General features: G+C 46.2%; 1 protein-coding gene and 1 long non-coding RNA gene across 2 annotated transcripts; one reads left to right on the forward strand and one right to left on the reverse strand.

Moving 5' to 3' along the window:
* Positions 1-22,929: 22,929 nt before the first annotated feature.
* Positions 22,930-25,520, forward strand: LOC116937194 (protocadherin-10-like). Its single transcript, XM_032944280.2, has one exon. The coding sequence runs from the start codon at positions 23,001-23,003 to the stop codon at positions 25,518-25,520; it is 2,520 nt and encodes an 839-aa protein (XP_032800171.2). The 5' UTR covers positions 22,930-23,000.
* Positions 25,521-32,415: 6,895 nt separating this feature from the next.
* Positions 32,416-48,706, reverse strand: LOC142921814 (uncharacterized). The gene is made up of 3 exons (XR_012939668.1): positions 48,474-48,706; positions 47,976-48,044; positions 32,416-39,068 (listed from the first exon to the last, which is right to left on the reverse strand). It is a non-coding gene; the product is annotated as an uncharacterized LOC142921814 (long non-coding RNA).
* Between the last annotated feature and the right edge of the window lie 23,383 nt (positions 48,707-72,089).

A 72,089-nucleotide genomic window follows, 5' to 3' on the forward strand; every position in this document is an offset into this window, starting at 1 on the left:
TTACAAGGCTAACGACGAATAAAATTCAGCATGCGCAACTGAAATCACTTTTCACTTCGTCTCTGGAGGCGCTTCAGCTGGACGAGGCCCCTGGGCTGCAGCCCCTGAAGCCTCCCCCCCCCCACGCCCGAATCCGGCCCCGATGTTGGATGTTGGTGGATGAGTGAGCGAGTGAGGACGAGTGAGTGAGAGAGAGTGAGAGAGGGGAGTGTGAGTGAGGAAGAGTGAGTGATGTACGCGCATCGGTTCATCCGGCGGTTGTTTATTTTAGCGTTTCGGACGAATCGCGCGGCGGCAAACGTGCGATCGGGGCGACAAGCTCGTACGCGCGGAACATTGCAAATTACGCGGCTGTGGAAACTTTAGCTGACGTGGAAATACGTCGATAATCCTTCGACGCGCCCGCGCGCACAAAACCAGAGCGCCACGCAAATTCGAGAATGATGTTGAAACCGCGTCAACGATTGGGGGAAAACAATAAATCTCGAGGCTCACTCAAACAACAAATATTAAGGAACGCGACCCTAAATAACAAACCGTGAGGCGGCGTGGCGCGCTCGCGAGTCCCGACGTACCGCGGCGACGGTGCCGAAGCAGACGAGCAAAAAAATTATAGATTTGAAGATTTAGTGACCGCGAGGATCCACACACTCTTTGGTTCTATTCGGTAAAGTCACGCGGGTAAAAAAAATGAAACAATAAAAAATCACCACGTTTCGGCCACAACACAAGCGGCCTTCATCAGGTAACTTCTTGTCCCGTTGTCTGTTAAAAGCTCTAACAGATAGGTGAAAACCCTCCCCGTAGAGGCTATCAATTCTAGATTGGACGCTTTCGTTGACCGCGAGGATCCACGCTCTTTGGTTCTATTCGGTAAAGTCACGCGGGTAAAAAAAAAAAAAAAAATCACGTTTCAGCCACAGCACAAGCGGGCGTCAAAGGTCTCGCCACGGAGCCCACGCCACTGGGTGGCGGGCCAAGGAGCTCGGGGAATGAGCGGCGAGGGTCGTCGAGCATTCCGGCAAACTCGTAGCCACCTACCCGGCGGGTAATGGGGGCGGTTCCGTGTACACAACGCGCGCGCACGTGGCATCGTGACGTGTACACAACGCGTGTGCACGTGGCATCGTGACGTGTGCACGTGGCATCGTGACGTGTACACAACGCGTGTGCACGTGGCATCGTGACGTGTGCACGTGGCATCGTGACGCGTACACGTGGCATCATGATGTGTACACAACGCGTGTGCACGTGGCATCGTGACGTGTGCACGTGGCGTCGTGACGTGTGCACGTGGCGTCGTGACATGTGCACGTGGCATCGTGACGTGTACACAACACGTGTGCACGTGTCATCGTGACGCGTGCACAAAGTAAAGGATTGGCGACGTTGTTGCCGGCGGTTTGGTGACGATGTTTCTCGCGTTGCTTTACGGAGATCGAGAAAGTTTTGATTTAAAGCTTTCGTGACTGGGGCGATTCATATTCTTGGTTCTTTCGGTGAAGTCACCACGTTGAAGGGAAACAATAAAATATATTGCATTATTTTGTTTTATTATTTTATTATATATTTTGTAATACATTTTAATAATAACAAATATATAATAAAATATGCATTTTATTGTTTTATATATATTATATTATTTTATTGTTTCCCTTCAACGTGACTTTACCGAAAGAACCAAGAATATGAATATACATTTTGATTTAAAGCTTTCGTGACTGCAGCTAAATTCAGCTGACATAGCAAAGGGTGTTGAAAACAATACTATTTGTGTTATGCATAAATTAATGTTCAATCGCAACTTAGAGGTGTGAATCCAGGCTCAGATGTCCTTAAATGCTGGGATGAACAGTTCCGATTTCAGCTGCATGTGCATACTGTGTTAACTTCCTGTTTCCATTCTTATGAAGAGTTCCAGAGGAAAACAAAAGTAAACTATTGTTACGCTATAACCTCCGTGTTCAACAGAGTTAATAGACGTTACTGCAAACACAAACTGTACACTGTCACTGGGTAAACAGGCGGTGGCGTGTCTAGAATCACGCCTGGCCACCTTCATCTGCTTGGCATGAATGCTTCCTCACTCCACCAAGTAATTAATTGAGGATCAATGAACATAGCTGAGGCTAACTGGAGTTTGCGTGTCTCTCTCCGTGGTGTGATGTTAACTACCTCACCTGGTATACAGGAAGTCGTGGGTTCGATTCCGACCCTGACGCCTGCTGTATATTTGGAGTTTGCGCGTCTCTCCGTATAGCGCAGTGGTTCTTAACCTTGTTGGAGGTACCGAACCCCACCAGTTTCATATGCGCATTCACCGAACCCCTCTTTAGTGAAAAATAAAATGTGATTTTTTTCAAATTCAAGACATAGATATGTTTTTTACTGGTACACAAAATGAGCCGTGCATGAACATTACCTTGTTCAAAGAATAAAACCAACACAATGCATAAACTCACAACAAATTACATACCTGGAAATCAATGTGACTTCTGCTGTTGCCTTTGAGAGATCAGTTCAGATATGCGTGGCTTCACCTTGGCAAGTGCCACTCTCATGTCATTTTCACAGCAAAGTCTGTTCCTTTTCTTCGTTTTTATGTCCAGCATCCTCGAAAAGGATTGCTCACAAAGATATGTTGTAACAAATGGTATAAAAAAATCCAGGGCTTTCTTAGCAATAACTGGATACTTGTTCATTTGTCGACACCAAAACGTTGAGAGCGTTGTTGTTCTGAAGAGTTGCTGTTGAACCTGGCTCTGCTGAATTTCAATGATTTCGTCGAGGAATTCATCATTGACATCTGCTGTTTCAACAGCAAACGTGAAAGGCTGTCTCACCCATGCTGGATATGACTCTCTTGTAGGGAAATATCCGTCGAGAGACTTTGCAAGCTCATCTAAGCGCGTGGCAATTGTTTGCTTCAGTTCCGTGGATACAGAAATATCTCCGATTCCAGACACATCTTCGATCTTACTTGCACAGTCATCCATAAGCGGGAAGTTTTGCGAAGTTATTGTTCTCTGTTCGTCGTTTCCATAACGGTAGCTTTTTTTGAAAAGCCTTCAGGTGTTCTTCCGCTTCCATGATATTGACTCCACCACCCTGCATCTGCTGATTGAGATGATTGAGAGCTGCGAATATATCAGCCATGTACGCTAAAATGAGAATGAACTCAGGATTTTTGAAGCAATCTGCATGGCAGTGTTGGTGCTCTTGCAAAAACAGGGCTAATTCCACACGCATGGCAAAAACACGATTCAGCACCTGTCCCCGGGATAACCACCGAATATTAGAATGGAGCAGAAGTACCTCAAATTCAGAGCCCATTTCTTTACACAGCTCACTGAAGATGCGGTGCCTCAGAGCACTTTTTCGCACATAGTTCACACATTCCACCACAGTTTTTAATACTTCTGTCATTTTTGGAGGTAAGGTTTTTGTTGCCAACGCATGCCTGTGCAGAATACAATGCGTCACAATGATGTGTGGTGCATCGGCCTTTACTAGCGCACCAAAACCAGACTTTCTTCCCAGCATGACTGGAGCTCCGTCCGTACAAACTGCAGAAACCATATCCCATGAAAGATTGTTGTCTCTGAAGAAGTCATCCACAAGCTTCTTCACATCGGCTGCCTTCGTTGTTGTTGTAAGAGGCTTACAAAATAAAAACTCTTCTTTTATCATGTCGTCTTTCACATAGCGTACAAAAACAGCAAGCTGGCTTAGATCAGAAACGTCTGTGGTTTCGTCGAGTTGAAGGCTGAATTTTGCCGGGCTTGAAATCAGATCCGCGACTACTTGAGCCAAGATGTCTTTACTCATGTCTTCTATTCTGTCACTGACGGTGTCATTTGAAAGGGGAATTTGGGATAATTTACCTTCGGCCGCTGTTCCGAGTATCAGATTCGCCACCTTTAATGCAGCTGGTTTCACAAGTGTTTCACCAATGGTGTGTGGCTTGCCCTGCTTTGCGATCAGGTAAGCAACTTCGTACGATGCTGTCAGGATCGGTTTGTTAACAGGTACAAATCCAAGAGCAGGCAGAGTGGCCCTTTCATCGAATCTGGCTCTCTTCACCCTGAATTCAGCAAGTGTTGTGTTCTTGTATTCCCCGTCTCCATGCAGCTTCAAGAAGTGTTCCTTTAGTTTTGCCGGTGCAAGACTAGAGTTGCTCAACTTGGCGTTGCAAATCATGCAGATAGGACGCTCACTCCCATCACGTTCCGTGATACATGAGAATCCATGTTGTACATATTCGTCCGACCACTTTCTTCTTTTGCCCGACATAGTTAGTATGGATAAAATATTAAAGAAATCACACGACGTACGACAACAACAGTCACACGTTGACTACTGAGTACGCACTAAATTCCCCGCAGCGCTGATTGGCCAAGCAGTGTAGCATGATCATCTGCAGCCAGTGATGGCCAAGCGGGCCGTGTGTGTCATCACAAATTTACACAATTCAAGTGTGTCCGGACCTCCGTGGCGGGGGCTCTGCCGAACCCCTGAGATCGACTCACCGAACCCCTGGGGTTCGATCGAACCCAGGTTAAGAACCACTGGTATAGCGTCTTTGACCGATAGACATTGACACACGTATTCTTGTTTCTCTCAGTAAAGTTACGTAGATAGAAAATAAAAATAACTGATAATACAATTACATTAAATAAAGACTACTTGTGTTGCGATCAAAATGACGTGAGTTTTTTTGCTTTATTTACATTTATTTTTATTGTTATTTTCATTTTATTTTCTATCTACGTGACTTTACCGAAAGAACCAAGAATATTAATTCCTGCAGTCACCAAAGTTTTAAGTCAAAACATTCACACACGTTGACAAAGCCTCACCTTGTGTTGTTGTGGGCAGGTCGCTTCTGATAACAAGAGCGGTATAGCAGCTCAAGCGGGCTTGGCCTGGTGAAAAAGAAAATAAAAACTGCGTGAATATTGACAATAAAACAAAGTTACAAAGTGGCGAGCCGGGTGAAGACAAATTAAACTTAAGTGAGATAATTAAAGTGAATGCAATCAGGCGAGGGCAGGAGGCAAGGCCCCGCATGGCTAGGCCCCGCGTTTTAAAGTTCCAACCTGGACATCGATTCCCATGCTCGCTGCTACTCAACTGACATCCCTGAGAGAGAGAGAGGCTCTACCTTGGTAAACAACAACAACCACCACCACAACCATGAGAATTTCTCACCTCGGATTTCAGTGCAAGCGCGGATCGGCAGCCTCCTGTTACCTCGCGACCTCACGCGTGTAAGCAGGTAACATGACGTAACTTCCGGGGTAAGAGATAGCCCCTCCCATAATAAGCGGCTCTGTAACTGAATAAATTATGTTAATGAGCCTGGCCCATATGTCGAGGGATGGGGCGTGGCTGCTGAACTCGTCGCAATGAACTCTCAACGGCTTCAACGAATACATTATGTTAATGAACCGCCAGTCACTGGGCGTAGCTTTGCCCAAATAAGGATTGGCACTGGATTGATATCGGCAGTGACCCAAGCGGAGGTGACGTTACGCTCAAGAGCGCTGTGGACGGGGGAGGGCTGAATACCTTGGTGACATGACGTCACTAGCTGCCACTTCATGCCGATGAGGTCATGGGGATGGAGTTTAAGTTGATTTAGATTCATTTTCCATTGCCCCCTCCCTTGAGTGCGTGAACTCAGCAACAACGTGGACATTATTGTGTATGCGTACACACTATGTACACTTTGAGGCCACGTGAAGCGTCAAAGGCTCGCTGGAAGGAGGAAGTCGCGTGACAGACTCAGCAGTTGCGATGGGTTAACTGATGGATGGCTATCGATTAGAAATCACATATCCCCGAGTCTCACCTGTGAGTGGCACCGCCTCACGCTGTCGTGGATCCCCACGTGGCTCGGAGCCTCAAAAGCTCCGTAACTCCTGGGTGGTGATACAAAGACAAAGATTCCCCGTGTAGCCTTAACAGACTGTTGGGGCAAGTGCGGTTAGCAAGTAGCAGCACCACCTATGAAGGCCGGCGCGGCACGCGAAGGGAGTGGGTGGCCAGCACCGCGCCCGACCGCCTTTGTCTCCCCAGTAATGATGTTTGCACACCACACCGAGTACTCACTTGAGGCTGAGTCGACCTAGGGGAGGCCCTGAACCGGTTTAAATAATCGTCACTGGGTGTTGGCTGTGAGCGGGAATCAAACTCGGGTCGTTATGTTCGTAGAGCAGCGTACTAACCGCTAGACTACCGCCACACACGTTACACACACACAGTATACACACACACAGTGTACACACACACAGTACACACACACACAGTGTACACACACACAGTACACACACACACAGTACACACACACACAGTACACACACACAGTACACACACGCACAGTACACACACACAGTACACACACACACAGCACACACACAGTACACACACACAGAACACACACACGGTGCACACACACGCACGACACACACGCACATTACACACACACGCACAGTACACACACACACGCACGACACACACACGCACGGTACACACACACACACGCACAGTACACACACACGGTACACACACACACAGTACACACACACGGCACGCACAGACACACGCACGATACACACAAACACACGTTACACACACACACGCACGATACACACACACACACGGTACACACACGCACGGTACACACGCACAGACACGGTACACACACACACACGCACGGCACGCACACACACGCACGGTACACACACACATGCACGGTACACACACGCACAGCACACATACACACACGTTACACACACACAGTACACACACACAGTACACACACACACACGCACAGTACACACACACACGGTACACACACACACAGTACACACACGTACGCACGGCACGCCCACACTCCTTCAGTCACGTGACTAAGGTTGACGCACCGCCCCGTCTCCCGAGGTGACCTCTTGGCTCTCTCGTCTCTCCTCTACACGTAGATTCATTTCTTACTCTTACCTAGAAGCGTCATTGTCAGTCTGTGTGTGTCTGTGGATACAACTTGCGAGGAATTGTACTCACAAACTGTGGGGTTTACGTTTCAAATAAAGTGCCCAGATACCACGCGATAAGCCCCGTGGTGAGCCAGTGCTATTCCTATTTCCAATCCGTCAACATGAAAGTAGTTAAATTAACAATTTATTACCAATCTCCATATATATCAAAGGCAAAGTTGTCAATGTGTGCGTCTGTTCAAAATGTTTAGCGTACTTCCCGACACGCACCAAGCTTGAAATTTGCCATGTGGGTAATTTCCAGACTGTACACCGTGCAAACATTATAAAAATAGACTTTTGTATATTTTTTTTTTGGGGGGGGGGGCGCAATAATGTATAAGCATGAAAACACCACGATACATAGGACTTACTTTGATTAGAATCTTGGAATTGATTGGGTACATGTTGAAATTGGTAAATGAGCATTTTGAGCACACTGCTGTTTTAATAAATGTTCATGATTCTGAGAATACAAGTGTAATTCTGAGCATCATAATGACCATATTGGAATTGTCATCATGAATGGGGGTACAATGATTTTTTATAACAAAAAATACTCATTTATGACAACAGATTGATGATTAAATTGCGATTTTGTTTTGCTCATCAATCAGGATACTGTTAATGATGCGCATGCCCATAAATTGTTGAGATTACTAGAACTGCAAGTTGTGTATACTCTCCAACCCCATTCCTCTACCTACCCATTCCCTTGACGGGCTCCGTGCCCACTTAAACCCATGACGATGGCGGTGACGATTCCACCTCTCGCTGTAACAATCAAAGCACCTCCAACTTCTGAATGCAAAGGTGCTGGTTGGTGCAACGCCAAAACACATCGTCAACGCCGCTCCCAAGCCCGCCCTACGTTAGTTACATCGTTAGGATCAACAAAATAAAAAGTTCCACAGAGGAAACTGAAATGACATTACGCAATCCCCAAAGTCGCACGCGGTCGGCTACACGACTCGGAGAACAACGTCAGACTTCAAGACTTGCATCGCCATCATCATCATTCTTCCTCTCCACAAGTCATCGCACGTCAATATTCAACAAGCTGCACACACGTGCAAGTAACCTCTCGACCCGCCACCTGCACAGTTAACGCGATCAGACCCGGGGGTCAAATTAAAATTGTGTCTTTGGTGACGTATTGCAATCGGTGTCATTTTAATGATGTACGTACAGCAGTTGCTAAATTATATCATTGACAACGGGGTCCGCTTTTGCGATATCTGCGTGCGGTCTTTTAATTGTATAGATACGTAGTCAGTTCATTAGTATGGGGTTCCTCTATAATTGTAATTGTAAAATGTATTACTTAATAATACGCTTCCAGGCCGCACTTAGCTTGTAGCAGTCAGAGCAGTTAAAATGACTGTACATGTGTAGGTATGAAATAAAATACATTTAATTTAAATAAAATAAATTTTAGTTATTAAAACATTTCATTTAACGTAGGTATAAAATAAAATTAATTTAAATAAATGTAATTCATTTAAAAATTAAATTAAACGTAGGTATTAAATAAAATAAATGTAATTTAAACAAAATAAATTTATTTTCAAATTCAATTTAATTTAACGTAGGTATAAAATAAATTTAAATTAAATTAAACGTAGGTATACAATAAAATAAATGTAATTTAAAAGAAATTTAAATTATAAAAAAAATACTCATTCATTTAGAAAAAAAAATACGCAAGTATAAAATAAATTGTAATAAAAATGAATTCTTTTTTTTAATAAAATGTAGGTATAAAATAAAATTAAATCATAAATTAAATTGATTTTATTTTCTACCGAAAGAAGCAAAGAGTGTGGACCCACGTCAAATCAAGGCTGTCCTAGTAGTCTAGGCAAGGCCTCAGGGTGTACCGGGCCTTTCACAACAACAGCCGCAGCAGCAGCAACAACAGTTCTCTTGAGAAAATGCTTTAAAAAAAAAAGTCAACGTAGCTTACCTTGACACTCGCGAACTTTAATGATTAAAATAATTAAAACAAAACTAAACACTCACACACACATGGGCGCGCGCTGTTGAGCGTGTAGGGCATTAAAAATGGTAGCGTCCTCCCGCGATCTGATTGGTCGCCGCGTGCCAAAGTGGGGAGGGGGGAGGGCCAGGGATCCGATTGGTCGAGAGGCGATTGGTCAACGGTTGTCCTATGCTAATTTTGGTATGCTACTTAATTTTAATCTGTATGCTAATGCTCAAGAGAGGGGCTAGGAGAGAGAGCCAGAGGGAGAGAGAGAAACTCGCCATCATTCACTACGCACCGTGACGACTTCCCCGGGGGCTCGCTGTGTAGACGATGCTGCTTTTCGCCCCCCCCCCCCCCCCCCGTTAAGTCGCCCTCCCAACGTGGACGTGTTTGAGTGAAACATCGAGGACGTTCGCCTTTCACCTGCGCGACGACCCCTTCAAAGCCATCCCCAAGGAGCCAGCGAGCGGAGTTCGTCTCCCAAGTGCACGCGTCTCCGTCGAGAACGAACGGGGTAAGATTCTGTTACTGGTAGGAACGAAGTTGTAAACTGAGTGTACCAGCCTGCAATAGATTAATGTGTCCGTCCGTCCCCTTTCAATACTTTAACGAAGTGAAATCTCGTGCTGTTGGGTGTAAAATCAGCAATAGACAGCGCAGAGACTTGTCCTACCAGCCCACCCTGCAGGGACCTGTTTAATGTATTTGGTGATAATGACACTGTGGGCCATGCGGCTTTTCACTCGGGTGGTGTAACCGCAACAAAACACTTCCTGTTCGTGTGTCCGCGAGATCGGTGCTGGGATTCACCCCCCCCCACCCCAGGTCGACTCAAACCGGTGGTGAGGTTTTGTCAACAATTTAATTTGCTACATTAATTTAATTCCTAAATGCTTTTACAACCGGCTTGTTTGTCCGTCGTCCTGGGACGGAGGCGGTAAATATTTACCAAGGTATGAACAATGTATGAGCAATGTCTGATTACATTGCGTGTACATTTAATGGCGGTGAATCTTGCACTAAAGTATGTCAAACACTTGGCTGCGTTTCACTGTGGCACTGTATTTATTAATGGCAGTCGAGCATGTCATCTCTAGCAACTTTGATTTAAGGTTATTCCGAAACGTGTTCATTATGTAATCAATGTGTGTGTACGTGGCCCAACACATGCCTCCCTGTGTTACTACTCAGTACAGCACGGTCTTCACAGCCAACTTTATCTCGTACAGATGTTTTAGCCACTCGGCATTGTCGGATATGAACATGAAAAGTAATATTTAAAATAACTTTTTTACAACACGCTTTAATGAAACGTACCGTGCTAGTGATGGAAGAACTCCAGGAAGTGGCCCAGAAGCTTGCCACGACGTAAGGGGCCGTGGTGATTTGCAGCCAACGTCAGTGGAGCGTGGACAATCAAACCCAAGCGGAACCATAACACGTAAAAAAATAATGTAAAAAAATATATATTTTATTGTTAATGATATAATATCGTATTGCCATCAGTATGACATAAGTATACCGAGTTTGCAGTCGATACCACATTGGGAAGTGGGTAAAAATTGAGTTACAATATTTGAGGATACAACAGAGTGAGTTCATAAAAAGCGTGTAATAATAAGTAATTTAAAAAAAAAAACTATCAAAAACACGATTTTATTAAATGTACCTGTGGGGGCTGATTTCCCCCCCCCCCCTCATCCCCCCCCTCATCCCCCCCCCCTCATCCCCCCCTCATCCCCCCCCTCATCCCCCCCCCTCATCCCCCCCCCCTCATCCCCCCTCCCTCATCCCCCCCCCTCATCCCCCCCCCTCATCCCCCCCCTCGCTCCCCGCGAGCGGGTGGGGCGCTACGTCCCCCCCCCTCCACCCCCTCCGCGTTTGCGTCTCGCGGCCCCCCCCCCGACCGGGTGACCCCCCCCCACCCCCCACCAGCGCCCTCTCTGACTGACAGCTGGCGGCTGGCAGACACCGCCTAGGGGTTAATTTGGCGCGCGCCTTCCACCACCCCCTCACTCAGTGGCTAAGCCCCGCCTCCGGCCACGCCCTCTGGTGGAACCTTCGAGCAGGTTCCAGGAGCATCTCGGCTAGCCCCTCCTGTTGCCTTTGCCTCAGATACGCCCCCTTCCCCTGATTGGCTGTTACCTCTGTGGCTGTACCCATGATGTCACTTTGTCATGTTACGTGTCCACGGGTGGGGTGGGGGAGGGGCAGTCACGTGCCCACGGGTGGGGTGGGGGAGGGGCAGTCACGTGCCCACGGGTGGGGTGGGGGAGGGGCAGTCACGTGCCCACGGGTGGGGGAGTTTGGTGGTGGTGGTGAGGAGCAGAGAAGCAGCGAGTTGAGGTGCGGAGTGAGAGCGATGATGTTGATGCTACTGATGATGATGTTGATGCTACTGATGATGATGTTGATGCTACTGATGATGATGTTGATGCTACTGATGATGATGTTGATGCTACTGATGATGATGTTGATGCTACTGATGATGTTGATGCTACTGATGATGATGTTGATGCTACTGATGATGCTACTGATGATGATGTTGATGCTACTGATGATGATGCTACTGATGATGATGATGTTGATGCTACTGATGATGATGTTGATGCTACTGATGATGATGTTGATGCTACTGATGATGATGTTGATGCTACTGATGATGATGTTGATGCTACTGATGATGATGTTGATGCTACTGATGATGATGTTGATGCTACTGACGATGATGATGATGCTACTGATGATGATGCCACTGATGATGATGTTGATGCTACTGATGATGATGTTGATGCTACTGATGATGATGTTGATGCTACTGATGATGGTGTTGATGCTACTGATGATGTTGATGCTACTGATGATGTTGATGCTACTGATGATGATGTTGATGCTACTGATGATGTTGATGCTACTGATGATGATGCTGCTGTTACTGATGTTGATGCTGCTACTGATGATGATGTTGATGCTACTGATGATGATGTTGATGCTACTGATGATGATGTTGATGCTACTGATGATGATGTTGATGCTACTGATGATGTTGATGCTACTGATGATGATGTTGATGCTACTGATGATGATGCTACTGATGATGATGTTGATGCTACTGATGATGATGTTGATGCTACTGATGATGATGTTGATGCTACTGATGATGATGTTGATGCTACTGATGATGGTGTTGATGCTACTGATGATGTTGATGCTACTGATGATGTTGATGCTACTGATGATGATGTTGATGCTACTGATGATGTTGATGCTACTGATGATGATGCTGCTGTTACTGATGTTGATGCTGCTACTGATGATGATGTTGATGCTACTGATGATGATGTTGATGCTACTGATGATGATGTTGATGCTACTGATGATGATGTTGATGCTACTGATGATGATGTTGATGCTACTGATGATGGTGTTGATGCTACTGATGATGTTGATGCTACTGATGATGATGCTGCTGTTACTGATGTTGATGCTGCTACTGCTGCTACTGATGATGATGCTGCTGCTGATGCTGCTGCCTGCTATGATGACAACAGTACATACTGTGGTACCTGCTATGATGACAGCAGTACATACTGTGGTACCTGCTATGATGACAGCAGTACATACTGTGGTACCTGCTATGATGACAGCAGTACATACTGTGGTGGTTTTACCAGCTATGATGACAGCATTACATACTGTGGTGGTACCTGCTATGATAACAGCAGTACATACTGTGGCGGTGGTACCTGCTATGAAGACAGCAGTACATGCTGACGTTATGTATCTTAATTGTGAAAGGTAAATTTGTGAATGTGTGTGTCTGTTCGAAATGTTAAGCATACTTGGCGACATGCAAGCAAGTGTGATAAACTAATTTAAAGTTTTTTAATTAAGTTACTTTTCACAATAATAATGCCTGCGTCTAAGTCCATGTGCGTGTGTGTGGGTCAATGTGTGTGTGTGAGTCTGTGTGTCAGAGTCGATGTGTTTGTGTCAGCCGGTGTGTGTGTATGTTAGTCGCTGTGTGTGCATCGTTCCATGTCAGTCAGTGTAAGTACATTTCTTTCTGTGTGTGTTTTTTGCTCAATGTGTGCGTGTGAGTCCATGCGTGTGTGTCTGTACGTACGTGTGTGTGTGTGTGCGTACATCCATGTGTGTGTGTCAGTCGATGTGTGTATGCCAATGTGTCTATGTGTGACAGTCCATGTGTGTATGTGCGTCGATATGTCTGTGTGTGTAAGTTCGTATGTCTGTGTGTGTGAGAGTCTTATGTATGTGTGAGTCTATGTGTGAGTCGGTGTGTGTGTGAGTTGATGTGTCTGTATGTGTCTGTCCATGTTCGTGTGTTAGTCGCTGTGTGTGCGTGGTTTCCATGTTAGTGAGTGTAAGTCCATTTCTTTGTGTGCCTGTAGGTCCATATGTGCGTGTTAGTCCATGTGTGTGTGCTTTATTGACCTGCTCAACGCCTATGATACCATCAGTAGGCCTGGGCTCAGGGTTGCTCTTCGTGCTTTCGGAATCCCTGACTCTGCTCACGATCATTAAGGACCTTCATGATGGTGAGCGGGCCCGGGTAAAACTACGTGGCCGGGAGTCAGAGCCATTCCCTGTACACCTTGGGGTGCGACAGGGATGTCCTCTGGCTCCCACATTATTTAACATCTATTTTGACCACGTAGTTCGTGAAGCCTTCAATAGCTGTACTGGAGGAATTTCCATCTGGGTACAGATACAATGGGAGGCTGATTGATGCCCGGGTGCGGTCAAGGGATGGCTCCCTATTGCTCAACCACGTTATGTATGCTGATGATCTGGTAATTAATGCGCACCCAGAAGAGGAGTTGGACGCGCTGCTGCTGAACCTGGAGCTTGCCACTAAGACGTGGGGCCTTACCATCAGCCCCACCAAAACTAAGCACCTGCCTGGGTATTTTGTACCATCGGAAAATCCACCCCCACAACTCACAATTGCTGATGGCCCAATTGTGGAGAGAGTGCAGAGTTTCCCATACCTGACCAATGTGCTCATGACCGGTTCCGGTATAACACCAGAGGTCTCACTCCGAATCAGTCGAGCGGCATTATCTTTTCATCGGCTGCGTAACACTGTGTGTAAGCTACCTGGTCTCTCGCTCTGCACAAAGCTCCACGTTTTCTCGCCCACGATCATTCCCTCCCTTCTCTACGCTTGCGAAACTTGTATCCCCCTAATCCAACATCTTTACCGGCTAGAAACATTTAGGCTGGCCTGCTAACAATCCATCTTGGGTTTAACCATATCTGTGTGTGTGCGTCTAAGTCCATGTGTCTCTATGTGTGTGGGTCGACGTCTGTGTGTAAGTCCATGTGTGTGTTTGCCAATCTCCGGGTCCGGGGAAATCGTGGAACATCCCTAAGGGGGTCCTCGGGTAAAAACCCATCGCACACGGGCCCCCCCTCCCCTCGAGACCCTACGGGCGTGTATGCGAGTGTTTAGTGGGGCGTGCATGCGGTCGTTCGTGGGGGGGTGCGAGCAGAGGGTAGCGCCGGCCGAGTTGCTCCGCTGCGGTGGCACCACATACCCTACTAGTAATGGCAGAACTCCACAACTCCAGGAAGTGGCTCCGAAGCTCGCCATAACGTCAGAGGCCATGGTCATTTACAGCCAACGTCAGTTGAGCGTGGACAATTAGACCCAAGCGAAACATAACATAAAAAATAATGTTTTAAAATATATATTTTTTTCTTTTTAATAATAGAATATAGTATTGTCATCAGTATGACATACGTATACCAATTTTGCAGTCGATACCACATTGGGAAGTGGGTTAACATTTAGTTACAAGATTTGAGCATTTGACAACAACAACAGAGTGAGTTAATAGAAAGCGTGTTAAAAGATTATTTAAAAATATGTTTTTTTTTACTTTTTATTATATAAAATAGTATTGTCATCAGTAAGACAAGTATACGAAGTTTTCAGTCGATACCACATTGGGAAGTGAGTCAAATTGAGTTACAAGATTTGAGGATACGACAACAACAACAGACAGATTGAGTTAAATAAAAGCGTGTAATAATAAAAAGGACACTCCCTCTTGCGACAATAAGACGCCTTATTAAAGTCATTGGAGACTGAGGAGCGGAGGGGGGAGAGGAGAAGTTGGGGGGGGGGGCGTGGGTTTTCCATAGGTCTTCATTTGAATTCTGACCACACGCTTCGACAAAACACAGATGCCTTATCAACGCCTTTGAGAATTCAGCGAAGCATGCCAATTTTGCGTGTGGTCCTGGGACGTTAAGATGATCGAACCGCGGCGAGCGGACGGCGTCGACACAAAAGCGAGCGTTTCGTTTACTTTCTATTCACATCTTAAATGCCAGGAATGAATGAGACACGAGGAACGAAATGGAAAGGAACCCTGAGATGAAATGCGAAAGGGAGTCCGAGACATCATAAAAATGTGTGGTGCTCTATTATTGATAAGGCCAGGATTACATCTATCATGAAAATTGATTGCTTTGGTCTGATTTCCAGTTGGGATAATTTCACACTTTTTTTTGGTCCTTTGCTACTCCTGCCAAAAAAAAATACCCGACGGAGGCCAACCTCCATGGGCTTTGGTAAAAGTACGAAGCCGCTGCCTGCTGCTCAGTGAGCCAAGCCAGCAATCTCGCGGCCGGATTAGCGCGCCCGAGTATTTTTATTCGGCATTCTGTAGCGCGCGCGTGGTTGTAGCACACTGCACGTGATGCCCCCCATGGGGATTTGGCACAGCGCTATTCCCACTAACACGCGTTCACACAACCATTTAACTTACGGCAAGGGAAACCTCGCGCTGTAATGTGCCTCAGCCCATCCATACGCCTCGTGCGCTTTTTGGGCACATGCTTTTGTGATTATTTGTTACTTCTGATCTTATAGATGTTGTTGGGTCAACTTAAGATGCACTCCAGAACAGCATCATGCCGCCTCTTGGTGGCATAACCTGATTACTTCTATTTCCAGCGTGCACTGTGTTTAATTAGCGTCCAGGTGGTGGGTAAGATACTGTTAGTTTCACGGTTCATTTTTTGTCCTCGCAGTTTAATAATTGCGCCAGACCCATCCTCCCCTCCTTGTTTCTGGTTATTATTTCTTGGACCGAACGAGAGCGCTTTATTGCAGACACCTACAGAGCGCTGCGCCCCGTATGAAGATGCGATTTCGAATAAAAAACAAAGAGGGGTGGACCGTCCGTTAGATTCATCACGCGCACAGAAATGCACGGGTCGGTGTTGGGATCTAATATTTCTCCCATTGATCTCGCATTTACAGAATATCTTGCAAAACCCAACAACACCTGTCAGCGAGCCTGTGGATAATGACTAATTTAATAGTGTTCCAACGGGCTGCAGTCTGTCCATTGGCAGCGTTATGACCACTGTCACATCGTATTGCCACTTTCTAAACGTTTTCAGTTCAGTACAACGTTGCATATCCGACTGGCGTATATCTTCCTGTTGTATATGGCCCTTTTTCCACAATTAATATCCATAAGAATATTTACGGATGCATACACCTAGATTTCTTTTTCCTTTCATGACAAACAATATATATTTTTTTTAATGAATCAAACCCGTAAGCCAGAAACACGAAAAACCAGATGTCGGTCATAAACAGGCCGTTAATAAATAAAGAAATAATAAAACTCTCCAGGCGAGGATGTAACAGCTATCGGCGAAAATCTCCAGATGAACAAGAGTTTGATGGGCCCCTTAGGAAAGGTCCCTCCGAGGTCAGAACACCAAGAGAGCAGACACCAGACGCCAACAGGGTAAATCGTATACATATTCTTTTCCTTATTTTCCAGTAAAGCAACAAAAAAATTAAAAGGCAACAACAAGAATAAGATAAAAGTAGCGAGCCTAACGCTCACTCCAATTAAGAACAGGCCACCAGACACATCAGTGAATTATTATCCAATGATTAATTCGCTATCAAATGATTTTCACCTTTAATACCTTTACTGTTAAAACAAAGCTTGGAGCAAGAATACCGAGTCACATCAAAGGTTATCGAGAAGGAATGAGACAACGAGCAAACTTGCGAAAGAGTTTAAACAATATTCCAAGCAACCCCGACCACCTTTTGTCTCTCTCACAGCGCGGAGAAGCAGGAATTACACCTTATCACAAGGGGCCATCTGGAAAAGCCAGCCGGGTTTGATGAGGAGACGCACCCACCCCACACACGGCAACCAGGCAAAGAAAGTTTTAAAGAAAATTGCAAAATAATATTAATAATAACAACGCGTTAACCTTACACGACATTCCATTATAGAACCTTATAGAACCAAGGGATATGGATTCCAACAATCAAGAAATGGACCTCTTAAACTCAGGATGATAATTATTTTTCTTTTTAATAATTCCATCATAACAATTCGAACCTCGGTAAAACCGAGAGGTGTCGGGAGGACGTAGTTACAAACACGAGTCTTGGCGAACATGGGACCAAATGGTATTTGAGAAATATAAGTCGAAAGTATAAAGAGGTGCTCCCGACCACCTTTGTCTCTCCCGCCCACCTTTGTCTCTCCCGAAGAGCGCGAGAGAGGAATTTCACGCCAGGGCAAACAGATCGTTATCGCGGGGACCATCTGCCACACATGGAACTTGGTAGTAGCCCCACCCCACCCTGCACACGGGCAGCAAAAGAGCGAGCGAGCTTTAAGTTAAACTGTCACACATTTATAAACACACAAAGTGACGAAAATTAATAAACTAAGTAAGAGCCAAGGTAACGGGGTGGATTAGGCTGGTAGAATGTGGAGTCGAAATGATATTTGCAAAGTATAGAGAGATGGGAAGATCCCGGCCACCTTTGTCTTTCCCTGCAGCACGTGATAAAATGCATACGCTCGGAAGAGCATCTTCACTTGGAAATAAATCAAATACTATGAATCACAAGCAGGATCATAACTGTGTATGATAAGATACCAACTGTGATGTGAAATGTTAAACTTAAAAAAAAATCTTAACCATTTCTTTGTGCGTCGGAACGCGAACGGAAAAGGGGGGGGGGGGGGAACCCGCCCCTCTCTCTGGGTGGAGGGATCAGACAACCAGACGCCACCAAGATGAATCGAGGTGTCTGTTGTCTTGATGTTTATGGCTTGAGGAAAGACCCGAACAGGACCATGTCATAAATGACACACACACAAACATACACACTGACACACGAACCCCCCCCACCACCGACACACGAACCCCCCCCACCGACATACGATCAGATCAAAGATAGCTCCACCTCGTGAGGGGGAGCCGAGAAGGGGAGAGATTTTTGGCATAAAAAGGAGCCGTTTCAGCATTGAAATCAACTCATCAGCCCTCGGGGGCAGCTCAACAGAAGAAGACTCATCTCAACGCAGCTCAACAGAAGAAGACTCATCTCAACTCAGCTCAACAGAAGAAGACTCATCTCTACTCATCTCAGCAGAAGACCCGCTCAACTCATCTCAGCAGAAGAACAGCCATCACCGACGCCGGAGACGTCTCTACAACTCGCCGAATTGGCGAGTGTCGCCGATTGGCGACCCGCTGCCGCTGTTAGCGGCCAGCGCCACCACGAGCGAATCGTGAGCCTGCAATCTACAACCGCCAACGACGGAGCACCAGCGCGCCGCTGCGGGCGTGCTTCTGACGCCGTCTACCAGACGGTCATCTCAGCTACAACAACGCATCTACTCGTTCACCAACGTCCGTCGAGTCCGAACCAACTACTGAAAGAAGAATCAACTGATACGTATGATACACTGCCCCCCACTACACGACAAACCAGACGTCTGCTTGACGCAAAGAATCGATTCCGAACATTGGCCTACTCTTTCACCACTCATACCATTCAACACACACACATGGGTCATTAACAAAGCCAAAAAAACCTCAAGCCATTGAACCATCCGTGATTGTGGAAACATCGCAACGACCGAGTGAATAATCCATCGTTTTTAAGAGCGTTCATAATTTTTCTCTGTAATATTGTGCTGGGGCTGTACTTCTAACCGCATAAATTACCAACTGACCCATTAACAAAGATTAATTCTTGACTCCTCACCACGGAGCGCCGCTCGCGGGGATAGAGAGCGGGTTCAACCGGTTCCCTGTCAGGGGTCTGGCCACAATCAATTAAAAGATTGGCCCGAGATAAGGATCTCAAAAAGAAACATCGCCACCCATTGAGTCGCGTTGAGAAGTTGATTAGGAATACTTGAGTCGTTCGTTAATATTTGTCTTTCTGCATAATCTTGCCGGTATCCACGAATGAAATAACGAATTCAAACGCATATTTGTGCCTCCAAGAATAATACTGGTTGGAGTGCCCTGTCAACGAGTAGCGTTGCATAATAATCAGTCATCCTATTGTTAACAACGTGACAATAATTGCATTAAGGGCCGCGCATGATCAGTGACCGATTGCTGTTTTGTGTGACAATTCAAGTAACGAAGCATTGTGGCCATCGAGTGGTGTTGATAAGGCAATTAGAAGTATTACAGTCGAACGCTTTAAATTCATAATCGTTATGAATCAATGAACGAACATCAACGTGGTACTGTGCTGACGATTTCAAGCATAATAACTTCGCATATCAGAATGTATTAAGGATTGGATACGAATCAAAAACCAAGTGCCGTGTTGTGTAACAATTCAAGCATACGAGTTTGCATATTATAAAGTTAAGGTTTGATAGAATAGTTCGCATGTTTTTAATCTCTCTCTCTCAACAACCGATCGATTGCGTTACGCGTCGGGAATTAACCACAGGTGCCGCTATCGAGGTGAAACAACGCAATCGTGATGGTATTATGTTAACGCTGTGTTGAAATTCCAAAATCCCGAGATTGAGTTTTCATATTATCCAAAAATTAAAGTTAGCTAGAAATAAAATTGATTAATGCAGAAGGTTTGTGTGTGATTCTTCCTGAAATTCTGCATAATATTGTTCTGCGTATGAGATCTGAATCCTGGGGACCTATCATAAGCACACTATCACCACATAATCCATAACACACATAATCCATAATGTTCAATCGAGAGTAATCGTATCCTTATCGATAATACGGAATTAAAGAGCAGAGTCGAATCGTCTCTCTCTCATTCACGCTCACAACGCCTGCGTCACTGCATACGATTAATTGCGTTATTCCAATTCATAACACAATCCTCGTCACCGAGGCTCGACCTGATAATCCATAACGACCTGCATTATCATAACCACGCCCACTCGCATAAATTAATACGATTACCTCTCGAATCAACATAAATTATGCACATAATTACACTGATTAACATAATTTCGGATAAATTATGCAAATCTCAAATTTCATTTAATTTTCATTATTTTCATCAATTTTCATAACACCTATATATACAACATTCCTCCCGAACACAATTCACCGCCCGCACTCAGCAGCGGTACGTTGTGCACGGTGTAAGTGTGACTTTAAATAGATGTTCGCATATCTGATTCTTTCACCTCATCCGCATATATACCTTAAGTTCCAAATGAGCAGATACGCGACGTTGTACCGTGTTTTAAATATCACGGTTTAAGTGTTGGGTAATGCTAGGTGTACTAGCTATGGTGTTTAATGCAGTACAAATAGCTGCCATGACTACAGCCTGATGTAAATATCAGTAATTGTCAATTACCTGCAGACTGATATATATGTAATGAGCGACTTCCACGACACGTCGTATAGAGGGTACTTATTTATTTCTCACACTGGGCACAACACCGGTTCTTCCTCTCACTGAATGTAACACGAGGCAGTAACACCTCTAGTGGCCACACGCACAGCCGATCACTCGGCGTGGTCCCCTCGCCCTTCACTCGTCACCGCCGCTGGCTGGCGGTGTGACGACGACGGCGATGGAACCCACGCAGGAGATCTTCCACGTGGTCGGACGACGGAGAGCGATGTCGGTGAACAGCGACGCAGCCAGGACCCAGGACCCCACACGAGCCCCGAGCTCCGGGTCCGCTCCCCCTTATATACCCCCAGGAGTGGCTAAGCCCCGCCTCCGGCCACGCCCTCTCGTGGAACCTTCGAGCAGGTTCCCGGAGCATCTCGGCTAACCCCTCCTGTTACCTTTGCCTCAGATACGCCTCCTTCCCCGATTGGCTGTTACCTCTGTGGCTGTACCCGTGAAACCCTTGCAATGCCAGTAGGTGTCACTTTGTCATGTCAGTAGGCGTAACACTGACATTACATCTATATTAGAGCAATTAACTAGATTGTTGCTGCAAGGGGTGCACTAATAAGTACGTAGCTCAATATGGCTTTTATCAGCCCCTCTCTAGCCACTGTTTGTTTTTTATGCCCCCTATTCAGCTGACGTAGTGATACCAGACATGCATTATCTGATACACGAGCCCGTTTACGAAACAGATTTTCCTACGATGAATGTTGTGTCGGCCACCGTGTCTCTGGCCGATGTAACCCCCCCCCCCTCCCGAGTGTGAGAGTGTATGCCGAAGAGCGCTCGTGCTACGTGCAATGCACGATCACTCCATTCCACCATTTCCATTCCTCCGCTCTAGCAATGAATGCAAATTTTGGCTGATGGTTTTTTAATCTAGATTTGAAGTTTTCGTGACTACAGGGATCCATACTCTGTTTTTTTTGGTAAAGTCATCACGTAGTGGGTAGAAAATAAAATCAATTAAACCACATGACGTTTCGATCGCAACACAAGCGACCGTCATCAGGTGGAACAGAGGAACAGATACAGCAGGAGAACTGCTGACATAAGAGAAAGAGCTGCTGCTGCAACAAGAGTTTATATCGGATTTTGGTGGGCTCAACCCAAAGGTAAGTGGGCGGAGCTAGAGAAGGAATTTGTATGTAAATGTGAGAGATTAGCGTGTCATTGTGAGAAGGTCCCCAGCCACCGGAGGTGGAGGGGATCCTGTGCCTGGGCTGCCTCACAGACATTTAGCCTGGTGATGTACTCGGAGAGTCGGAAATAACAGCTGAAACAGGCAGGGAGGATGGAAACATAACAGTCAGTTAAGACTTTACTTGGTTAATAACATCCTTACAATGATTGCTCAGTTTGTATCCATCTTCCCGGTTGAAGTTATGTCTATGGATGGCTTCATGAACATGTTTTTTTGTTGTTGTTGGTCACGCTGCTTAAGTGTAACAATGGCTTTGGCCATGACAAGCTGGAGGGGAGTCTGACATACTCATGAGTAGGGCATGATGGCAAGAAAACAACGGCCTTTGCAACGCGCATACGTTTGCCTAAATATCCCTCACACTTGTCACTGCTTGGAACAACCACGACGCTATTCGGGGGGGGTGGCAACATTTTACGATGCTCCGCATTAGCCCGTAGTGTAAAACGTTGGCGTATTACGGCGATCCGTACGTGGCATGACCACACGTGACCGCGCGCCCACCACCAATGTTCCACCGTTTGACTTCACATCGTCGAGAGCCCGCGGAAGTGAACGGAGAGCGGCTCCATGGATAATGCACAGGAGATTTGGCCGTGCTCACCTCCGATGAGCCCTGCGGTGCAAGTTGGGATAAACAATGCATCCCTGATTGGAGGGGGCTCTCGCGGCGGCGGCTGCAGCGAGATGTCGCACAAACGCGGTCGCAGATTGCACCTGCGGTTTGCGAGCTTCGAATCGTGTGAATGGCACGCAATGTTTCAGACACTGTTAATAGCTATTGATTATGCATTATTAATTTTTACATTTTCACGTCAAAATTTCATTTACACAACTGAAAATGTCTTAATTAAAAACCACAATTCACAGTTTTTTTTCCCCCAGAACCTGTATCTCCATGTCATTTTTATTAATCATGCCTTATTCCTGCTCGACCCTCCCCCTTTATCTCCCTGCAATTCTGATTCCTCAGCCGGCGCTGTCCACGCACGCAGCTCGGCGGTCGATCTTCACCGCGCGTCGTGCCCCGGCTCGCCCTGCCCCAGCAAAATGGATCCTCTCCTCGTCGCCCTCCTTTGCCTGTGCTGCCTGCGCTGCGCCGTCACCACCATCGCCGCCCAGGCCTCCGCCCTCTCGTCGGCCCTGCGCTACTCGGTCCGCGAAGAGGAGCCGCCGGGGACGCTCGTGGGGAACCTGGCCCGCGACCTGGGCCTCACCGCCGCGCAACTGCACGCCCGTGGATTCCGAGTGCTGCAGGGCACCAACGCCTCCAACTACCTCGTCGTGAGCGCCGACAGCGGCGAGGTGCGGGTGCGCGGGCGCCTCGACCGCGAGGCCGTGTGCCATCGGGCGACCGGCGACTCGGGCTGCGCCCTACTGCTCGGGGCCGTCCTGGACCGGCCCACGGAGCTGGCGCGCGTCCGCGTCGACGTGCTGGACGTCAACGACCACGCGCCGCGCTTCCCGGCCGAGAGTGCCCTCCTCGAGATCACCGAGAGCGCCGCAGCCGGCACGCGGTTCACGCTGGATGGCGCCTACGATCCGGACGCGGGCGCCAACGCGCTGCGGCGCTACGCGATGGAGCCCGACGACGGCGCCTTCGCCCTCGACGTGCACCCGGCGGGCGGCGGCGGCGCCTTCGCCCCTGTGCTGGTGGTGCGCCGCACGCTGGACCGCGAGCGCCAGGCCGTGCACACGTACGTACTCACCGCGCTCGACGGGGGCCACCCGCCGCTGACCGGCACCACCCTGCTGACCGTGCGCGTCCTCGACTCCAACGACAACGCGCCTGCGTTTGACCGGCCCGTGTACCGGGCGCGCGTGCCCGAGAACGCGCCCGTGGGCACGCCCGTCGTGCAGCTCAACGCGTCGGACCCTGACGAGGGCGCCAACGGGGAGGTGGTGTACGCGCTGTGGGCGCACGAGGCACCGCGCGTGAGCGACCTCTTCGCGGTGGACTCGCGCTCGGGCCGCGTCACGCTCAAGGGCGCCCTCGACTACGAGGAGGCCAACGTCTACGAGATCTACGTGCAGGCGCGCGACCGGGGGCCCAACTCCATCCCCGCGTACAGCGAGGTGCTCGTGCGCATCCTCGACGTGAACGACAACGCGCCCGACGTGCAGGTGCTCGTCCTCGGCCAGGGTGGCGGCAGCGTCACGGACGACGCGGCCGTCGTCGGCGTGTCCGAGGGGGTGCCGCCCGGCGCCTTCGTGGCCTTCGTCCGCGTGAAGGACCGCGACTCTGGCCCCAACGGGCGCGTGAGTTGCACGCTCGAGAGCGCGTCGGCCGTGGGGTCCGGCGCGACGCTGCCCTTCGCCCTGCACACCTCGGACGGGGGCGAGGTCTACGCGCTGGTGACGGCGACGCAGCTGGACCGCGAGGCGGCCGCCGAGTACAACCTGACGGCGGTGGCGCGGGACAACGGCGTGCCGCCGCTCGTGTCAGTCAAGACGTTCGCGGTGCGCGTCACGGACGAGAACGACAACGCGCCGTGCTTCTCCCGCTCCGCCTATGAGCTGCACGTGCCCGAGAACAACATCCCCGGTGCCTACGTGGGCTCGGTGAGCGCCAGCGACTCGGACGCGCAGCAGAACGCGCAGGTGGCCTATTCCATCGTGGACTCGCAGATCGACGGCATGTCGGTGTTCACCTACGTGTCCATCGAACCGGCGAGAGGCGCCCTCTACGCCCTGCGTGCCTTCGACCACGAGCGCACGCGCCGGCTAGAGTTCCGCGTGCAGGCGCGCGACAACGGCGCGCCGCCTCTGCGCATCGAGGTGGCCGTGGCGCTCGTCATTGGCGACGTGAACGACAACGCGCCGGTGGTCATCGCGCCGCCGCTCGACGCCAACGGCACGGCCGACGTGTACGTGGCGCCGGGCGCCCGCGCCGGCACGCTCGTCACGCAGGTGCGCGCGTCCGACGACGACGGAAACGAGAACGCCCAACTGAGCTACGCCATCGCACGTGGCAACGACTGTGGCCTCTTCCGGATCGACGCCTCCGATGGGGTCGTGCGCACGGCGCAGGCGTTGCCCCACGAGCACACGCGGCACGAGCTTGCCATCGCCGTGCACGACGGGGGCGAGCCGGCCATCACCGCCACGGCCACGGTGCGCGTGCTCGTCACAGACGTGCACCCCGAGGGCCGGCTCCTGGGCAGCTCCGGCGACGATGTCGGTGGCAGCAGCGGCACCGGCGGGGGCGGCGCCTTCAAGACATCGTTCATCGTGATCGTGGCGCTGGGCGCAGTGTCGTGCGTCCTGAACGTGGCCATGGCGATGATCGTGCTGCACTGCAAGCGGGAGAACAAGGAGTTGCGCATCTACAACTGCCGCGCGGCCGCCGAGTCCAGCGCGTGGCCGAGCCCGCGCAAGAACGACGTGATGCTGGTGCGTAACGAGCTGGAGGCGGCCGCCTGCAGCAAGGCGGGCTCCGACAGCGATCCGGCATCCGTCATCGTGCTCGACACCTACGAGTACCGGTCGTTCCTGCCCTCGGAGGCGGCGGACGCGCGTGCCGGTCTGACCTGCTGCTCGGCGGCTTCGCGCAGCCTGCCGCACAGGTAAACGACGTGAGACAGCCCCCTTTTTTAAATTACCGCTGAGTTTTCACTCCGTGACTGCCCTGGCAATAACTTAAGAAATATTGAAAATCAATCGTCCATCACGATTCATCATCGCCCCCCTCCACCAAGTGTGCGTTACGCACAATGCAGCATGCACGGGGAGGGGGAAATAAAAAAAAAATCTATACACATCTCCATAGACTGTCCGCGTAATTAAATTTCAATCAAGTATAAAATATGTTGGGCCATAGTTGGCATTGTGTATGATTCATTTACTTTGCTGAAATTTCATCTCCATGCATTTTACTCCGGTTATCAATTATAATGTAATGGTGGTCGCATTTGCCGCTTGGACAGGCGAGGGTTGAGCAGTACGACACGGGGGGGGGGGGGGGGATTCCCACGAGTCCGTGGGATCTGCTGGTGGCAGATGTTTAAGAGACTCAGAAGCGGATATAATGAGGCACATTAGAAGAATACGGATTGCCACAATTACGCAATACGAATCGTGCTGAGATCCGGGCACTCCTTTTGGCGAATTTAATATACGTTTAAAAAAACACGAAACACGTGGTCCCAGCGAGGACCCATCTTCAAAGGTGGAGTATTTGTCGCATTGGCCAATGGCCTGGCCGTTACCAAACCAGTCGGCGGAGACCATCACAGACGTGTTCCTTCATGGCTACGTATTAGACAAAGGCGCCCCTGAATGTCTCTTGACAGACCAAGGAAAAAAAATGTTCGTCGAAGCTGTTGAAGGAGGTTTGCGAGCATTTGGGTACCAAAAAGGTGCGTACGTCGCCTTATCACCCCCAGACGGATGGTATGGTAGAGAGGTTACGCAGAACCCTGACTTCGATGTTATGCCAACGTGTCAATGAAACACAATCCGACTGGTACACTTTCCAGGTGTGCTCGCAGCATACAGTTCCGCCCCGCATGCTTCTACTGGGTTTTCCACGTTCTTTTTGATGTATGGAAGGGAGCGTGACCCACCGATTGATGTGCAGTTAAAACCGCTGGAGAAGTGTACTAGGATATCGGACCCTAGCACATGGGTGAGAAGCCGGGCATGTGTGACGAGTGCGGCAAGACGTTTTTCTCGCGCTCGGCCTATAATTATATATATTTTTTTATATTCTGCTTGTGTGTTAATCTGTGTATACCCCGGATATTTTAAAGATGGCAATTCTCCTGCTGTATATCATACTGCTGTCCCTCCTGGCCATATCTAGTGCCACACTCAACTCTACAAACGGCTACTCTCGTTACTTTGCGTCCATACTTGTTGCTCGATTTGCCACTACACCTGCAAATGAAACAGCTCATAGACACTTCCACACTCCATCATTGTATCCTTTTAAACCCTCTCTTTGTCCCATTACTTCACCAGCACTCTTTTCAAACTTCATTCTGCTCTTAAAAATAACACCATCTGCGAGCTGCTGCTATTCGTCCAAGGTTCACCGCTCTTCATCCTTTCACGGAAAATACTTGTGCAAACTATTAATTCTACTTTTCTTATTTCTGGGTGGTATTGAGCTTCATCCTGGCCCAAATATAAAGAACTCGTATAATTCTGTAGATTTTTCTGGCAGGAAAGGTGTTGGTGTTCTACATGTCAACATCAGAGGGCTTGTGATTAAATTAAGTCAACTAAAACTAGAAGTGGCAAATCTTTACCTGGACATTTTTTGCCTAACAGAAACATTTCTCACTCCTACCATCAATGACTTGCAGATTACGATTGAACTACAACCTTGACTGAGGATCTAAAGGAGGTGGAATTGCCATCTATGTTCGTAATACTATTGCATGTTCACCAGCTCACTCCTTGTTTAAAAAATGTTGCTTTGAAGGTTTGGCTCTCAGAATAACTCTCCCAAATAATCAACAGATATTGGTAGTGTGCTGCTATAGACCACCTAGTGGGAAGGATGTTGAAGCTGCATCGGCACTGAGAGAGCTTTTTGGGGGCCTCCCTAAAGATGAAATAGTTTTAGTGGGTGATCTAAATTGGATTTGGCTAAACTCGCCAGCCATGGCCACAAATTTTACAGATGAATTTAACCTGTTTCAATTAATAAATGTCCCCACAAGACCCAACCTAAAAAATCCGGGACAGTCAACTCTGCTTGACATCCTATTGACAAATGCCCCTCACAATTTCGCACTGACTGGTGTTCTGGGTAATAACCTTAGTGATCACTCCTTCATTTTTGGGGTGAGATCATCAGCCAGACCCAAAGCCCCTGCTAAAATTGTTGAGAAGCACTCTTTGAGGCACTTCAGCACTCAGGCATTTACTAATGTGCTTCACTCGGATATTGACAAGGTCTGTGATATCCCCAACCTGACTACGGCTTGGGAGACTTTCAGGTACACGTTTCTGCAAATTCTTAACAAACATGCTCCATTGGTTAGATTTAAAACTCAAGGCAACTGCCCACCATGGTATGATCCTTTGATTACAAAGCTCATGAAAACTAGGGACAATGCTTGGGCATGTGCTCAGAAAAGTAATTTGGTAAATGACTGGCTAGAATACAGGATTTTAAGGAAAAGATGCATCAAAAAAATACGGCATGCAAAAAATGCCTACTTTTCCTCCATTCTCCTGGAATCACATGGAAATGCCAGGATTTTTTGGAAAACAATCAAATGTATCGAAAAGGCATCCAAAATAGATAATCTGCCTGTTGAGCTTAACTGAAATGAGGAATATTTTTCAGATCCCAAAAAAATAGTTGACAATTTTAACCTTCATTTTTCTGAATCTGGTAAACTTTTTGATAATGTATTGGGAGTCACCCCTGCTCATGCAAATTCCTACACCCCTGTCCAAACATTAAACGAATTTAATTTCCAGCCAATCCACGAAAGTAATGTTCTGAAACAACTGTCCTACCTCAAAGGGTCCTCCTCTACCGGAGGAGATAGTTTTCCCGTCTTTGCTCTACTAACTGTTGGTCACCTAATATACAAACCTATAGCCCATATTTTCAACCTGTCCATCAAAGAAGCATCCGTTCCTCTCGAATGGAAACATTCCTATGTCCGTCCACTTCACAAAGGGGGCCCTAAAGATGATCCCAATAACTACCGACCGATCTCAATTTTGTCCCCATTGATGACATTTTTTAAAAATGATTGAACTACCAAATTAGCAGTTTCCTGTCCACCAACAAGCTACTACATCTAAAACAATCTGGGTTCCGAAAAAAATACAGCACCACATCTGCTGCATTAGACTCTCTGAATCAAATTTACAGTAGCCTTGATAATAAGCAGTACTGTGCCTGTCTTTTTCTTGACCCTGCCCAAAGCTTTTGATACAGTAAACCACAACATCCTGCTTAGTAAACTAAGTTGCCTCGGTTTTTCCAAAAACACAGTACAATGGTTAAAAAATTTCCTCTTTTCTCGCACCCAAACTGTATTCAGATCGTTGGAGGTCAAACAGTGTTTAAGATAACAAAAGGGATTCCACAGGGTTCCATCCTCGGCCCACTCTTGTTCTCTCTTTATGTCAATGACTTGGGCACTGACCTGGATCATTCCAGGATAAATGTTTTTGCAGATGACATGATACTGATTACTGCTGGCCGCTCTCCAGATGACGTGATTGCTAAGCTCCAGGGTGATTTCAACAAACTACAACATCAGCGAGTTGCTCTTATACTAGTCCTGAATTCCTCCAAAACCAAGGTGCTATGCTTCTCACCGGGACTAAAGCAGGAAGTTATTTTGCCCCAATTACATTCCTTAAATAATTATCAAATAGAGCAAGTCAAGATCTATAAGTATCTTGGGGTCATCCTGGATTCAAAACTGAATTTTGAAGATCACATTGATTATATTGGTCAAAAGACAAAAATAAAAATTGGTTTTCTGTATCGACACAAGCACTGCTTCCCCCCAATGCTCCGTTTGGAATTGATAAAAGCTACCATACTGCCTCTACTTGACTACTGTGACATCGTGTATAAATCAGCCCCAAGTACTGTACTGAAGAAGCTTGATTCCATCTATCACTCGGCCTTAAGATTTGCATTGAACTGCCCATATAGGACTCACCACTGTGATCTCTACATTGGGTCAAACTTAACATCTCTTAATGTTCGACGACTTGTGCACCAGATCTTATTTATTCACGATGTACTTACAAAAAAATCCGCAGACTACCTACTGGATCTCCTCTCTGTTTCAAAGAACAAATTTGACCTCAGGTCTTCGCTCATTTACCAGCTTCACATTCCCTATTGCAGTACAAAAACCGGAGGAAGGGCCTTTGCTATTGATGCCCCCAGGGTCTGGAATGCTATTGCCAATAAACTGCAACTTGAATCACTACCTATGAGATCTTCACTCAAAACTGCTCTAGAGTTGTACACCCCTAGCTGACACTGCTATTCAGTGGACTAAAATATAGCTCTCGGGTTTGATGTTACATATTATTTATGTAGTTTATTGTAAAAAATTCAGTCACAGTTCCTATGATCACTGTTACATTGCATTTATGGCTTTTATTTTGGTGATTTCGAAAAGTTTTTTTGGTTTGGCCATGTTTTTGTTTATTGTAGTACGGAGTTAGACTGATGGCCTTAATCTTAGTTGTCTTGTGGTTGTTGTTGTTGACTTGCATCCCACTGGGATTTTTGCACACAGCATTGGTGTACGGTGCTATTTCAGGAATATTTTTTATGTTTTTTTCCTGGATTTTCTGTTTGCACAGTCACATAATTACTTTAAGATGTTTTCTTGTTCATGTTTTAGTTTTTTGTTGCGGTTGCACCCGATTCAAGAGCCGAATGGCTCACAGGGCTATACCAAATAAATGGAACTAAAAAATGGAACCCCTTACACCTTACCCTACAGCGATTAGATGAAGCTAGAGAGGCGTCTGAGGGAACTCGGCCTTGCGACAGGCGGCCAACGAACGGCTCGTCAAGCCTCGCCAGTCCATTACCCTATGGACGCCAGGGGACAAGGCGTGGCTCCACTACCCCCACGTCCCGTTGGGTACCTCCCCGAATTACATGGCAGGGCCGGTCAAAGTGGTGGAGGTGCGGAGTCCGCAGTGCGTGCGGATTCAGTGTGGTCGCCGCCACTGGTTTGTGTACCTGTCGCGGCTAAAACGTTTTTTTCCGCCTGACGTTAGTCTTTTATCCCCACTTCCTGAGGGCCGGGTGTCTGGTCAGGCCGATGAGCTGGGGCGCACGTCGGCTGACGTCCTCCCTCAGGACAGTTTTATTGTTCCGCCCGCAGGGTCCAAGCGCCTAAAGGGGCTGACGTCACCGGTCAGACCGGCCCGGGGGGAACGGGGAAATCCGGAGCCACCATCGCCCGACCTGCTACCACATGAGGGTTCTTCGGCTCAGGAGGTGCTGGGCTCGTTGAGCCTTCTTCTGGCTGCTTCCGAAGCCTTCGGTGGACCCGCACCCTCCTCGCTTGACGGGCCGGCATCAAGGACTCAGGCAGACGGTTCAATTTAAATGACTATCCTCCGGCGTCGATGTGCACCAACACCCATGGTCCGCAACCGCGACTCGAGCCAGATGGGTCAATGGCTGACTCGGGCTCGTCTTGTGCTCGAGTGCAGTGTTGTATGTGCGGGGTGTAGTTGTGGCCTGTCCGGGGGGTGGCTCGTCCATTGTCAATAGTTGCATCCAAGTTGTTTTTCTCTCTTCCTCCATCCCTTCTTCTCTCCCTGGTTCAAATGATTGGTTCTTCCTCGGTCGGGATTATTTATTGTTGTTTTTTTATTTAAAGCTGTCGTGACTGCAGGGATTCATATTCTTGGTTCTTTCGGTAAAGTCACGTAGAAGGGAAACAATAAAATAAAAATATATTTTATATTTTTATATTTTGTTTCCCTTCTACGTGACTTTACCGAAATAATAAAAATATATTTTATATTATATTTTTGTTTCCCTTCTACGTGACTTTACTGAAAGAACCAAGAATATGTTGTTGTATTGTTCCCTTGTTGCATTCTAGGTTGGAGGCCCACACATTACATTGGTTTTATGTCGGTCAGCCAAGACGGCTGAGTTTCATAAGGGGGGGGGGGGTGATATAGAGACGTAAATGGCGTCTCTACGGCGTATATGCCGACTGCAACTACAAATGGTAATGGTGTGTGCACGTACCTCTCGAGGGAGCCGACGAAGACGTGCCGGATAAGCAGGCCCCTACGGAGCAGGGTCCCGTCGCAGAGAGGGTGAGGGCATGTGCCAACTCAGGGGAGTAAAGGGGGCCCGGAAACGGGGGCCCCGGAGGACATGTGATGCTGGCTCTGGTTCTGTCTTGAGAGACCGAAGTGGGGGCGTGGCCGGAGGTGGAGCGAGGCCACGTCTCTAGGACTGTATGTGCTTCATAGCACATAGGATGTCCTTATGCACTGTGCTAGTTGCGCACCACTGCCAACGAACGCTGTATCGCCAAATTATGACGCGAGTTACTTATTTGCCAGTCATAAAAAAAACATTGGATGACAGCGAGACATGACAATTATTCAAAAAGCCATCAACGACCACATGGGGACCCACCTTGCGGGGTGAGCCGTATTGCAGCTCAGTGGGGTTCGTTCCCGGTACGCAAGTTGTGCCGGATGGCTTTGCAGCCATTGCCATCATCATCATCATTGGATTAACCTATCAACCATGGACAGGAAGGTTTTATCCTAGCCAGGCGTGGTGGCCCATGCAAGCCTTTCAATTACATATACGACAATACGGCATGTAAACAAGTAATTTGGCGATACTGCTTCTACGTTGGCAGCGGTGCACAAGGACAACAGAAACTAAAACTCAATGCATTCATCAATATCACTGCAGCCTTAACAGAAAAAAATATATGCCAGGCGACGTTTCGGGCGACGGCCCATATTCATATCACATCAAATGTGTTGATGGTTTAATTAAAAGTGGTTCGTCCGCAAGCAGGCGCACGCATCACTCGCCTGATGAACTTGGAAAGTTCCGCACGCGCAGCAGCGTAACACTTGAAAGTAGACCATGCTGGTATCAATAACGACACCAAACCGTGACAAGAGGCGACGTGGTGTAATTATAACGCTGATAACGACGCCGACGACGTTAACGCCCTGCCCGACGAAACTTTCCCGCCTTGGTAAAGGGCCCAATGATGACGTTACGAAACGCGAGCGAGCAAAGACGTCATTTCGCCCGAAGGGAAATGATATCACGCGTAAGCTGTTGAGTGGAAGTAAGTCCAGGTGTAGAATTTTGACTTCATCATGACCGCGGTAAAATGCACCGATTGTACACTGATGTGATGATTCTTTTGCGTAGTGTATTATACAGGGTGTTTCAAAAAGATGGACCCAATTTCAAAGCAGTATATTTCACGATGGCAACATTGTAATTGTAACATATTGCCATCATGAAATATACTCCTTTGAAATTACAAACGGTTTAATGAGTTATCAAGTTTTACTAACCATTTTATAAATGCGCTATGTGCCCTCCACCTGCTGTAGGGACAACATCGAGATGATAGTTGAATTCGTCCCAAATGCCTCTCAAAGTGTCTTCTTCCACTGAAGTCACCGCTGCCGTGATTCTGTTAAGGGTCATCCATATTAGTCGCTAATGGTGGCACAAAAAGACGGTCTTTGACGTATCCCCACAAGAAAAAGTCGCAGGGTGTGATGTCTGGGGATCTTTGGGGCCAAGAGTGTAGCGCCAAGTCTTGGGGTCCCGTGCGACCTATCCAACATTGGAGGCAGTGTGTCTTGCAAATGACTGAGGCTAGGGGCTGTTTGTGCACTCGGAGAAGCATCTAGCGGTAATCATTTGAACCTTTATGCCCCGCCATTTCAAGCGGTAAGATTTTCTTTCATGGGGCAGTTTCGTGGTTGCAGAGATATAGCGATTTCAAATCGGGAAAATTTTTTTTCACACCCTGTATACTCTTTTTTTCGTCGACCAAGGAACCCACGTGTAAGAGAAAGAGTCCTAGACTCTAAACATCTGACAGTTGACCCTCTGGTTCAGACGAGGCTGATTCTGGCTGATGTGAGACTCAATGTCGAAACCGGCCTAGAGTTTGCCTGGGCTTGAGCCAAATGCCCTCTGTACGACCGATGGGATGTGTTAAATAAATACTTTCTTTTTTTAATCTGGAGATGTTCTTCGAATAAAATTTTGATTTAAAGCTTTCGTGACTGCAGTAATTCATATTCTTAGTTATTTCGGTAAAGTCACATTAAAGGGAAACAACAAAATAATAAATTATATATAAAACAATAAAAAATTCTCATGACGTTTCGACCATAACACAAACGGTCGTCTTCAGGTGTGTTGGTTTGCATTAATTTATTTTTAAACGGTGCATTTATTTATTTATAATAAAAAAACGTTAGCGCCACGCGCAGCGATTTGGCAGTTTATTTAGGACTAGTCCATCTATGTTCTGAAAAGAGGAGGGGGGAGACGAATTTTTTTGTTTTATATATAATTTATTATTTTGTTGTTTCCCTTTAACGTGACTTTACCGAAATAACTAAGAATATGTTCTTCGAATGTTTCAGTTGAAATTTGACCCATGGCGCTTTGATTTTCTGAGGCATTAAGTTGTACTTAAATGAAAGATTATTGTCATTTAACTGAACATATTTTTACGGTATTTTACTTGTTATTCAATTTTGTACTTTTTGATTGTTGAAAAGTTTTCTGTTTCCCAATAGCACCGATTTGCTAACTATTCATATACCAATTAAAAACTGGTCAGCAGAAAACATTAAAAAATATGATTCTAATCAAGGCCCCATCGTGTAGAATGCGGTATTCAACTTGTATTATCCCCTCTGTGACCCATGCTCTTTGAATAAAGGCCATTGCTTGAAATGTCGCTGTTACATTTTTTATTTTAAGACCACTTTTTGACGAATTCTTTTTTTTATAATTGCTAAGCATCGTATTTAGACACTTCTAGAGTGAGTGATAAGACACTTCTAGAGTGAGTGATAAGACACTTTTAGAGTGATAAGACACTTCTAGAGTGAGTGATAAGACACTTCTAGATTGAGTGATAAGACACTTCTAGAGTGAGTGATAAGACACTTCTAGAGTGAGTGATAAGACACTTCTAGAGTGAGTGATAAGACACTTCTAGAGTGATAAGACACTTCTAGAGTGAGTGATAAGACACTTCTAGAGTGAGTGATAAGACACTTCTAGAGTGAGTGATCAGACACTTCTAGAGTGAGTGATAAGACACTTCTAGAGTGAGTGATAAGACACTTCTAGAGTGAGTGATAAGACACTTTTAGAGTGATAAGACACTTCTAGAGTGAGTGATAAGACACTTCTAGATTGAGTGATAAGACACTTCTAGAGTGAGTGATAAGACACTTCTAGAGTGAGTGATAAGACACTTCTAGAGTGAGTGATAAGACACTTCTAAAGTGAGTGATAAGACACTTCTAGAGTGAGTGATAAGACACTTCTAGAGTGAGTGATCAGACACTTCTAGAGTGAGTGATAAGACACTTCTAGAGTGAGTGATAAGACACTTCTAAAGTGAGTGATAAGACACTTCTAGAGTGAGTGATAAGACACTTCTAGAGTGAGTGATAAGACACTTCTAGAGTGAGTGATAAGACACTTCTAGAGTGAGTGATAAGACACTTCTAGAGTGAGTGATAAGACACTTAGAGTGATAAGACACTTCTAGAGTGAGTGATAAGACACTTCTAGAGTGAGTGATAAGACACTTCTAAAGTGAGTGATAAGACACTTCTAGAGTGAGTGATAAGACACTTCTAGAGTGAGTGATCAGACACTTCTAGAGTGAGTGATATGACACTTCTAAAGTAAGTGATAAGACACTTCTAGAGTGAGTGATAAGACACTTCTAGAGTGAGTGATAAGACACTTCTAGAGTGAGTGATAAGACACTTCTAGAGTGAGTGATAAGACACTTCTAGAGTGAGTGATAAGACACTTCTAAAGTGAGTGATAAGACACTTCTAGAGTGAGGGATAAGACACTTCTAGAGTGAGTGATAAGACACTTCTAGAGTGAGTGATAAGACACTTCTAGAGTGAGTGATAAGACACTTCTAGATTGAGTGATAAGACACTTCTAGAGTGAGTGATAAGACACTTCTAGAGTGATAAGACACTTCTAGAGTGAGTGATAAGACACTTCTAGAGTGAGTGATAAGACACTTCTAAAGTGAGTGATAAGACACTTCTAGAGTGAGTGATAAGACACTTCTAGAGTGAGTGATAAGACACTTCTAGAGTGAGTGATAAGACACTTCTAGATTGAGTGATAAGACACTTCTAGAGTGAGTGATAAGACACTTCTAGAGTGATAAGACACTTCTAGAGTGAGTGATAAGACACTTCTAGAGTGAGTGATAAGACACTTCTAAAGTGAGTGATAAGACACTTCTAGAGTGAGTGATAAGACACTTCTAGAGTGAGTGATAAGACACTTCTAGAGTGAGTGATAAGACACTTCTAAAGTGAGTGATAAGACACTTCTAGAGTGAGTGATAAGACACTTCTAGAGTGATAAGACACTTCTAGAGTGAGTGATAAGACACTTCTAGAGTGAGTGATAAGACACTTCTAGAGTGAGTGATAAGACACTTAGAGTGATAAGACACTTCTAGAGTGAGTGATAAGACACTTCTAGAGTGAGTGATAAGACACTTCTAAAGTGAGTGATAAGACACTTCTAGAGTGAGTGATAAGACACTTCTAGAGTGAGTGATCAGACACTTCTAGAGTGAGTGATATGACACTTCTAAAGTAAGTGATAAGACACTTCTAGAGTGAGTGATAAGACACTTCTAGAGTGAGTGATAAGACACTTCTAGAGTGAGTGATAAGACACTTCTAGAGTGAGTGATAAGACACTTAGAGTGATAAGACACTTCTAGAGTGAGTGATAAGACACTTCTAGAGTGAGTGATAAGACACTTCTAAAGTGAGTGATAAGACACTTCTAGAGTGAGGGATAAGACACTTCTAGAGTGAGTGATAAGACACTTCTAGAGTGAGTGATAAGACACTTCTAGAGTGAGTGATAAGACACTTCTAGATTGAGTGATAAGACACTTCTAGAGTGAGTGATAAGACACTTCTAGAGTGATAAGACACTTCTAGAGTGAGTGATAAGACACTTCTAGAGTGAGTGATAAGACACTTCTAAAGTGAGTGATAAGACACTTCTAGAGTGAGTGATAAGACACTTCTAGAGTGAGTGATAAGACACTTCTAGAGTGAGTGATAAGACACTTCTAGATTGAGTGATAAGACACTTCTAGAGTGAGTGATAAGACACTTCTAGAGTGATAAGACACTTCTAGAGTGAGTGATAAGACACTTCTAGAGTGAGTGATAAGACACTTCTAAAGTGAGTGATAAGACACTTCTAGAGTGAGTGATAAGACACTTCTAGAGTGAGTGATAAGACACTTCTAGAGTGAGTGATAAGACACTTCTAAAGTGAGTGATAAGACACTTCTAGAGTGAGTGATAAGACACTTCTAGAGTGAGTGATAAGACACTTCTAAAGTGAGTGATAAGACACTTCTAGAGTGAGTGATAAGACACTTCTAGAGTGAGTGATAAGACACTTCTAGATTGAGTGATAAGACACTTCTAGAGTGAGTGATAAGACACTTCTAGAGTGATAAGACACTTCTAGAGTGAGTGATAAGACACTTCTAGAGTGAGTGATAAGACACTTCTAAAGTGAGTGATAAGACACTTCTAGAGTGAGTGATAAGACACTTCTAGAGTGAGTGATAAGACACTTCTAGAGTGAGTGATAAGACACTTCTAGATTGAGTGATAAGACACTTCTAGAGTGAGTGATAAGACACTTCTAGAGTGATAAGACACTTCTAGAGTGAGTGATAAGACACTTCTAGAGTGAGTGATAAGACACTTCTAAAGTGAGTGATAAGACACTTCTAGAGTGAGTGATAAGACACTTCTAGAGTGAGTGATAAGACACTTCTAGAGTGAGTGATAAGACACTTCTAAAGTGAGTGATAAGACACTTCTAGAGTGAGTGATAAGACACTTCTAGAGTGAGTGATAAGACACTTCTAAAGTGAGTGATAAGACACTTCTAGAGTGAGTGATAAGACACTTCTAGAGTGATAAGACACTTCTAGAGTGAGTGATAATACACTTCTAGATTGAGTGATAAGACACTTCTAGAGTGAGTGATAAAACACTTCTAGAGTGAGTGATAAGACACTTCTAGAGTGAGTGATAAGACACTTCTAGAGTGATAAGACACTTCTAGAGTGAGTGATAATACACTTCTAGATTGAGTGATAAGACACTTCTAGAGTGAGTGATAAAACACTTCTAGAGTGAGTGATAAGACACTTCTAGAGTGAGTGATAAGACACTTCTAGAGTGAGTGACAAGACACTTCTAGAGTGAGTGATAAGACACTTCTAGAGTGAGTGATAAGACACTTCTAGAGTGATAAGACACTTCTAGAGTGAGTGATAAGACACTTAGAGTGAGTGATCAGACACTTCTAGAGCGAGTGATAAAACACTTCTAGAGTGAGTGATAAGACACTTCTAGAGCGAGTGATAAGACACTTCTACAGTGAGTGATAAGACGCTTCTAGAGTGAGTGATAAGACACTTCTAGAGTGAGTGATAAGACACTTCTAGAGTGATAAGACACTTCTAGAGTGAGTGATAAGACACTTAGAGTGAGTGACAAGACACTTCTAGAGCGAGTGATAAGACACTTCTAGAGCGAGTGATAAGACACAAAGGTGCATCTATTGTAGCGACATCGTCTCTGGCTTACACATCTACCGGGTATCCACTTGACTCTGTATTGTCTAGGAGTAAGTCCACCCACATTTCCACAAACTGCTGGGAGTTGCCTCGCTCTGCCTCACAGTTAGAATTCTCCTCCTGCTTCATGTTGCCTCCATCGATGTGAAGGTTCCATTTTGGAGTTGAATCTTCATCTTCACATTTTACCTTCACTTCTTCGCTCTTCACCATCACTCCTTCACATTTCACCTCGATACCTTTAATAGTGTCCAAGCTGGGATTTTCTTCCGGTTCTTGTTTCATGAGGGATGGGCTCATGGCGGCACTTTGACTTTCACAAGCCGATTTCAGACTCCACTCCTTGTGGATCTTCTGATGCTTGTGTGTTTTCTGGTGTACTTTAAGATGTGGTGACTGTGCAAACGCCTTCCTACACAGAGTCCACCTGAAGGGTTTATCTCCCGTGTGTGTTCTCTGGTGTATTACAAGAGCAGATGACTGTAAAAATGCTTTCCCACAAACACTGCACTTGAAGGGTTTCTCTCTCGTGTGTGTTCTCTGGTGTGTTACAAGGGCAGATGAATGTGCAAACGCCTTCCCACACACATTGCACTTGAAGGGTTTCTCTCCTGTGTGAGTTCTCTTGTGCCGTGTCAAATTTCAAGTACGATCCGTGCTGTATGCACACCGGTCGCAATGTTGCCTTGTAGTACTGAGCTGCGCCGAGTGCCTTTGCTCCATCAGACCAATTCTGCAGAGGAAGCGTCAGAGGAAGCATCAGCTGCAGACAGAAAAAAATAATATCCACACCATCTACACGTCAGTATCGATGCACAGAGGAAAGCATATATACACAGTAACCGGTGACTTACACGTCTATACTTATTCATATATTCATGATATAGTGGAAAAGTGACCCAAATTCATCACACGGGATGTTATGGCACAGTTTAACACGTAGGCTTTCGCGACCAATATTCATAATAAAGGTTTTCGGGTTAGATCGCGTTATTTATAAATGTGTCATAACCCTCCACCACCCGACATGGCCAATCAGCAAAAAAAGTGTCACGTTGACAAAAGACAAATAGTTCACTACTATAGCCCACCGGTGTGTTGAAGAGTGAATCCACAACATTTACAGTTTGAGTACGACGTTTTGCTGGTAAATACATCCAGCATCATCGGGCAATTCGCCAGAATGGTAAAGCCCTCGCTTGCTCCCGGTTTTATATAGAGCAGCAGGGTGACGTCATCATTTAACTCATATCAGGTGCAGTGATTAGAGGCGGAGGGGGGGTATTGTAATTATATAATCGATTAGTAATCAGTCAATGGTTATGATTAGTAATGAGTTGTAGATTAGTAATTAGTTGTAATGTGTGTTAGTGATTATATGCTATGTTAGTAATCCGTAAATTAGCATGTGTTTCCCCTATAAGGAATTGTAATGTGCATTCATATTCTTAGCTCCCTCGGCAAAGCCACGCCGAAGGGAAACAACAAAACATATATTCTGTTATTTTATTGCTTCCCCCCAACGCGACTCCACCGAAAGAGCCAAGAACATGAATGCCCCCCCACCCCCACTGGCTCCACCAGTGTCACACTCTGGCATGGTTCACAGGTGGTGGTGTGTCCACACCCACGCCTGGCCACCTTCACCTGCTTAGTATTAATGCTTCCTCACTCCACCAAGCAGTTAATTGAGGATCAATACAACACAGCCGAGGCTGCATGTCTCTCTCTCTCCTCGTGTGGATTTCCTTCCCGATCCCCCGGTTTCCCCTCTACATGTAGAGAATGAACATCGCCACACGTCTAGAGTGAACACCGCCACACGTCTAGAGTGAACACCGCCACGCGTCTAGAGTGAACACCGCCACACGTCGAGTGAACACCGCCATGCGTCTATAGTGAACACCGCCACATGTCTAGAGTGAACACCGCCACGCGTCTAGAGTGAACACCGCCACGCGTCTAGAGTGAACACCGCCACGCGTCTAGAGTGAACACCGCCACGCGTCTAGAGTGAACACCACCACGCTGTTGACAAGCCTCACCTTCTTCTTGGTTCTTTCGGTAAAGTCACATAGAATGGAAACAAAGTCATACAAATAAAACATAATCAAATAAAATAAAATTCTCATGACGTTTCGGCCACAACACAAGTAGCCTTCTTCACGTGAAGGAACAGAACTGTCGGGACAACAGCGCTTCAATGAACGCTGCTAAGATTTGTAGCGTCTTTTAAGCTAGGTGAGAGAAGTGAAGCGCGTTGAAATAGCTGAGGGATTAGCTTGTGACTGGTCACAGAAACAGCTATGTTAAAGTCAAAGTTTACATATCAACAGAGGCATGTAGTATATGGATGCTAAAGGGCTGCAACTACCCAACTATCATACAGTAAACCAATATGAAAAAACTAAGTCGAAATTACATCAATATAATAAATGTACTCAATATATTCTTCAATAAGCTGAGCTATTAACACAAAGCAACTGGGTATACACTACACTATATAATGAATACTATATAGTAAACCAATAAAAAACTAAAATATAAACTACCTCAATGTTATCAATAGACTCTATATACTCTCCAATCAGCTGAGCCAACAACAATAAGTCGTTATATATCACAATGCTATATGGCGAAAAATTGGGTGGCGGTTTCTTCCCCTCAACGTCAGCACCACGAACAGCGACGAGCCCCGTTCAGACGGACGAGTCCATCCATGCTCGGAACGGAGGAGGGGGGAGAGAAACAGCCACGATGCGCTGTTATACTCCATGTTATAAACCATACCATTAACCGTGGTGTGCCAGCAAAAGAGCTGCGGTCTGAAGGTCACCGTAAAATACAATTAATTAAGAGCCGAAATGGTTTAAAACATCTTTCCAATGGTTACTAAGCCAGAATCCATCTTCTCGGTTGAAATTGTCTCTGTGCATGTATATGTGGATGGCCTCATGAACGAGTCTCTCATGGTAGCCGGTTGGCTTGCAAAGAACCTCCGTCTTGGAGAAGTCAATGTCATGTGAGCCCACTGAATTATAACAGTGATTTGCCACGGCAGAGGAGTTCGTCCTACCGTGTTTCAAGTCTGCTTTATGTTCGCGGATGCGGTCCGAGATATGTCGTTTGGATTCTCCAATGTAGCTGCTACCACAGAGGTACTTTAGTTTGTAAACACCCGGGTACTGTATGTCTGGAACAGCATCTTTTACAGATGGAACCAGATCACGGATTTTATGTACTGTGTTGAATCAGACCTGGATCTTGTGTTAATTCAGGATTTTGGAGATCTTTTTAGTGACCCCTGCAATGTAGGGTAAGGTGATGGTTTTGAGTGGCTCCTCAAGAGGATCCTTCTTCATGACTGGAGTGACGGCTTTGCTGATTGTGTAGTCGGAGTAACCATTAGCCCTGAGAGCCTGGTGTACGTGCTTGAGTTCACTGGCAATGTGTTCCTGGTAGGAAATGCATTGGGCTCTATGGTATAGAGTCTTGATGAGGGAGTTCTTCTGGGCTGGATGGTGGTGGGAATCCGGTTTCAAGTAAGCATCTGTATGGGTAGCTTTCCTGTAGACAGAGTGGCTCATTGAAACATCAGGTCTCCTTTTAATTAAGACATCCAAAAAGGGTAGCTTGCCATCTTTTTCAACCTCCATGGTAAATCTGATGGCTGGGTGTATGGAATTGATGTGGTCGAGGAATTGGTCTAGAGCAGGCTGGCCATGTGGCCAGATGACAAAAGTCCGTCATTTGTTGTGTGTAGGGAGAGGGAGATGGGTCACTGTGTGTGTGCAATATAAACGGAGTTAATCCTTTTGTTGCGTAGACTTTAACATAGCTATTTCTGTGACCAGTCACAAGCTAATCCCTCAGCTTTTTCAATGCTAAATTCTCCTGTTTGATTTGTACTAGGTGCCTCTGTGGATGTGTAGGCTTTGACTTTAACATAGCTATTTCTTTGACCAGTCACAAGCTAATCCCTCAGCTGTTTCAATGATAAATTCTCCTGTTTGATATGTAAACCCCTTGGTCAAGGTGCCTCACTTCTCTCAACCAGCTTAAAAAGACGCTACGAATCTTAGCAGCGTTCAATGAAGCTCTGTCGTCCCGACAGTTTTGTTCCTTCACCTGAAGAAGGCTACTTGTATTGTGGCCGAAACGTCGTGAGAATTTGATTGTCTTATTTTATTTTATTATTTTATTCTCATTCTATGTGATTTTACCGAAAGAACCAAAGAAGATGAATCCTTGCAGTCACGAAAGCTTTAAATCGAAATTTAACCGCCTCTACGGGGAGGGATTCCACACAACCTTAAGATCATTCAACAAACTCCGGGACAACAAAGCTCAACTAATCTAGTCTCTCACCTTTCTGAAGAAATGCCGCGACTCTAAGGTAATACCAACCGCATTTACACTAACCTCTGCTGCTGCAACTTCTGTCAATGCAAAACGAATTCCAGCTAGAACCAGCTTCGCTCTTATCTCAGAAAAAATCAGACTTACACGCACCGAACTCGATCAGTTAGACAAGACACTCTACAAATCACACTTAACATTGACAGCAAAAATGTCTACATCGGATTGGGAACATGTAGACAATATGAGTGCCTCTTCAGCTGCCACTATGTCGACAAAATATAGGAAAATTTGATTTCCAAATTCAATCACCCCTCCAACAAAAAATCAGATCCACACACCGAAAAGATAGACGTTAACAAAGTCGTATTAATCGCAGTAACAGTTCCATTTCTGATGGCCTGAAATCCGTTTTAGCTAAAGGTCTAAACTTTGCTGTCACACCGAGACACATCCCAGTTAATGATATCATTGCCCATGTAGACGTTGCACTCAAGGGCTTGAGTCACATCTCTGCAGACGTAGCAAGATCTGAAATCGCTGCAACCCTCAAAAACGCTAAGATGCCACCAAGCAACATCAGCAAAGATGAACGCTTTGAATAATCTCAATTAAAAAAGAGAGATGATATTGTCATCCTCTCAGCCGACAAGGGCAATGTCACTGTCATCATGGACAAAACAGAATATAACAACAAAATTCAAGAACTACTCAACGATGGCAGCTATACAAAAATAAAAAGAGATCCCACCAACAGCCTGGTTACCAAAACGAACAAAATCATCTCTGATTCAACAGCATTAATTGATCAGACCAAACAGTTCTCGTTGAAACCCTCTGCTGCCAGACCACCAAGATTATATGGCCGTCCAAAGATACACAAAGAAGATACACCCTTCGTCTTATCGTCTCTACTATCAACTCCCCCACCTATAAACTGGCACGTTTTCTTGCTGATATACTGCGACCTTTCAATGGAAAAACCACCTCTGCGGTACTAAATTCTATTCACCTGGTATCGACAATCAAAGGCATTTCCCTGTCCCCAGACGACCTGCTTGTCAGTTTTGATGTGGTGTCCTTGTTCACCAAAGTTCCGGTACCTGACACCATCGCAATCATTGAAGACTTGGTTCATCAAGGACTGCATACTGATGTACCCCCCCTGGTGAGACATTGCTTAACCAACACATACTTCACCTGGAATGGAACTTTCTACAAACAGACTGAGGGCACCCCAATGGGCTCCCCCCTGTCTCCGGTTGTAGCCAACGTATTCATGGAAATGAAGCTGACGCCATCCAGACTGCCACTCTATGCCCGACCTTATGGAAGAGGTACGTGGATGACACTTTTGTCATTTGGCCACATGGCCAGCCTGCTCTAGACCAATTCCGCGACCACATCAATTCCATACACCCAGCCATCAGATTTACCATGGAGGTCAAAAAAGATGGCAAGCTACCATTTTGGATGTCTTAATTAAAAGGAGACCTGATGGTTCAATGAGCCACTCTGTCTACAGGAAAGCTACTCATACAGATGCTTACTTGAAACCGGATTCCCACCACCATCCATCCCAGAAGAACTCCCTCATCAAGACTCTATACCAGGGGTCGGGAACCTATGGCTCGCGAGCCAGATGTGGCTCTTTTGATGATTGCATATGGCTCGCAGATAAAACAAAATATTCTCACTTGTTTTAATCCATCCATCGATTTTTCACTGCGCATGTCCTGTTCAGGGCTGCAGGAGCAATTGTCCATTATTTTAATTGGATGATACTGGCCTACGTTTGCCGTTGCTGGGTAAAACAGGTAAACGCCCCCTTTTGAATCAGTCTGAGACTGCGTCTGCTCGGTCATTAGCTCAAAGCTAACCCTTCGACGAAGAAGATGGCGAAAAGAAAAAAAGACGACGAGTATCGTACATTTCAGGACGAATGGACCGAAGAATTCGCCTTTGTGGAGAGAGCGGGTTCTGCGGTGTGTCTAATTTGCAATGACAAAATTACATCGTTGAAACGGTCGAATGTAAAGCGGCACTTCGACACGCGCCACGCTACCTTTGCATCAAAATACCCTGCGGGAGACAGCAGAAAGAAAGCGTGCCAAGAGCTTCTGAGCAGGGTGCAAGCTAGTCAGCAGCAACTCCGCGTATGGACCCGGCAAGGTGACTATAATTCGGCTAGCTTTGCTGGTTCTTTAGCAATAGTGAGGAACGGAAAACCATTCACAGATGGCGAGTATGCTAAAACGTTCATGCTGGATGTAGCCAATGAACTTTTTGATGATCTTCCGAACAAAGACAAGATAATCAAACGGATACAAGACATGCCTCTGTCGGCAAGAACTGTTCATGATCGTACCATCGTGATGGCAAACAAAGTGGAGGAAACGCAAGTGAAGGACATAAATGCAGCGCCGTTCTTTTCTCTGGCTTTGGATGAGTCAACAGACGTGAGCCATTTGTCGCAGTTCAGCGTGATTGCAAGATATGCTGTTGGTGACACACTGCGCGAAGAAAGTCTTGCTGTTCTGCCATTAAAAGGGTCCACAAGAGGTGAGGATTTATTCAAGTCTTTCATGGAGTTTGCTCAAGAAAAAAGTCTACCTATGGATAAACTTCTCTCAGTGTGTACTGATGGTGCTCCGTGTATGGTGGGGAAAAACAAAGGATTTGTGGCGCTTCTCCGTGAACATGAAAATAGACCCATCCTAAGTTTCCATTGCATTATACACCAGGAGGCACTTTGTGCTCAGATGTGTGACAGGCAGTTTGGCGAAGTGATGTCGCTGGTCATTCGTGTGATCAACTTTATTGTTGCCCAAGCCTTAAATGATCGCCAGTTTAAAACACTGCTGGATGAAGTTGTAAATAACTATCCTGGTCTGCTTTTGCACAGCAATGTGCGTTGGTTGTCAAGAGGGAAGGTGCTTAGCCGTTTTGCGGCTTGCCTGAACGAAATCCGGACTTTCCTTGAAATGAAAGGCGTCGGGCATCCTGAGCTAGCCGACACCGAGTGGCTCCTCAAGTTTTACTATCTCGTAGATCTGACTGAACATCTGAACCAGCTCAACGTGAAAATGCAAGGCATTGGAAATACAGTGTTATCCCTTCAACAAGCTGTATTTGCTTTTGAAAACAAGCTGGAGCTTTTCATCACGGATCTTGAAACAGGTCGTTTACTACATTTTGAAAAACTGAGCCAATTTAAAGATGCATGCACAGCAAGTGAGCCCATTCAAAACCTTGATCTCCACCAGCTAGCTGGCTGCACATCCAGTCTCCTACAGTCCTTCAAAGCACGCTTTGGAGAATTTCGTGAGCACACTCGTCTTTTTAAGTTCATCACCCATCCAAACGAGTGTTCACTGAACACAGCCGACCTGAATTACATCCCTGGTGTCTCCGTCAGAGATTTTGAAGCAGAAGTGGCTGACCTGAAGGCCTCAGACATGTGGGTGAATAAGTTCAAGTCACTGAATGAAGATTTGGAAAGAATCACACGACAGAAAGCGGAGTTGGCGAGCAAGCACATGTGGACAGAAATGAAAAAACTCCAACCCGAAGACCATCTGATTCTCAAAACTTGGAACGCGCTTCCTGTCACATACCACACACTGCAGCGTGTGAGTATTGCTGTATTGACCATGTTTGGATCTACGTATGCATGTGAGCAGTCATTCTCACATCTTAAAAACATCAAGTCCAACCTACGATCACGTTTAACGGATGAAACCCTCAACGCTTGCATGAAGCTTAACCTCACCAAGTACCAACCCGACTACAAAGACATCAGCAAATCCATGCAGCACCAGAAGTCGCATTAATGGTGAGTGTTATAACAACATTATTTAAAAGAATAAATTCAGAGGCTTATTATACTGACATTTAGTTGAATTCACTTTTAAAATATATTATATGGCTCTCACTGAAATAAATTTCCAAATTTTTTGCTTTCATGGCTCTCTTAGTCAAAAAGGTTCCCGACCCCTGCTCTATACCATAGAGCCCAATGCATTTCCAACCAGGAACACATTGCCAGTAAACTCAAGCACGTACACCAGGCTCTCAGGGCTAATGGTTACTCCGACTACACAATCCGCAAAGCCATCACTCCAGTCATGAAGAAGGATCCTGAGGAGCCACTCAAAACCATCACCTTACCCTACATTGCAGGAGATTACTAAAAAGATATAAAAAATCCTGAATAAACACAAGATCCAGGTTCGATTCAACACAGTACATAAAATCCGTGATCTGGTTCCATGTGTAAAAGATGCTGTTCCAGACATACAGTACCCGGGTGTTTACAAACTAAAGTGCCTCTGTGGTAGCAGCTACATTGGAGAAACCAAACGACATATCTCGGACCGCATCCGCGAACATAAAGCAGACTTGAAACACGGTAGGACGAACTCCTCTTCCGTGGCAGATCACTGTTATAATTCAGTGGGCTCACATGACATTGACTTCTCCAAGACGGAGGGTCTTTGCAAGCCAACCGGCTACCATGAGAGATTCGTTCATGAGGCCATCCACATACACAAGCACAGAGATCATTTCTCCCCCCTCCTCCGTTCCGAGCATGGATGGACTCGTCCGTCTGAACGGGGCGCGTAGCTATCCGTGGTGCTAAAGTTGAGGGTAAGATTCCACCCATTTTTTCGCCATATGGCATTGTGATATATAACGACTTATTGTTGGTGTCTGAGCTGATTAGAGAGTATATAGAGTTTATTGATAAGTTTTTTATTGGTTTACTATATGGTATTCATTATATAGTGTAGTGTATACCCAGTTGCTTTGTGTTAATAGCTGAGCTTATTAAATAATATATTGAGTACATTTATTATGATAGTTGGGTAGTTGCAGCCCTTCAGCGTCCATATACTAAATGCCTCTGTTGATATGTAAACTTTGACTTTAACATAGCTATTTCTGTGACCAGTCACAAGCTAATCCCTCAGCTATTTCAATGCTAAATTACCCTGTTTGATGTGTAAACTCCTTTGCCAAGGCGCTTCACTTCTCCCACCTAGCTTAAAAGACGCTACGAATCTTAGCAGCGTTCATTGAAGCGCTGTCGTCCCGACAGTTCTGTTCCTTCACCTGACGAAGGCTACTTGTGTTGTGGCCGAAACGTCGTGAGAATTGTATTTTTTTGTTTCATTTTTATTTGTATTACTTTATTCCATTCTACGTGGTGGTGACTTTACCGAAAGAACCATGAAGATGAATCCCTGCAGTCACGAAAGCTTTAAATTGAAAGCCTCACCTTGTGTTGTTGTTGTGGGCAGGTCGTTTCTGAAAACTAGAGCGGTATAGCAGCTCAAGCGGGCTTGGCCTGGTAACAAAAGAAAATTAAAACTGCGTTAATATTTACAATAAAACAAAGTTACAAAGTGGCTAGCCGGGTGAAGACAAATTAAACTTAAGCGAGATAAATTTTTATTTAAAGCTTTCGTGACTGCAGTAATTCATATTCTTAGTTTTTTCGGTAAAGTCACGTTGAAGAGAAACAACAAAATATATATATAAAAAACAATAAAAAAATATTAAGCGAGATAATTAAAGTGAATGCAATCAGGCGAGGGCAGGAGGCAAGGCCCCGCGTGGCTAGGCCCTGCGTTGTAAAGTTACAACCTGGACATCGATTCCCATGCTCGCTGCTACTCAATTGACATCCCTACGAGAGAGAGAAGCTCTACGTTGGTAAACAACAACAACTACCACAACAACCACCACCACCACAACCGCGATGCGAATTTCTCACCTCAGATGTCAGTGCACGGGCGGAGGCAACTCCCTGTTACCTCGCGACGTCACGCGGCAGCAGGTGACATGACGTCACTTCCGGGAGACATTGCTCTCCTCTCACAATGAGCCTCTACAACTGAATAAATTATATTCTTAGTTTTTTCGGTAAAGTCACGTTGAAGAGAAACAACAAAATATATATATAAAACAATAAAAAATTCTCACGACGTTTCGACCATAACTCAAACGGTCATCTTCAGGTGTGTTGGTTTGCATAAATTTATTTTTAAACGGCGCATTTATTTATTTATAAAAAACGTTAGCGTCACGCGCAACGATTGGCAGTTTGCCCAGGACTAGTCCATCTATTTTTTGAAAAGAGGAGGGGGGAGACGAAATTTGTTTTTATGTATGCTGTCTGAAAGCCACTGTAAGCGTGAACAATCAATCAAGAGCTGAAATGATTTATCAAATCTTTCCAATGATTGCTAAGATAGAATCCATCTTCTCGGTTGAAATTGTCTCTGTGCTTGTATATGTGGATAGCCTCATGAACGAATCTCTCATGGAAGCCAGATGGCTTACAAAGAACCTCCGTCTTGGAAAAGTCAATGGCATGTGAGCCTACTGAATTAGAACAATGATCTGCTACGGCCGAGGTGTTGGTCCTACCGTGTTTATAACGCAAACGTTATTTTTTATATATATAAATAAATAAATATGCCGTTTTCAAAATAAATTTATGCAAACTGACACACCTGATGATGACCGTTTGAGTTATGGTCGAAACGTCGTGAGAATTTTTTATTGTTTTATATATATTTTGTTATTTTGTTGTTTCTCTTCAACGTGACTTTACCGAAAAAACTAAGAATATAATTTATTCAGTTACAGAGCCGCTTGTGGGAGGGAAGTGACGTCATACTACTTCCTGCTGCCGCGAGGTAACAGGAAGCTACCGTGTGCCCGCTTGCACTGAAATCCGAGGTGAGAAATTCTCATCGTTGTGGTGGTGGTGGTTGTGGTGGTCGTGGTAGTTGTTGTTGTTTACCAAGGTAGAACCTCTCTCTCTCTCGTAGGGATGTCAGTTGAGTAGCAGCGAGCACGGGAATCGATGTCCAGGTTGGAACTTTACAACGCAGGGCCTAGCCACGCAGGGCCTTGCCTCCTGCCCTCGTCTGATTGCGTTCACTTTAATTATCTCGCTTAAGTTTAATTTGTCTTCACCCGGCTCGCCACTTTGTAACTTTGTTTTATTGTAAATATTCACGCAGTTTTTATTTTCTTTTGTTAGCAGGCCAAGCCCGCTTGAGCTGCTATACCGCTCTTGTTATCAGAAGCGACCTGCCCACAACAACACAAGGTGAGGCTTTGTCAACGTGTGTGAATGTTTTGACTTAAAATTTTGGTGACTGCAGGAATTAATATTCTTGGTTCTTTCGGTAAAGTCACGTAGATAGAAAATAAAATAAAAATAACAATAAAATTAAATGAAAAATTGAAAATAAAGCAAAAAACCCACGAGGTTTCGATCGCAACACAAGTGGTCTTTATCTTATTAAATTTAATCTGTTATTTTTATTTTCTATCTACGTGACTTTACTGAAAGAACCAACAATACGTGTGTCAATGTATCTATCGGTCAAAGACGCTAAGCGCGTGCCGCTGTTGACTCTGAATGTGTGGAGGGGAACACCTTCACCACGGGGAGAGAGAGACAGAGACACGGATAGCCTCGGCTATGTTGATTGATCCTCGATTCATTACTTGGTGGAGTGAGGAAGAATTAATGCTGAGCAGATGAAGGTGGCCAGGCATGGTGCTGGTCACACCACCACCTGTTTACTCATGGCAGTGTGTGACAGTGTCAAGTTTGTGTTTGCAGTAAAGTCTATTAACTCTATTGCACACGGAGGTTATATCAAAGCAATAGTTTATTTTGTTTTCCTCTGGAACTATTTATAAGAATGGAAACAGGAGGTGAACACAGCACACACATTCAGCTGAAGTCAGAACTGTTCAACCCAGCATTCAAGGACATCTGAGCCTGGATTCACACCTCTAAGTTGCGATTGAACATTAATTAATGCTTCTTTGGTTCTTTCGGTAAAGTCACGTAGAATGATAATAAAATAATAAATTGATAAAATAAAATAACACAATAATATTCTCACGACGTTTCGGCCACAACACAAGCGGCCTTCATCAGGTGAAGGGGGCTAGACTGTCTGGTAGGACAGCGCTGGAGTGAAAGAGCCACGTTCAGATACGCCCTTTAAGCTGTGTGAGAGGAACAAAGCGCCCTCAAATTTCAGCTTTGTTCCTCTCACACAGCTTAAAGGCCGTATCTGAACGTGGCTCTTTCACTCCAGCGCTGTCCTACCAGACAGTCTCGCCCCCTTCACCTGATGAAGGCCGCTTGTGTTGTGGCCGAAACGTCGTGAGAATATTATTGTGTTATTTTATTTTATCAATTTATTATTTTATTATCATTCTACGTGACTTTACCGAAAGAACCAAAGAAGATGAATCATTGCAGTCACGAAAGCTTTAAATCGAAAATTAATTAATGCATTTCTGCATAACAGAAATAGTATTAAATTTTGATTTAAAGCTTTCGTGACTGCAGTAATTCATATTCTTAGTTTTTTCGGTAAAGTCACGTTGAAGGGAAACAACAAAATAATAAAATATATATAAAACAAACAATTCTCACGACGTTTCGACCATAACTCAAACGACCGTTTGAGACCATAACTCAAACGACCGTTTGAGTTATGGTTACCGAAAAAACTAAGAATAGAAATAGTATTGTTTTCAACACCCTTTGCTATGTCAGCTGAATTTAGCTTTCGTAAATATTCCTTTTATAGTCAGCCGAAATTGTGTGCTTAGAGTTTTGGGTTAATATTCATTTTGAAGATACGAGGGCTTCCAGGCATATTAATGACATTTGCCCTATCATTGTGTGCCATAGCAGCCCGTGGAGAGAAACCCTTCAGGTGCACTCTGTGCGGGAAGGCGTTTGCAGATTCATCAAATCTGATTAATTTGGGAAACTTTTTCACTACATCATGCATATATTAATAAGTATAGACGTGTAAGTTACGTGTGCATTCCTCTGTACCTGACGTGTAGATGGTGTGGATATTATTTTTTTCTGTCTGCAGCTGACGCTTCCTCTGCAGAATTGTTCTGATGGAGCAAAGGCAGTCAGCGCAGCTCGGTACGACAAGTCAGCAATGCGACCAGCGTGCATACAGCACGGACCGGACTGGAAATTTGACACGGCACCAGAGAACTCGCACAGGAGAGAAACCCTTCAAATGTACTGTGTGTAACAAGGCATTTGCATGGCCATCAGTTCTTCAGACCCACCAGAGAACACACACGGGAGAGAAACCCTTCCGGTGCACTCTGTGCGGGAAGGCGTTTGCACAGTCACCACATCTTAAAGTACACCAGAGAACACACACGGGAGAGAAACCCTTCAAGTGCAGTGTGTGTGGGAGGACATTTTCAGATTCATCTGCTCTTAAAACACACCAGAGAACACACACGGGAGAGAAACCCTTCAGGTGCAGTGTGTGTGGGATGGCGTTTACACAGTCATATAATCTCGTATTACACCAGAGAACGCACACGGGAGAGAAACCCTTCCAGTGCAGTGTGTGTGGGAAGGCATTTTCACGGTCATCTCTTAAAAAACACCAGAGAACACACACGGGAGAGAAACCCTTCAAGTGCAGTGTGTGTGGGAAGACATTTTCAGATTCATGTAATCTTGTAATACACCAAAGAACACACACGGGAGAGAAACCCTTCAAGTGCACTCTGTGCGGGAAAGCGTTTGCACAGTCACCACATCTTAAAGTACACCAGAGAACACACACGGGAGAGAAACCCTTCAAGTGCAGTGTGTGCGGGAAGGCATTTGCACATTCATCAAATCTTCAAGTACACCAGAGAACACAGAAGCATCAGAAGATCCACAAGGAGTTGAGTCTGAAATCAGCTTGTGAAAGTCAAAGTGCCGCAATGAGCCCATCCCTCATGAAACAAGAACCGGACGAAAATCCTAGCTTAGACACTTTTAAGGTATAAAGGTGAAATATGAAGAGGTGAAGGTGAAATATGAAGAGGTGATGGTGAAATGTGAAGAAGTGATGAGCGAAGAAGTGAAGGTAAAATGTGAAGATGAAGATTCAACTCCAAAATGGGACCTTCACATCGTGAAGCAGGAGGAGAATTCTGACTGAGGCAGAGCGAGGCAACTCCCAGCAGTTTGTGGAAGTGGAGGTGTGGGTGGACTTGCTCCTAGACAATACAAAGTCAAGTGGAGACCCGGTAGATGTGTAAGCCAAAGACGATGTCGCTACAATAGATGCACCTTTGTCACAGGCCTTTAATGATTAGAACGTGAAGTTGAACACTCATTTCTTAGGTTCATCCTGCAGAGTAAGGGCGGCCAGTCTTTGTGGGCCCGTGGGTTGGGTAGATCTCTAACCAGGAGCAAGAGCCAATAAGCTCCCAAGCATTCATGGTGCTTGCTTAACCACCTCAGCAACTCGGAGTTTTGTGTTGTACCTCGTCTGAAACACTCGAAGAGCATCCCCAAGTAGCAGCTGCCCCTGTGTGGCACAAGGTGGTGGCCCTGCACCGGCCTGCATGTGGACAGGAGCCTGTCAGTAAGGGGCGATGATTGATGTGTCATCTCAGTTGTGTACTTTGTAGGTAATGTTTAGAATTTGCTACATTTTCACTCAGACGCCAGCATGCAATGGCCTACTCGTTTTGAATGACACAATAGTATGTTTTACATACACTGTGAAGCAGACTGTGCATTTTTTTAAAAGTTTGTTAATACGATGTAACGTGATGCAGTATATTTCACTGCAGTAATCCAATTTTGTTAATATGCCTGTCAATAATTTAGAATGTATACTTGTCTGGTTTTGTGCATACTTGTAACATTTGATCTGTAAGGGTCAAACATTGAATAAGTGATGTTAGGACAAAGTGTGTGTGTGTATTTGAAAGTAACCTGTACAGAGAACTCAGGTGGGACCCGTTGTTCTTGTGATACAGGTCAAACGGTGTTTTTGTGTTCCACGAAGCATCTGGAGCAACTCATTGTCTTTGAAATAGGTAGCACGCTCGGATCATTCATCAGTTACAAGGCATACCACTTGAAAGTTACACGTATAGGAGGAGGTACATTCTCTACAACACGAATTGTAGTTTTGTCTTACGTGTTGATGTAGATTTTGTCTAACTGGGACTATAAATGCACCCTGCTGATTGACGTCTGGATGTTCGTTACCTATCGGTTGAAGCAAACCCCACTGCTGTTGTTGAGACGCTGTGCACCAATAAGGGTCCAACACATTGACGGCCTTCATGCCAGGAAAGTCACAACATTTGCACACAAAGGACGAATTCACACAAGCACCCCTTGCTCCGTTTTGAAGTTTTAAAATGAAACATCTTTGAATTGTGTTGTGTTTTGAATTAGATGATTTTATTTCTTCATTAAAAGCTTGTATCAATTTTCATCTGGAAGACTTCATTGAAAAGGACATTTCGCGTGAATTTTCTCTCGTCATTAAGTAGATGGCCTTGCCGGGGGTTCGGTTCAATGCGGACACAAACTGTACATACAGTGTACACACACAGTGTGCACACACAGTGTACACACACAATGTACACACACTGTACACACACAGTGTATACACACTGTACACACAGTGTACATACAGTGTACACACACAATGTACACATTGCACACACACAGTGTACACACACACTATACATACAGTATACACAGTGTACACACACAGGGAACACAGTGTATATATACAGTGTACAACAACAACAACCGCCATTCGCCACTAAGTGGCGGTGACGTCACCACGACGCTTGTGCCAGGCTATGTGCACCCTGAGGCCACGTGAAGTGTCGAACGCCCGCTGGCAGGAGGTCACGGGGCAGACCCAGGTGCCACGGGTCGACTGACTGAGATGACTGGCTGATGCACCACCTGTGCCCCCTACTGTGCCAACCTGCTGTGCTTTAGCCACCCGGCGCTCCGCTCGCTGTTGTGAGCGTCGCTCCTCCGCCCTCCGTTGTTGTTGGAGGGCGACTGCCTCCAACTGCCCAGTAGCATCCTTCACGAGCCTCCTCCACAGAGGCCGATCTTGACACCGCTGGTACCAGTCATCGGCAAGTCCACTCAGCTCCACGTCCTCCTGTACCACATCACTCCATCTCTTCTCTAGCCCGTGCCGCGCCCGCTTAGCCCCCTCAATCCGGCCAAACAAAAGCTGTTTCGGCATGCGGTGGCTGGGCATGCGGGCTACATGACCCAGCCATCGCAGCCTTGCCTGCCGGAGGAGCTCACCGATGGGACCCTGCCCAGATCTTTCAAGGATTTGTGAGCTCCTCACACAATCCAGTCTGGTTAAACCCAGGATGGATCGTAGGCAGGTCAGCCTAAATGTTTCTAACCGGCGAAGATGTTCCATTAGGGGGGTCCACGTTTCGCAAGCGTAGAGAAGGGAGGGAATGACCGTGGCCGAGAAGACCTGAAGCTTAGTGCGGAGCGACAGACCAGGTAGCTTCCACACAGCGTTACGCAACCGATGAAAAGATATTGCCGCTCGACTGATTCGGAGTGAGACCTCTGCTGTTAAACTGGAGCCAGTCATAAGCACACTGCCCAGGTATGGGAAACTCTCCACTCTCCCCACAACTGCCCCATCACCGATTGGGAGCCGTGGGGGCGGAGTGTCCGATGGTACAAAATACCCAGGCAGGTGCTTAGTTTTGGTGGGGCTGATGGTAAGGCCCCACCTCTTAGTGGCACGCTCCAGTCTCAGCAGCAGCGTCTCCAACTCCTCCTCTGACTGAGCAGCTATTACCAAGTCATCAGCATACATAACGTGGTTGAGCAATAGGGAGCCATCCCTTGACCGCACCCGGGCATCGATTAGCCTCCCATTATATCTGTACCATATGGAGATTCCCCCGGTACAGCTATTGAAGGCTTCACGAACTACGTGGTCAAAATAGATGTTAAATAATGTGGGAGCCAGAGGACATCCCTGTCGCACCCCAAGGTGTACAGGGAATGGCTCTGACTCCCGGCCACGTAGTTTTACCCGGGCCCGCTCACCATCATGAAGGTCCTTAATGATCGTGAGCAGAGGGTCAGGTACTCCAAAAGCACGAAGAACGACCCAGAGCCCAGGCCTACTGATGGTATCATAGGCCTTGACCAGGTCAATAAAGCAGAGATGTAGGTCTTGTTGGAATTCCCTACACCTCTGCTGTAGCAGACGGACAGAAAATATGGCATCTGTGCAGGACCGCCCTTTCCTGAAACCGCATTGGGGCTCCGCAAGCCTCTCCTCAGCGTGCCTGGCAAGGCGATGCTGAATAATCCTTGCCAGGACCTTTCCCGGCACACTGAGGAGTGAGATGCCCCTGTAGTTGTTACAGTCTGTGCGGTCCCCCTTCTTAAAAAGGGGGACCACCAGGGCATCCTTCCAATCCTGCGGAACCCGTCCAGTGGTCCAGACTGTTGTTATGATGTCATATAGGGCAGTCTGTGCACAAACGCCACCCTCCCTCAGCATTTCGCTTGGGAGATCATCTCTGCCCGCTGCCTTTCCTGGTCTCAGACTCCGGATCGCCTTCAATACTTCCTCAGCAGATGGCACCTCAGCCAGCCACTCACAGGGGGTGACTTCATCCAATATTTGAGGCACCGCAGCCTCAGCAGGGTCATCCTCACTTTGTGCCACGATGTTTTCCTGGCTGTGGGATTTTCCCTCCCCCAGGACCTCACTGAAATGCTCAGCAAATCTGCGAACCTGTTCCTGGGGGTCGGAAATTGGATCACCGTTTTTTCCCCTAATGATGGTAATAGGTGTGGCGCTGCAGGTTACTTTTTTGATGGAGTTAAATAGCGATTTGTGATCACGGGCCACTGAGGCAGACTCCATCTCCTCAGCAACCCGCGACCACCACCCATCCTTGCAGCGCCTCACGGCTCTCCGAACCTCCGAGCGAAGGCTGCGGTAAGCCTCCTCATTCTCTGACGTGGGATTCTGTAGCCGATGACAGTGGGCCTGTCGCTTTTTCTCAACCATCCTGAACAACTCCTCTGTCATCCAGGGTGTCTGGGGAGGTCTGGACCGCGTACCCAAAGCAGCCATTGCAGCTGCATGAGTCACAGTCCTAAACCTCGCCCATTTACCCTCGACATCAGGAGGAGTCGGGGACGATGCCAATCCCAGCCGCAAGCGATGATGAAATTCTCGCTTGCAACTTTCATCAGATAACTGAGACCAGGCCACTTTAGGTTGGAATGGGGTCCTGGGTGTACACCCACCACCGGAGTGGAAGAATGGCAGGCGCATCTTACAGATGACTAGTCGATGGTCAGAGGGCAGATCAGCTCCACGGTAGGTCCTGGTGTCAAGGACATGGGCTCGCATTCGCTGGTCCGTCACTATGTAGTCCAGCAGATGTTCTTGCTTGGACCCGGCATGCATCCATGATGTTGTGTGGATGCGCCGATGCCGGAACAGCGTGTTGGTAATTACAAGCCCATGGGCTGCACAAAAATCTAGCAGCCTCCTACCATTGTTATTGAGCTGATCTGGCCCATGCCCTCCAATCACTCCAGACCAGGTGCCAGTATCATGACCAACTCGGGCATTGAAGTCACCCAACATGATGACTCTATCCCGAGGGGCCACTTTAGCCAGCACCTGTGACAGGAGGTCATAGAAGGCATCTGACTCATCGGCTTTGCCTGCATCCCTCCACGGATGTTCATCTTCGGTGGGGGCATAAGTAACCACGACCACCATTCCTCGCCTCCGGTTGATGGGAAGGCGAGCCCAAAGTAGCCTGGGGCTTACAGCTTCCCACACCTCACCGCCACGCTCCCACGCCCCCTTCATTCTTTTGTTCAAAAGAAGACCCACACCCTGTTGTTTGGCAGTCTGCTGCCCCGAGTAGAGGACTGTTCACCCCTCATGGTGGCAGGAGCCAGAGCCGGTCCACCGGACCTCCTGAATGCCGCATAGATCCAGGCGGTACCGGTCCAGCTCCCGACAGAGGAGTGGCAGCCTCTCCTCTGCAGTGAGCGTTCGAACATTCCACGTGGCCACCCGTAGTGGCTTTTCGTTGTTTCTGGAGTAGCCCCGAGGGTAGGTATTCAATCTCCTGGCTCCGCCAATTGGGGTTTGGCCAGGAGACGTCATAGACGCCTGGCCCCCCGGGGCCTCCGGCACAAGCTTAGTTGTTACATATTTCACTTTAATTCGTGGTTTTGTGGTAATTAATTGAAGGTGGAGGGGTTACCAGCCCCTCGCACCCGTCCAGAGCCCCCGTTTAGCCCCTGTGGTGGACACATATGCCATGAGGGGAGGAGCCAATCAAAATTGGATCTCCCGCCACAGCACTGTCCACGACAGAGTTGCCCGTCCGGCACCGCGAGGAGGTAGGGGGTTGTTTTGCCGGACACACACAGTGACACACACAGTGACACACAGCGACACACAGTGACATAGTGTACATACACACAGTGTACACACACACAGTGTATACTCAATAATGTCCACGTTGTAGCTGAGCTCACACACCCAAGGGAAGGAGCAATGGAAAATGAATCTAAATCAACTTAAACTCCAACTCTGTGACGTCACCACTCTGCATTACCTCATCGGCGTGAAACGCCAGGGGGAGGTGTACCTCGCTACTGACGTAATGTCACCAAGGTATTCACCCCTCCGCCGTCCCCCGCGCTCTTGAGCGTGACGTCACCTCCGCTTGGGTCTGCCGATATCGGTCCAGTGGCAATCCTTATTTGGGCAAAGCTACGCCCAGTGACTGGTGGCTCATTAACATAATGTGTCCGTTAAAGCCGTCGCGAGTTTATTTCGACGGGTTCAGCGCCCACGCCCCCATCCCTCGACATATGGGCCGGCATCATTAACATAATTTATTCAGTTGGAGAGCCGTTGGTGGGAGGGAAGTGACGTCATACTACTTCCTGCTGTCGCGAAGTAACAGGAAGCTGCCGTGTGCGCGCTTGCACTGAAATCCGAGGTGAGAAATTCTCATCGTTGTGGTGGTGGTGGTCGTGGTGGTGGTTGTTGTTGTTTACCAAGGTAGAGCCTCTCTCTCGTAGGGATGTCAATTGAGTAGCATCGAGCATGGGAATCGATGTCCAGGTTGGAACTTTACAGCGCGGGGCCTAGCCACGCGGGGCCTTGCCTCCTGCCCTCGCCTGATTGCGTTCACTTTAATTATCTCGCTTAAGTTTAATTTGTCTTCACCCGGCTCGCCACTTTGTAACTTTGTTTCATTGTAAATATTAACGCAGTTTTTATTTTCTTTTTCTAGCAGGCCAAGCCCGCTTGAGCTGCTATACCGCTCTTGTTATCAGAAGCGACCTGCCCACAACAACACAAGGTGAGGCTTTGTCAACGTGTGTGAATGTTTTGACTTAAAACTTTGGTGACTGCAGGAATTAATATTCTTGGTTCTTTCGGTAAAGTCACGTAGATAGAAAATAAAATAAAAATAACAGATAATAATTTTTCTTTTCTTAAATGAAGCAAAAAACCCCACAACGTTTCTATGGCAACATTAATGTTGATGCGAGGGCTTACAGGAATATTTATGACATTTGCCCTCTCATTGCGTGCCATGACAGTGCTGTTTGCACAGTCACACACAGTCACTGTAAGATGTTTTTCTTGGTCGTGTTTTTGTTTTGTTGCTTGTTGTGGTTGCACCCGATTCAAGAGCCGAATGGCTCACGGGACTATAACCAAAAAACTGAAACCGCGTGATGAATTTGGGAAAGTTTTTCACTGCATCTCCAAATATATATAAAAGGCAAAGTTGTGATTGTGTGTGTTGTCTGTTCAAAATGTTTAGCGTACTTCCCGACATGCAACAAACTGGAAATTTGCCATGTGGGTACTTTCCAGACTGTACACCGTGCAAACATTATACAAATACACTTTTGTGTTGTTTTAAGGGGGACGGGGGAGCTCAATAATGTATAGATTTTTTGCACGGCAAGTGAGCTGTGACGTCACATCTGTCACGTGCCCCTCGCACGTGGAAGCGTCACGCATTGTAGTGTAGCGGTTAGCGTTGTCTGTGTGTGTGTGTCTGTGTGTGTGTGTCTGTGTGTGTGTCTGTGTGTGTGTGGCCCGTGATCACAAATCTCTATTTAACTCCATCAAAAAAGTAACCTGCAGCGCCACACCTATTACCATCATTAGGGGAAAAAACGGTGATCCAATCTCCGACCCCCAGGAACAGGTTTGCAGATTTGCTGAGCATTTCTGTGAGGTCCTGGGGGAGGGAAAATCCCTCAGCCAGGAAAACATCGTGGCACAAAATGAGGATGACCCTGCTGAGGCTGCGGTGCCTCAAATATTCGAAGAAGTCACCCCCTGTGAGTGGCTGGCTGAGGTGCCATCTGTTGAGGAAGTACTGAAGGCGATCCGGAGTCTGAGACCAGGAAAGGCAGCGGGCAGAGATGATCTCCCAAGCGAAATGCTGAGGGAGGGCGGCGTTTGTGCACAGACTGCCCTATATGACATCATAACAACAGTCTGGACCACTGGACGGGTTCCGCAGGATTGGAAGGATGCCCTGGTGGTCCCTCTTTTTAAGAAGGGGGACCGCACAGACTGTAACAACTACAGGGGCATCTCACTCCTCAGTGTGCCGGGAAAGGTCCTGGCAAGGATTATTCAGCATCGCCTTGCCAGGCATGCTGAGGAGAGGCTTGCGGAGCCCCAATGCGGTTTCAGGATAGGGCGGTCCTGCACAGATGCCATATTTTCTGTCCGTCTGCTACAGCAGAGGTGTAGGGAATTCCAACAAGACCTACATCTCTGCTTTATTGACCTGGTCAAGACCTATGATACCATCAGTAGGCCTGGGCTCTGGGTCGTTCTTCGTGCTTTTGGAGTACCTGACCCTCTGCTCACGATCATTAAGGACCTTCATGATGGTGAGCGGGCCCGGGTAAAACTACGTGGCCGGGAGTCAGAGCCATTCCCTGTACACCTTGGGGTGCGACAGGGATGTCCTCTGGCTCCCACATTATTTAACATCTATTTTGACCACGTAGTTCGTGAAGCCTTCAATAGCTGTACCGGGGGAATCTCCATATGGTACAGATATAATGGGAGGCTGATCGATGCCCGGGTGCGGTCAAGGGATGGCTCCCTATTGCTCAACCACGTTATGTATGCTGATGATTTGGTAATAGCTGCTCAGTCAGAGGAGGAGTTGGAGATGCTGCTGCTGAGATTGGAGCGTGCCACTAAGAGGTGGGGCCTTACCATCAGCCCCACCAAAACTAAGCACCTGCCTGGGTATTTTGTACCATCGGACACTCCACCCCCACAACTCCCGATCGGTGATGGGCCAGTTGTGGAGAGAGTGGAGAGTTTCCCATACCTGGGCAGTGTGCTTATGACTGGCTCCAGTTTAACAGCAGAGGTCTCACTCCGAATCAGTCGAGCGGCAATATCTTTTCATCGGTTGCGTAACGCTGTGTGGAAGCTACCTGGTCTGTCGCTCCGCACTAAGCTTCAGGTCTTCTCGGCCACGGTCATTTCCTCCCTTCTCTACGCTTGCGAAACGTGGACCCCCCTAATGGAACATCTTCGCCAGTTAGAAACATTTAGGCTGGCCTGCCTACGATCCATCCTGGGTTTAACCAGACTGGATTGTGTGAGGAGCTCACAAATCCTTGAAAGATCTGGGCAAGGTCCCATCGGTGAGCTCCTCCGGCGGGCAAGGCTGCGATGGCTGGGTCATGTAGCCCGCATGCCCAGCCACCGCATGCCAAAACAGCTTTTGTTCGGCCGGATTGAGGCGGCAAAGCGGGCGCGGCACGGGCTAGAGAAGAGATGGAGTGATGTGGTACAGGAGGACGTGGAGCTGAGTGGACTTGCCGATGACTGGTACCAGCGGTGTCAAGATCGGCCTCTGTGGAGGAGGCTCGTGAAGGATGCTACTGGGCAGTTGGAGGTAGTCGCCCTCCAACAACAACGGAGGGCGGAGGAGCGACGCTCACAACAACGAGCGGAGCGCCGGGTGGCACAGTAGGGGGCACAGGTGGTGCATCAGCCAGTCATCTCAGTCAGTCGACCCGTGGCACCTGGGTCTGCCCCGTGACCTCCTGCCAGCGGGCGTTCGACACTTCACGTGTCCTCAGGGTGCACATAGCCTGGCACAAGCGTCGTGGTGACGTCACCGCCACTTAGTGGCGAATGGCGGTTGTTGTTGTTGTGTGTGTCTGTGTGTTTGTGTCTGTGTGTGTGTCTGTGTGTCTGTGTGTGTGTGTGTCTGTCTGTGTGTGTGTGTCTTTGTGTGTCTGTCTGTGTGTGTCTGTGTGTGTCTGTGTGTGTGTCTGTGTGTGTGTGGAAGCGTAACGCATTGTAGTGTAGTGGTTAGCGCTATGCCGCGCTACGAACCCGGTGACCCGAGTTCGATTCCCGCTCACGGCCACCACCGGCGACGATTATTTGAACCACTTCTGGGCCTCCCCTAGGTCGACTCAGCCTCAAACGAGTAACTGTTGCGATGTAAACATCGCCACTGGGGAGACAAAGGCGGCCGGACGTGGTGGATCCAAGTCACGGGCGAAGCCGGGTAGTATAGCTAGTCGTGAATATATGAATGAATATAGACGTGTAAGTCACGTGTGACTGTATATATTAATTCCTCCATGGCTCGATACTGACGTGTAGATGGTGTGGATATTCTTATTTTCTGTCTGCAGCTGACGCTGGTCTGATGGAGCAAAGGCACTCAGCGCAGCTCGGTACGACAAGTCAACAATGCGACCAGCGTGCATACAGCACGGATCGGACTGGAAATTTGACACAGCACCAGAGAACTCGCACAGGAGAGAAACCCTTCAAGTGCACTGTGTGTGACAAGGCATTTGCATGGCCATCTGTTCTTGAGACCCACCAGAGAACACACACAAGAGAGAAACCCTTCAAGTGCACTGTGTGTGGGAAGGCATTTTCACAGTCATCTGCTCTTAAAATTCACCAGAGAACACACACAGGAGAGAAACCCTTCAAGTGCACTGTGTGTGGGAAGGCATTTTCACAGTCATCTGCTCTTAAAATTCACCAGAGAACACACACGGGAGAGAAACCCTTCAGGTGCAGTGTGTGTGGGAAGACATTTTCAGATTCATTTGCTCTTAAAACACACCAGAGAACACACATGGGAGAGAAACCCTTCAAGTGCAGTGTGTGTGGCAAGGCATTTTCAGATTCATCTACTCTTAAAACACACCAGAGAACACACACGGGAGAGAAACCCTTCAGGTGCAGTGTGTGTGGGAAGACATTTTCAGATTCATCTAATCTTAAAATGCACCAGAGAACACACACGGTAGAGAAACCCTTCAGGTGCAGTGTGTGTCGGAAGACATTTTCAGGTTCATTTGCTCTTAAAACACACCAGAGAACACACACGGGAGAGAAACCCTTCAAGTGCTGTGTGTGTGGGAAGGCATTTTCAGATTCATCTCATATTCAAAGACACCAGAGAACACACACGGGAGAGAAACCCTTCAAGTGCAGTGTGTGTGGCAAGGCATTTTCAGATTCATCTACTCTTAAAACACACCAGAGAACACACACGGGAGAGAAACCCTTCAGGTGCAGTGTGTGTGGGAAGACATTTTCAGATTCATCTAATCTTAAAATGCACCAGATAACACACACGGGAGAGAAACCCTTCAGGTGCAGTGTGTGTCGGAAGACATTTTCAGGTTCATTTGCTCTTAAAACACACCAGAGAACACACACGGGAGAGAAACCCTTCAAGTGCTGTGTGTGTGGGAAGGCATTTTCAGATTCATCTCATATTCAAAGACACCAGAGAACACACACGGGAGAGAAACCCTTCAAGTGCAGTGTGTGTGGCAAGGCATTTTCAGATTCATCTACTCTTAAAACACACCAGAGAACACACACGGGAGAGAAACCCTTCAGGTGCAGTGTGTGTGGGAAGACATTTTCAGATTCATCTAATCTTAAAATGCACCAGATAACACACACGGGAGAGAAACCCTTCAGGTGCAGTGTGTGTCGGAAGACATTTTCAGGTTCATTTGCTCTTAAAACACACCAGAGAACACACACGGGAGAGAAACCCTTCAAGTGCTGTGTGTGTGGGAAGGCATTTTCAGATTCATCTCATCTTCAAAGACACCAGAGAACACACACGGGAGAGAAACCCTTCAAGTGCACTGTGTGCGTGAAGACATTTTCAGATTCATTTGCTCTTAAAACACACCAGAGAACACACACGGGAGAGAAACCCTTCAAGTGCAGTGTGTGTGGAAAGTCATTTTCACAGTCATCTTCTCTTAAAAAACACCAGAGAACACACGGGAGAGAAACCCTTCAAATGCACTGTATGTGGGAAGACATTTTCAGATTCATCTGCTCTTAAACCACACCAGAGAACACACACGGGAGAGAAACCCTTCAGGTGCAGTGTGTGTGGGAAAGCATTTTCAGATTCATCTACTCTTAAAAAACACCAGAGAACACACACGGGAGAGAAACCCTTCAAGTGCACTGTGTGTGGGAAGACATTTTCAGATTCATCTGCTCTTAAATCACACCAGAGAACACACACGGGAGAGAAACCCTTCAGGCGCAGTGTGTGTGGGAAAGCATTTTCAGATTCATCTACTCTTAAAAACACCAGAGAACACACACGGGAGAGAAACCCTTCAGGTGCAGTGTGTGTGGGAAGGCATTTTCACAGTCATCTGCTCTTAAAACACACCAGAGAACACACACGGGAGAGAAACCCTTCAAGTGCAGTGTGTGTGGGAAGACATTTTCAGATTCATCAAATCTTCAAGTACACCAGAGAACACAGAAGCATCAGATGATCCATAAGGAGTGCAGTCTGAAATCAGCTTGTGAAAGTCAAAGTGCCGCAATGAGCCCATCCCTCATGAAACACGAACCGGAAGAAAATCCCAGCTTGAACACTTTTAAAGGTATCGAGGTGAAATATGAAGAGGTGATGGTGAAATGTGAAGAGGTGATGGTGAAATGTGAAGAGGTGATGGTGAAGAGGGAAGAGGTGATGGTGAAGAGGGAAGAAGTGATGGTCAAGAGCGAAGAAGTGAAGGTAAAATGTGAAGATGATTCAACTCCAAAATCGGACCTTCACATCGATGGAGGCAACGTAAAGCAGGAGGAGAATTCTGACTGTGAGGCAGAGCGAGGCAACTCCCAGCAGTTTGTGGAAGTGGAGGTGTGGGTGGACTTCCTCCGAGACAATACAAAGTCAAGTGGAGACCCGGTAGATGTGTAAGCTTGAGATGATGTCGCTCCAATAGATGCACCTTTGTCACAGGCCTTTAATGACAAGAACGTGACGTTGGACACTCAGTTGCTAGGTTCAACCTGCAGAGTAAGTGCGGCCAGTCTTTGTGGACCTGTCTGTTGGGTAGATCTTTAACCAGGAGCGAGAGACAATACGCCCCCCAGCATTCACTATGTTATAATTGCATTTACACGGTGCTTGCTTTATCGCCTCAGCAACTCGGAGTTTTGTGTCGTACCTCGTCTGAAACACTCGAAGAACATCCCCAAGTAGCAGCTGCCCCTGTGTGGCACAGGGTGGTGGCCCTGCACCGGCCTGCATGTGGACAAGAGCCTGTCAGTAGGGGGCGATGATTGATGCGTCATCTCAGTTGTGTAGTTTGTAGGCAATCTTGATTTCGAAGCTTTCGTGACTGTAGGAATCCACACTCTTGAGTTCTTTCGGTAAAGTCACCACGTGGGTAGAAACATAACAGGTCACGGCGTTTAGATCACAACACAAGCAATCGTCATCAGGTCGGACAACCACAGCAAGAGAAACTGCTGAAGTAGTAGGCACCTACTCCAGCAGTTTCTTCTTGTTGCTGCTGTGCTTGTCCCACCTGATGACGATTGCTTGTGTTGCCATCGAAACGCCGTGATCTATCATTTGTAGTGTAATGTTTAGAATTTGCTACATTTTGACCCAGGCGCCAGCATGCAACGGCCTACTCGTTTGGAATGACGCAACAATACTACGGTGTACAAACACTGTTAAGCAGACGGTGCGTATTTGTAAAATAACTTCTTGTTAATACGATGTAACGTGATGCAGTCAATTTCGCTGCAGTAATTCAATGTTGTTAATATGCCCGTCAATGATTTAGAATGAATACTTGTCTGATTGTTCGCGTGCATGTAACATTTTGTCTGAGGGTCAAACATTGAATAAGTGATGTTAGGACAAAGTGTGTGTGTGTGTTTGGAAGTAACCTGTACAGAGAACTCGGGTGAGACCCGTTGTTCTTGTGATACAGGTCAAAGGGTGTTTTGTGTTTCACGAAGCGTCTGCCTCTGGAGCAACTCATCGTCTTTGAAATATGGAGCACGCTCGGATCATTCATCAGTTACAAGGCATACCACTTGAAAGTTACACGTATAGGAGGAGGTACATTCTCTACAACACGAATTGTAGTTTTGTCTTACGTGTTGACGTACGATTTTGTCTAACTTGGACTAGAAATGCACTTTGCTGATTCACGTCTGGATGTTCGTAACCATCGGTTGAAGCAAACCCCACTGCTGTTGTTGAGACGCTGTGCACCAATAAGGGTCCAACACGTTGACGGCCTTCAGGCCAGGAAAGTCACAACATTTGCACACGAAGGACGCATTCACGCAAGTACCCCATGCTCCGTTTTGAAGTTTTAAAATGAAACATCTTTGAATTGTGTTGTGTTTTGAATTAGATGATTTTATTTCTTCATTAAAAGCTTGTATCAATTTACATCTGGAAGACTTCATTGAAACGGACATTTTGTGTGAATTTTCTCTCGTCATTAAGTGGATGGCCTTGCCGGGGGTTCGGTTCAATGCAGACACAAACAGTGTACACACACACAGTGCACACACACAGAGTGTACACACACACAGTGTATACACACAGTATACACACAGTGCACACACACAGTGTGCACACACGCAGTGTACACACACAGTGTACACACAGTGTACACACATAGTGTACACACACAGTGTACACACACAATGTACACCCACACAATGTACACACACAGTGTACACACACACAGTGACACACAGTGACAGAGCGACACAGTGACACTGTATACACACAGTGTATACACACATAGTGTACACACACACAGTGTATACACACAGTGTACACACACAGTGTACACACACAGTGTACACACACACAGTGTATACACAATAATGTCCACGTTGTTGTAGCTGGGCTCACACACCCAAGGGAGGGAGCAATGGAAAATTAATCTAAATCAACTTAAACTACAACTCTGTGACGTCACCACTCTGCATTACCTCATCGGCGTGAAACGCCAGGGTGAGGTGTACCTCGCTAGGGACGTCATGTCACCAAGGTATTCACCCCTCCCCCGTCCACCGCGCTCTTGAGCGTGATGTCACCTCCGCTTGGGTCACTGCCGATATAGTTCCAGTGGCAATCCTTATTTGGGCACAGCTACGCCCAGTGACTGGTGGCTCATTAACATAATGTGTCCGTTAAAGCCGTAGCGAGTTTGTTGCGACGGGTTCAGCACCCACGCCCCCATCCCTCGACGTAGGGTCCAGCGTCATTAACATAATTTATTCCGTTAGAGAGCCGCTCGTGGGAGGGAAGTGGCGTCATACTACTTCCTGCTGTCGCGAGGCAACAGGAAGCTGCCGTGTGCGCTCTTGCACTGAAATCCGAGGTGAGAAATTCTCATCGTTGTGGTGGTGGTGGTCGTTGTGGTGATGGTTGTTGTTGTTTACCAAGGTAGAGCCTCGCTCTCTCTCGTAGGGATGTCAGTTGAGTAGCAGCGAGCATGGGAATCGATGTCCAGGTTGGAACTTTACAACGCGGGGCCTAGCCACGCGGGGCCTTGCCTCCTGCCCTCGCCTGATTGCATTCACTTTAATTATCTCGCTTAAGTTTAATTTGTCTTCACCCGGCTCGCCACTTTGTAACTTTGTTTTATTGTAAATATTCACGCAGTTTTTATTTTCATTTTTTTCACCAGGCCAAGTCCGCTTGAGCTGCTATACCGCTCTTGTTATCAGAAGCGACCTGCCCACAACAACACAAGGTGAGGCTTTGGCAACGTGTGTGAATGTTTTGACTTAAAACTTTGGTGACTGCAGGAATTAATATTCTTGGTTCTTTCGGTAAAGTCACGTAGATAGAAAATTAAATAAAAATAACGGATGCTAAATTAAATGAAAAAAATTTAAATGAAGCAAAAAACCCACGACGTTTTGATCGCAACACAAGTGGTCTTTATCTTATTGAATTTAATCTGTTATTTTTATTTTCTATCTACGTGACTTTACTGAAAAAACCAACAATACGTGCGTCAATGTATCTATCGGTCAAAGTCACTAAGCGCGTGTCGCTGTTGGCTCTGAATATGTGGAGGGGAACACCTTCACCATGGGGAGAGAGAGACAGAGACACGGATAGCCTCGGCTATGTTGATTGATCCTCGATTCATTACTTGGTGGAGTGAGGAAGAATTAATGCTGAGCAGATGAAGGTGGCCAGGCATGGTTCTGGTCACACCACCACCTGTTTACTCATGGCAGTGTGTGACAGTGTCAAGTTTGTGTTTGCAGTAAAGTCTATTAACTCTACTGCACACGGAGGTTATATCAAAACAATAGTTTATTTTTGTTTTCCTCTGGAACTCTTTATAAGAATGTAAACAGGAGGTGAACACAGCACACACATTCAGCTGAAGTCGGAACTGTTCATCCCAGCATTCAAGGACATCTGAGCCTGGATTCACACCTCTAAGTTGCGATTGAACATTAATTTCTGCATAACACAAATAGTATTGTTTTCAACACCCTTTGCTATGTCAGCTGAATTTAGCTTTCATAAATTTTCCTTTTCTAGTCAGACAGCCGAAATTGTGTGCTTAGAGTTTTGAGTTAACATTCATCTTGATGATATGAAGGCTTCCAGGCATATTAATGACATTTTCCCTCTCATTGTGTGCCATAGCAGCCCGTGGAGAGAAACCCTTCAGGTGCACTCTGTGCGGGAAGGCGTTTGCAGATTCATCAAATTTGATGAATTTGGGAAACTTTTTCACTACATCTTGAATATATTAATAAGTATAGACGTGTAAGTCATGTGTGCATTCCTCTGTGCCTGACGTGTAGATGGTGTGGATATTATTTTTTTCTGTCTGCAGCAGACGTTTCCTCTGCAGAATTGGTCTGATGGAGCAAATGCAGTCAGCGCAGCTCGGTACGACAAGTCAACATTGCGACCAGCGTGCATACAGCACGGATCGGACTGGAAATTTGACACGGCACCAGAGAACTCGCACAGGAGAGAAACCCTTCAAATGTACTGTGTGTAACAAGGCATTTGCATGGCCATCAGTTCTTCAGACCCACCAGAGAACACACACAGGAGAGAAACCCTTCAAATGTACTGTGTGTGGGAAGGCATTTTCATGGTCATCTGCTCTTAAAACACACCAGAGAACACACACGGGAGTGAAACCCTTCAGGTGCACTCTGTGCGGAAAGGCGTTTGCACATTCACCACATCTTAAAGTACACCAGAGAACACACACAGGAGAGAAACCCTTCAAGTGCAGTGTGTGTGGGAAGACATTTTCAGATTCATGTAATCTTGTAATACACCAGAGAACACACACGGGAGAGAAACCCTTCAGGTGCACTCTGTGCGGGAAGGCGTTTGCACAGTCACCACATCTTAAAGTACACCAGAGAACACACACGGGAGAGAAACCCTTCAAGTGCAGTGTGTGCGTGAAGGCGTTTGCACAGTCATCTGATCTTGTAAAACACCAGAGAACACACACAGGAGAGAAACCCTTCAAGTGTACTCTGTGCGGGAAGCCGTTTACAGATTCATCAACTCTTCGTAGACACCAGAGAACACAAAAGCATCGGAAGATCCACAAGGAGCGGAGTTGGAGTCTGAAATCAGCTTGTGAAAGTCAAAGTGCCGCAATGAGCCCATCCCTCATAAAACAAGAACAGGACGAAAATCCCAGCTAAAGGTTCTCGAGGTGAAATATGAAGAGGTGATGGTGAAATGTGGAGAAGTGATGAGCGAAGAAGTGAAGGGAAAATGTGAAGATGAAGATTCAACTCCAAAATGGGACCTTCACATCGTGAAGCAGGAGGAGATTCTGACTGAGGCAGAGCGAGGCAACTCCCAGCAGTTTGTGGAAGTGGAGGTGTGGGTGGACTTCCTCCTAGACAATACAAAGTCAAGTGAAGACCCGGTAGATGTGTAAGCCAGAGACGATGTCACTACAATAGATGCACCTTTGTAAATAGGCCTTTAATGACAAGAATGTGAAGTTGAACACTTTATGGGCCCGTGGGTTGGGTAGATCTCTAATCAGGAGCAAGAGCTAATAAGCTCCCAAGCATTCACTATGTTATCATAATTGCTTTTACATGGTGCTTGCTTAATCGCCTCAGCAACTCGGAGTTTTGTGTCGTACCTCATCTGAAACACTCGAAGAGCATCCCCAAGTAGCAGCTGCCCCTGTGTGGCACAAGGTGCTGGCCCAGCACCGGCCTGCATGTGGACAAGAGCCTGTCAGTAGGGGACGATGATTGATGCGTCATCTCAGTTGTGTAGTTTGTAGGTAATGTTTAGAATTTGCTACATTTTCACTCAGACGCCAGCATGCAATGGCCTCGTTTTGAATGACACAATAGTATGTTTTACATACACTGTGAAGCAGACTATGCAACTTTTTTGTAAAAGCTTCTTGATAATACGATGTAACGTGATGCAGTATATTTCACTGCAGTAATCCAATTTTGTTAATATGCCTGTCAATAATTTAGAATGTATACTTGTCTGGTTTTGTGCATACTTGTAACATTTGATCTGTAAGGGTCAAACATTGAATAAGTGATGTTAGGACAAGGTGTGTGTGTGTGTGTGTTTGAAAGTAACCTGTACAGAGAACTCAGGTGAGACCCGTTGTTCTTGTGATGCAGATCAAAGGGTACTTTTGTGTTTCACGAAGCGTCGGCCTCTGAAGCAACTCATTGTCTTTGAAATAGGGAGCACGCTCGGATCATTCATCAGTTACTAGGCATTCCACTTACAAGTTACACGTATAGGAGGAGGTACATTCTCTGCAACACGAATTGTAGTTTTGTCTTACGTGTTGACGTAGATTTTGTCTAACTGGGACTAGAAATGCACCTTGCTGATTCACGTCTGGATGTTCGTAACCATCGGTTGAAGCAAACCCCACTGCTGTTGTTGAGACGCTGTGCACCATTTAATGGTCCAACACATTGACGGCCTTCAGGCCAGGAAAGTCACAACATTTGCACACGAAGGACGCATTCACGCAAGTTCTGAAGTTTTAAAATGAAACATCTTTGAATTGTGTTGTGTTTTGATTTAGATTATTTTATTTCTTCATTAAAAGTTAATTTTACATCTGGAAGACTTCGTTGAAAAGGACATTTCGTGTGAATTTTCTCTCGTCGTTAAGTAGACGATGGCCTTGCCGGGGGTTCGGTTCGATGCGGACTTTCATCTGGTAGGGGATCGCGGGATCGAGATGAGGCGACACGGAGCTGCTGGTCGTCTGCAGATCGATTCCAACATAATCGAACGTCTGTCCCTGCGCGTCCGTCGTTCGCATGCAGGGGGCGCGTGTAGGTTTACACAGCCCCCTGCATGAAAACGACAAAGTGCAGCGTTCATCAAGGATAAAGTTGCGCGCTTATTTTTTAAATGTTATTCTTTTATAAGGTGATGTTGATATCGAAAACTGACACATAACTGGCATGCCATAAATAGGAAATTAACTCTGCTTATTTGAATCAATGTATTCATATATGTTGATAAACTGTTTTCAAGCAGATATTTTGTCTCTAACGGCGACTACAGGGACCACGTGATTGTTTAAAAATGTCTTTGATTATAACTATAATTACCTACAATTGGTCATGTGTAGCTTCTTTAGACTATAATTTATTCACTACCCAAAATGTATTTACTTGAAAATATAGAGCTGAATTTCGATTTAAAGCTTTCGTGACTGCAATGATTCATCTTCTTTGGTTCTTTCAGTAAAGTCACGTAGAATGAGAATAAAATAATAAATTGATAAAATAAAATAACACAATAATATTCTCACGACGTTTTGGCCACAACACAAGCGGCCTTCATCAGGTGAAGGGACGAGACTGTCTGGTAGGACAGCGCTGGAGTGAAAGAGCCACGTTCAGATCACAACCTTTAAGCTGTGAGAGGAAACAAAGCGCCTTGACAAAGGAATTAGCATATAATTTAGCATTGAAATGGCTGAGTGATTAGCTTGTGACTGGTCACAGAAATAGCTATGTTAAAAGTTAAAGCATACACATCCGCAGAGGCACCCCTTGATAAAGGAATTAGCATAGAATTTAGCATTGAAATAGCTAAGTTAAAGCATACACATCAGCAGAGGCACCCCTTGACAAAG

The sequence above is a fragment of the Petromyzon marinus genome, unplaced genomic scaffold (genome assembly GCF_048934315.1).
Source record: "Petromyzon marinus isolate PM22_M1 ecotype Great Lakes invasive population unplaced genomic scaffold, UKy_Petmar_22M1.pri1.0 PM_G_Scaffold_9, whole genome shotgun sequence".
Classification (NCBI taxonomy): domain Eukaryota; kingdom Metazoa; phylum Chordata; class Hyperoartia; order Petromyzontiformes; family Petromyzontidae; genus Petromyzon; species Petromyzon marinus.

Excerpts from the sequence above, each read along its gene's own strand:
- LOC116937194 (XM_032944280.2), top strand. The coding sequence starts at position 23,001 with ATGGATCCTCTCCTCGTCGCCCTCCTTTGCCTGTGCTGCCTGCGCTGC.